Here is a 72,089-nt window from a genome sequence, read left to right on the forward strand (position 1 = left end):
TCAATTATCCTCCCTATCCCTCTGTGAGCTGGGGGGAGGTAGGGTGGAGGGGAGTGAGCAAGCGGCTGTGTGGCTGAGTTGCTGACTGGGCTTAAACCATAACAAGTGGGAAAATGAGTGATTCCAAAGTATAGCTTTACCCACCTATTATGTATTTTCCACAAAAAGATAACATTTGTGATTATAAATAACATCTTACCCTCCCATACCTTTCATATCATGGCTGAATGGCACAGAAAAGCAATGTTCACTGAGATTGTTGTAGTCATTGTGAGATATGACTTCAGAAATAATTTCTTGCCTAATCTAAAACTGAAAAAGTCTTTTCAGAGGGTAAGAAGACAACACATTTTATTATTAGCTGGGGAGAAAATTTAAAAAGTGAATAATCTGAGAATTTTTCTTTCATAATCTCCTTCATAAAATGACGGAACCTCTGCACCACCACACAATTATAGAAGGATCACATTTTTGAAAAAGGCTTTCATTTCTGAAATCTTAGTCAGCATTGGAAAATATTTTCCTTTAAAGAGAATATAGACTTTATTAACTTCGGGGTTTTTTCACTTCTGCTTCTTATAATGAAATCTTTATAACTGCTGCAAGCATAAAACATCTGAATACTGAACTTCATCACAACCTGGAAACAGAGACAAAATAAATCAGCTATAGCAGAGCATTTTCTGTTACTGACAGTCTTTCATCTGACTTGAAGTGCAAGATGCTAGAAACTGTCCTACTGCATGTAAAATAATTTATACTACTGCAGTTTCAATAAACAGAATCTTTAATAGATATGAAGAAGATGATTTAGAAGACATCACATTTTTTATCACCTAGGTTCTGTCTGGGTCTCACAGAGACTGAAGTATAGAAATCTAGTCAAGCAAGTAGGAATTAATACATATCTAATACAGACATATGCATTTATATCAAACTAGAATAAGGACTTTTCAGTTTTGAATTACTAGAATTATTCCTGTGTAATTAACTTAGGGAGGCTTTCTCTCAATTGATAATTTGAAAGTGGGGTCCTGTGTCAAAACAGGACAAGTCCTGTGTTTGTTGGATGCGGGGAAAACATAGAGACTAAGGATAAGGAAAAGGTAACCGGTCACAAGTGGTGTTTCCCAGGGCTCAGTACTAGGGCCAGTTCTGTTTCATATCTTTATCAATGATATGAACGAGGGGATCAAGGGCATCCTCAGTAAATTTTCAGGTGACATCAAGCTGGGACCAGTACTGATCTGCTTGAGGGCAAGGAAGGATCTACAGAGGGATCTAGACAAGCTGGTTCAGTGGGCTGTGGTCAATGGTATAAAATTCAACAAGGCTCAGTGCTGGGTCCCACACTTGGGTCAAAACAACCCCATGCAAACTCTACAGGCTTGGGCAAGAGTGTCTGGAAAGCTGCTTGGTACCAAAGGACCTGGGAGCGTTGGTCAATAGCTGGCTGAGTAAGAGCCAGAAGTGTGCCCAGGGTCGCACATCAGATACTGTGTTCAATTTTGGGCCACTCAGTACCGGAGCATGCCCAAAGAAAGGCAACAAAGCTGGTGAAAGGTCTAGGGCACAAATCTCACATGGAGTGGCTGAGGGAAGTGGGGTTGTTTGAAGAAAAGGAGGCTCAGAAAAGGCCTTGCCAGTCTGTGTAAGTATGTGAAAAAAGGTTGCAGTGAGGTTGGAGCTGGTCTCATCTCCAAGTAACAAATGATAGGGCAAGAGGAAATTGCCTCAGTGGAGTTTTAGGTTGAGTATTAGAAAAAAAATTTGTCACCAAAATGTTTTCAAGCATTGGAACTGGCTGCCCAGGGAAGTGATTGAGTCACCATCCCTGAAGGTATTTAAAAGACATGCAGACATGGCACTTATGAACATGGTTAGGTGTTAGACTTGGCGGTTGAGTTTAAGGTTGGACGTGAGGTTCTGAAAGGTCTTTTCCAACCTAAACGATTCTATGATTCTATAAAGAGTGTGATAGGAATAGAATAAAAAATGTGTTCAATGATTGGGTGTTGTTGCATCACTGCAAATTAACTTAGGTTTTCTTCAGTGTAGTACAGAAGATTATTAACTTCTTGTCATGGTTTAAGCCCCGGCTGTAAATTAGAACCACGCAGTCTACTTCCCCCCCCCAGCTATCAAAGGGATGGGGAGGAGAATCAAAAGAATGTAACTCCCACGGGTTGAGACAGGAACAGTCCAGTAACTAAGGTATAACACAAATCACTACTGCTACCACCAATAATAATAATGATAAGAGAAATAACGAGGGAAGAAAATATGATACCGCTCGCCGGAAAAGAGCCCGACCGAAAGGAGGACGTGCCCTTCCGGGTAGCTCCCAGTTACATCCCCTGGCATGACATGCTGTGGTATGGAATACCTATTTGGCTAGTTTGGGTCAGATGTCCTGTCCTCGCTTCCTCCCGGCCCCCCCTCCTCCCTGGCAGAGCATGAGACTCACAAAGTCCTTGGTCAGTCTAAACATCGGTGTTATCAGCTTTGTTCCCAGGCCGAAAGTCAAAAACACAGTGCTGCAACAGCTACTAAGAAGGAGAAAAACTGACTGCTACTGCTAAACCCAGGACACTTCTAAGAGTTTCAGGCAAAATTTTTTCACTTGTTTGTTATTGTCAAGATCCAGACAGGAACCTCATTTTAAACTTCCTAAAATATCAGGTATGGATACTCAATATGCATGTAGAATTTTCTGAATTTGTCCTTGAATTTAACAACAAATAGCCAGCCTTAAGTATAACACTGATTATTTTCTGAAATGGTCAAGAAAAATACTGTTTTTTAAGAAGTCCAAAAAGGACACTTTCTCTGACATCTGCAGGGAAATTTATTCAGCTCTCTGAAAGACAATACTCTTCTGCAGAAATTTAAGGGGAACTTGAAGATTGCAATGTGAAGATAACAGGAGCCTGTTACAGTCATCTCACCTTTACAAAACTTTTATATTTCAGAAGTTCTTACCAGCTCTCTAACAAGTTCATTGTTTATAACACCCTTCAGAAAAAAATCTCCAAATGCTTTTTATCAAGAAGAAAAAAAAAAAAAAACAAACCAAAACCATACACACACAAAAGCATTAAAAGAAAAAACAATAAAAAGATTAAGATAAAAGGATATATTTTTCAAAAAAAAGGGAAAATAGTATTTCAAGTTTTTTAATGCTGTTTTACACTAGGTACTGTTCAGGACATAGATCATAGACACACTGAAATGCTGAAAAGTGTTTCAGTCGTTGCCTGACATTAAGCAACTGTTAACCTTATTGTGAAAGTTGCTAGCTTCCACTAATTCCTCTTAAGAGCTAGAGCTTAATCACCTGCTCAGAACAAAGCCCTAATCTTTATGGCAAAGTGTTTACTTAGCAATTGCAATGAAATTTCAGATCCTGCGAAGAAATAAATGGTAACTTGTAGGGGGTTTTTTACGACGTTGAAATGGAACAAACCATTAAAATCTACTGCAGAAAAAAATGGCAGCCCAAACCCTGTTTCAAAACCAAGCTAAAGAAAAGAAATACATTTGTATCACCAGCTCACAAAGAGGCCACAGATGCCCTCTTCTTACTATACAGACTTAACCCCAGTCTATAAGAAAACCTCAAATAGACATATTTACACTATTTGACTTCAGAATTAAGCGCTGTCAACATCACTTTTCGTACACTTATAGCTTTTTTGATTAGCTGTTAGGTTCCTAAGTGTACCCTGAATCATACCAAAATTAGATAAGTTGTTTGTACAAATAATTGTCTGTATCTTGTATCCTAACATTGTCTTGGAGATGACAATACAAGCTTTGTGGCTAACCACAGGTAAAATATAAGGCAAATTGAAACTCATGATCAAAATATCTCTTCTTTACATTTCTGAAGATTCATTTTCAGTTTTTATAAAAGAGTAATGCTTGAACTTATAACTTTTTAACAAACAAGCTCGGATTAAAGAGCAATACCTCAGACAAATACTTTGCTTATCAGTCTCACTTTGTTAAATGGAAAGTATATCATGTTTGGGCCAGCTGGAAAACAAGCAAATGAGAAAACCTAAAAGTACAAATTGCTTATTAGTATTATACACTTCAGTACCAGAAATAGTGATTTTTAAACAATAGTTTTATAGATGCATGCATATTATAGTCAAATATGAATATTATTAGTAAGAGTTTACAATAATTAAGAAATCTTAAAATAAGTTTTGGAATATTGATCTTTTGTCCCTTTTCTAGTGTTCTGCAAATCTGCAGCAGATGCAAACAGGTTCATAGGAAACATTTGAAAATGGTGTTTCTTGCATGGCAGCACAGGTTAACAGATGCGCAAACTAAAGTAGTGCACAGAGAATATCTGAATCAAAATCCTTTGCCATGCTCTAAAATGATTTTGTTATGTGGTTGCAAATGTTTTACTATCATGGATGGAAATTATTTGGGTGTCCATTTTTTACTTTTGTAAAAATACTTTCTGTAAAGGAAAAAAGAAGGATTTACATTTTCTGGAATTGCATACTACTCCAAATAGCAGTTGCAAAATCAGAAGAATACAAGCTCCATTTCTCTATGAACTTACACAAAAGGGGGGAATTTATTAAATAAAAGTCCCTGTAAAAAGTCATATATTAATCTTGTAGAGGATCAACTTACAATATTTCAACAGATTTAACAGAAGTTATCTGGCAATGAAATTACAGCAGGGCAATAAACTTGTAACATAATCTGAGTTTGATAGTGACCCATCTGATATTTCCAAAAGCAGAACAACTAACTAATTAAAGGTTCATTTTGGTATGATTTTGCACTCAGATCCTTAAGTGCAGTCTACACATAATGGAGATTACTGAGGTCCAAATCTGTAATCACTGATTATTAATCATAAATTTAATTCTAAAGACGTACAAAATACACCTTGAACAATGGCTAATTTCAAACAGACCCATTTTTTTCACATGTTCAAACATCTCCTTAAGCAAGTAGTAGAAACTAGTAAAACTTAAGTAGTACTAGTAGAAACTAGTAGAAACTTAAGCAAGGTGGAAACTGGTTTAATAGTTCATTCTAAGGCAGGAAATAAGAGTATCCAAAACTAATGAAAATTGAATTCTTATTAAACAGCCTTTTCTCCCTTCAAGTATAATAATAATGGTTTCATAACCAATAAGAAATCTGTTACATAAATAAGTCAAGAATGTAATCCATTTTTATAGAGGTTTATTGAGTGAACTTTGAAAAGTAAGTGTACCTACATTATATTCTCCCTCTATTTAACAAATTACACATTGAACTGAAGCCTTGCATGTATATCTGGACAGAACTACAAGCACAATTCTATTACCAATGCAAATTTAACAGTTTCAGCTGAGATGTCTCCAAAGTGGAGTCAGTTTTCCATTGTGAAATTCTGTTCAATGTGGCAGATACGCTCAAAGAATCTTAGAATAGAATTAACTAGGTTGGAAAAGACCTTTAAGATCATCAAGTCGTCCTCTATCTCACGACTGCAAAGTCCACCACTAAATCATGCCTCTAATGGCCTCATCTACATGGTTTTGAATACTTCCGGGGCAGTAATTCCACCAGTTCCAGGGGCAGTCTGTTCCAAAGCCTGACTACCATTTCAGTGAAGCAATTTTTACTAATATCCAGTCTAAATTTCCCCTGGCCCATCTTAAGGCTGTTACCTCTTGTCTTATCACTTGTTACTTGGAAAAAGAGATCAGCCATCTCTTGTATCCATCTTCTTTTCAGGTAATTGTAGAGAGCAATAACGTTCTCCCCCTGAGGCTTCTCTACTCCAGACTAAACAACCTCGGTTTCCTTAGCCATTCCTCATAAGATTTGTGCTCTAGGCCCTTCACCAGCCAGTTGTACCTTCACCAGCCAAAATTGTACCAATTTTGGTACATTTCTTCACTTCCAGATTTTAATTATTCAGTGAATTGATAGGTGTTTTGATTCAAGGCATTAAAGCTGCTAAGAAATATATTCTGACTCATAAAATTTTCACAAATTAATTAAAATGCTCCATAACTGACTAGTTTCTGAAGCTAAATACAGGCAGGGAAAAACAGAAGATGCAATCCATTTCTTTTTCTCTGGAAATAAAACTATTTGTGTCTCTGTGAGCTCATTTTAATAACATGACATTTACTACAATACGTATGAATACTTCAATAGGAAATATACCTAGATCTCTGGAAATAACCTTATACCAGTTAAAAAGTTAAGTTAAAAATAAGCTTTGAAATTCAAGAACTGTAGTAATTTTTTTGCAAAAATGACATTTGAGGTCAAAGATACACTAGAAAAGAGTAATTTATTAAGTCAAAGCATACAGAAATAACAATGAAATTGCAATATTATTCTTGGAACCAGATTACAGTGTTTGTAATCTGGTTTTTATCTTTAGGTAGCACTTGATTGAGCATGATTCATAGAAAAATACTTCAAGATCCCCAGCTTCTCAGAGATAATTTCCGAAGTAACAAATAATACTTTCCTTTGTTCATCTTGTTCATCAGATTTCCACTTTCATTGTATCAGTGACTACTCTCTCTGTGTCAGATATATATGCCATATTATGGAACTAAGAACATGCTAATGAACATCTGCAATGCAATGAGTAGGATGAAATATATGAAGAATAAAATCTCTTCTTTCATCATCAATAAGACAACATAAAAAATTCTTAGAATGCTTTCTGGGGCTCTGTGTAGTACAGGACACGGGTAGCTAGAGCATCCTTAGCTAGGGACTGCTAGTAGTGTAGCAATAGGAGCTATTAAAGTACTTTAAGGCACTTGTAAAACACTATGGACGAGATTTAACTTACTTTGAAAGTCTACATTCTTATCTGGCCTGGTAACTTAAGCTTCCCTTTTCAATCAATAGGCATTTAATGGGTGAGATCAATCTTATCCTAATCAGTAAATCTACAATTAGACTAAATTATTTCAGACATCTGCTTTAGGATGAGATGAACTGCACTCTTCTAATGCATACTTTTCTCCATCGATTGCAGTAGAAATCTCAGGTGACTATATCAGATTTGATGTCTTCATTGTAAACTTTCAGAATCATAGAAGACAAATCCAACTGACACAATTCTGTGTACATTTTTACTAGCATATATCCTTCTCATATTTTGGCAATTGTGAAAGAATTGAACTTCAAAAATTCCAGGATTATTCTTAGCACTAATGATCCACTTATCACTGCAACATCCATTATCTATAAATTTATGTATCTTTATTTATATATCATGACAAGTTTGCACTGCAGGTGAACTGTAGAATACGGATATAACTACGTAGAGATGATCGTATCAGCAGGAAATGTGTCATGGTTTAAACCCAGTCGGCAACCCGGAACCATGCAGCCGCTCGCTCTCTCTTCCCCTTCTTTCTCCCCCAGCTATCAGAGGGATGGGGAGGAGAATCAAAAGAATGTAACTCCCATGGGTTGAGACAGGAACAGTCCAGTAACTAAGGTATAACACTATATATATACTGCTACCACCAATAATAATAATGATAAGGGAAATACCAAGGGAAAAGAATACAATCACTCACCACCTGCCGACTGATAGCCCACTCGACCGAGTAGTGAACTAGCCCTTCTGGGTAAGTGCCCCCAGTTTATGTAGTGGGCATGACGTGCTGTGGTATGGAATACCTCTTTGGCCATTTTGGGTTAGGTGTCCTGTCTCTGCTTCCTGCCAGCTTCCCTTCCTCCCTGGCAGAGCATGAGACTCAGAAAGTCCTTGGTCAGAGTAAACATTACTGAGCAGCAACTAAAAACATCTGTGTTATCAGTGCTGTTCCCAAGCTGAAAGTCAAAAACACAGCACTGCACTTACTACTAATGATATGGACTATTGCACAGAGGGGTTGTACGGGGGGGGTATTGCTTAGAGTACATTGCTTGCTTAACATCTACCATGCCTTACCATGATTTATTAGGGGCTACAGCTATTTGGTAAACAATGTACACTGCTTGCTTAGCATTTACTGTGCTTGCCAAGGCAGGTTGGAAGGATGCAAGGCTATTGACAAAAGTTAAGGAACCATGACTTGATTCCTGCTCCTTGGACTCCTAAGCCGGCTGAAACCAGCCTCTGAGCTTGGACCGAGACCAAGGGACTAGGGAGCATGCGTGACAACTAGAGGTGAAAAGTTCAGACTCAAGGAAGACTCGTTTAGTTCATCTTGAGACCCTCGCCCACGACCACCAGGAGGCACTGCACAAGCACAAAGAACTTTTTTCCTCATTATATTATGAAGCGGAGATAGGTCATTAATACGTATAGGCGTGTTATGTAACCTGATTAATATGTATACCTTTAGAGAATAAATACAGAGGGAAAACGACACTGGGTTGCGCATGCCTTTGGAGGAGCCATCTCCCATGTGCCTCAGCTGAATAAATGCATACCTACTTTACAACTTTAATGAGTTGTGAAGTCTCTCCACACATCACTAATACTGAGAAAAATGACTGCTACTGCTTAACCCAGGACAGCTGACAAGTCAATTTCATACATTTTTGGCACTGATTTTTTTTTTTTTTTTTTTAAATATATATTTGGTTCATGAATTTTTTGCAATTTCTGAAAAATCAGCTGAATCCTCGAAGCTTATCCATTGTTCCAGTATTCATAGTTTATAACTTTCACTACATTGCATGAATTTCAAAATAAATTCTACCTTAAGTAATTGTGATACACTTTATCTAATCTAGATGTTTAATTCATTAATATGAGTATCTAGGATGAATTTTTTCAAATGGAGTTATGTATTGCAGCCATTGCTAGCACAGTTAGATTCCTATCCTAAGTAACAAAATACCATGAACGTAATTAGTTATCATTTGGACACAGCAGAAATTCTTTCTCATCTAACAGATTACTCCTCTAAACTTTATATGGCTTAAATCCACTCATGAGATCCCTCCACTGTTTCCAAACTAGAAGTCTGTACTAAGATTTCAGATTCTGTCAAACAGCTTTTCAGGCTATTGCTATATCTGCAGTTAGTGAGACCTAGTAAGAAAAGATTTTCAAATCAAAATAGTTGGTGCTGAGAATGTAGGGCTAATCACAGGTATCTTTTGAAAGGATTTATATCAAATATATTCCAGCCTGGTGTCATAGTCCATTCATCTCTTGGTGGCTGTATCACATTACGTGGTCTTCTGGAGCACATCTCCCAGTTCAGTTTCACCCAAAAGAAATGAAGTTTATGCACCCCAAGACATCTCTGCAGTGTGAACTTGAGAAGAGTATGTGGAGACTCACTTCAGCAGTTTACTCCAAATCTGAACAAGAATGCAAATATCGACTCGCACTTATATCAGTGAAACATTTAACAATAGCAGCCAAAACATTCCACATGGTATGGATTTTGACAATTCTGAACATGTTTTGCAGCATATTGCAAGGGTTTCATCACATTCCTCCTCTGCTGGTTAAAAATCGAAAGGTCTGTTGACAACCTCTAGTGTCTGCATGTTTTACAGACTGCTTAACAGTATCAGTAGTTCTGCATCATAGGAAAGTTAACATACTGTCCTGCAGATATCTGCAGATATCCAGGGCATCTTGACTTGCTAAGACATAACTGCAAAGCAGATTATTGCATGAAACAATCCTAGCATGCAATCCTTTGATCCAAGCACAACACATTGTCTTTCTAGATTAAAGCAAAAGATCTATCAACTTCTCTAACACTATTACCTGTGGGTGCTATACAGCAATATAGTTTATTTTTCTGCTTAATGCTCTCTGTCCTGGGTTCAGCAGTAGCAGTCATTTTTCTCCTTCTCAGTAGCTGGTGCAGTGCTGCGTTTTTAAATTTCAGCCTGGGAACAAAGCTGATAACATTGATGTTTTTATTTATTGCTAAGTGATGATTACTCTGACCAAGGACTTTCTGAGTCTTATGCTCTGCCAGGGAGGACTGGAAGCTGGGAGGAAGCAGAGACAGGACACCTGACCCAAACTAACCAAAGCGGTATTCCATACCACAGCACGTCATGCCCACTACATAAACTGGGGGCACTTACCCGGAAAGGCTAGACCACTGCTTGGGTCAAGCTGGTTATCGGTCTGCGGGTGGTGAGTGATTGTATTCTCTTACCTTGTTATTTCCCTTATCATTATTATTATTGGTGGTAGCAGTAGTGTTTTTGTGCTATACCTTAGTTACTGGACTGTTCCTGTCTCAACCCGTGGGAGTTACATTCTTTTGATTCTCCTCCCCATCCCTCTGATAGCTGGGAGAGAAGGAAGTGGAGGAGTGAACGAGTGGAAGCATGGTTCTGTGTTACTGGCTGGGCTTAAATCACGACACTCTCACAGGTAACCTATAGCTTCTCACACTGTGAGATAAAAATGGAGACAAAATAGAAATTTAATTGCTGTGATGTTATTCCTTTCCAGATATTTCTCCTCTGCTATGCCATTATTTTGTGTCAGGTAGGATGTGTATGAGGTCTGCTAACACTATAATGCTACTGTGAAGCTAATGTTAATTTCTCAAATCTAGAGCAGTTATATGAGTCAGCAGTGTGTGCTTGCAGCCCAGAAAGCCAACCATATCGTGGGCTGCATCAAAAGGAACCTGAACAGCAGGTCAAAGGAGGTGATCCTGCCCCTCTAACTCTGCTCTCATGAGACCTCACTTGGAGTACTGTGTACAGTTCTGGTGTCCTCAACATAAAAAGGACATGGAACTGGTGGAGGAAGTCCACAGGATGGCCACGAGGATGATCAGGGAACTGGAGCACCTCCCATATGAAGAGAGGCTGAGAAAGTTGGGGCTTTTCAGCCTGGAGAAGAGAAGGCTGAGTGGAGACCTCAAAGCAGCCTTCCAGTATCTGAAGGGGGCTATAAGGATGCTGAGGAGGGATTCTTCATTAGGGACTGTAGTGATAGGACAAGGGGTAATGGGTTAAAACTTAAACAGGGGAAGTATAGATTAGACATAAGGAAGAAGTTCTTTATTTTGAGGGTGGTGAGGCACTGGAATGGGTTGCCCATGGAGGTTGTGAATGCTCCATTCTTGGCAGTGTTTAAGGCCAGGTTGGACAGAGCCTTGGGTGACATGGTTTAGTGTGGGGTGTCCCTGCCCATGGCAGCGGGGTTGGAACTGAATGATCTTAAGGTCCTTTCCAACCCTAACTGTTCTATGATTCTATGATTCTATTTGTCAGCTTTTCAATAAAATAAGTAGTCCTCTACCTTACTTAATATACGAATAAACTCCAAAATATCTGTTAATAACTTCACAATAAATGGTAACAAGATGTGCTACGAGGGCAGTTATTTCTGCATGTATTTCCATAAATTAATTATCTCTGAAAGACATTATCAATTTCTCTCTCAGAGACAAATGTAGGTCTTTTTTTCTTGTCTATTAACATTAGGTGAAAAAAGCTTTTGACTAAAGTGATTTTTATTCTTTTTTAACCCTGATTCAATTTTCAAGGTTGAGTATGTTGTGGCCTTATCACACTTCATACTTTGATATCATGCCTTTTATGTGAAGCTTGTACACTTAGAAATACCTGAACATCTGTTGTTAGCTTTCAAACTTGGCTTAAGCATGCAATTAGTTTTAGTAAAATAACAATCTAGAAACTGGACAGGTATATGATAAATTCATCTATTTGATCATAAACAAAAATTAGGGCTTTTGTCTTTCTGTTTATATTGTTCCCTAGTGAATTCTTTCACTCTAGTCTTTCTTATATGAAATAAATCTTTAATTGATAACACAATTAACCACTTTATATCTCCAGTGATTATTTTGAGTAGTTGTAAATAGGTTTTAATATGCAATATTTTTTATTTGACAATATTTAGAGTCAATATTGTGAATTCCATATTATACGTGCTTGATTTTTCCACTGTGTGTGTGAAAAAAATATAAAAAAAATGCTGCTATCATTCTGACATCAACTGTGAGGATGTTATGGAAAATCCTTTCCAGAGGAGAGTGCTCTTATGCACCAAAATAAAGTTTAATGACACTAAACAGCATTTAATCACTGCCTTGTACTCTTGGGTATATGTTTCTTCCGCTTCTAGAATATCTGATGGACCTGGCATTTCACTGGAAGCTGTTTCAGTGGCTTCCTGTAAGTCTTTCTTTTATCAGAGGCATTGTCATTCTGCTTTTTTGATAAAATAGTTTCAAAGGTATATTTTTAATTTTGGGGTATTCTTTATTTATTGTTGTATCTTACTTTCATGTGGCATTTCCAGCCATATTATATCTCATCTATTTCAGCCTGGTTCTGCTTTTGGCAACATCTAGAAAATGAGTATTTTTGTAGATCCAGTTGAAAGCTCTGAAAAAAAATCTCTCCCTGCTCCTAAGTACTTTGCAATGCAGAAAATGTGGTATTTTAAGAACACTATTTTAGCCATAATTTTCAGCAGTTTAACAGCAAGACATCTTAAAATCTGTAAGATATATTTTCTCTTAAACAGGGAATTTTTACAGTACATTGGTATTGAATAGGGTAGTCTGCACAGTAGTGGACAATAGAATAATAGAACCACAGAATGGTTAGGGTTGGAAAGGACCTTAAGATCATTTAGTTCCATCCCCCCTGCCATGGCCAGGGAATGCCTCACCCTAGACCGTGTCACCCAAGGCTCTGTCCAACCTGGCCTTGAACACTGCCAACGATGGAGCGTCTACCACTCCTTTGGGCAACTGGTTCCAGAGCCTCACTACCCTCACAGTAAAGAACTTCATCCTTATATCTAACCTGAACTTCCCCTGTTGAAGTTTAATTCCCCCTTGTCCTATCGCTATAGTCCCTGATGAAGAGTCCATCCCCAGCATCCTTGTAGGCCCTTTTCAGATACTGGAAAGCTGCTCTGAGGTCTCCACACAGCCTTCTCTTCTCCAGGCTGAACAGCGCCGATTTCTTCAGCCTTTGTACAGGGGATGCTCCAGCCCCCTTGTCATGCTCGTGGCCCTCCTCTGGGCTTGTTCCAACAGTTCCATGTCCTTTTTATGTTGCAGACACCAGAAATACACACGTTACTCCAAGTGAGGTCTCATGAGAGCAGAGTAGAGGGGCAGGATCACCTCCTTTGATCTGCTGCTCACGCTTCTTTTGATGCAGTCCAGGATATAGCTGGCTTTCTGGGCTGTGAGAGCACACTGAAGCCAGCTGATGTTCAATTTTTCATCAACCAACACTCCCAAGTCTTTCTCTACAGGGCTGCTCTGAATTACTTCTCTGCCCAACCTGTAGCTGTGCCGGGATTGCTCCTACCCAGGTGTAGGAGTTTAGTGGTCACTGATAAGTGTATGTATCTAAAATAATAGCAGGAGATAAAAGAAGGACAGAGATCATTAAAACACTTACACAAAAGTATATGGAAGATAAGTAGTCTACTGCACACCCACAGGGTTAGGAATGACATAGTTTTGGAAGAAAACTAGGAGTAATTTAAGGTCAAGAAAAGTAAGTGAGGTGAACATACAATCTGCTCCATAGATCTGTGAGTTAGGATGGTAGTTGACAGGTCAAGCAAAATGAGAATTCTGGAGCAAAGTTCAATTTCAAATTTATTATAGATTATTGCAGATGCTGGTGTAAATAGTTTCATCTCGTTTAGGATTGGTTTAGGAAGAAATGGAAAGAATTGCAACCTACATTTTTTCAGCACATTCAATGAAGTTAAGTATGAAAAGAAGAGGGACATTATAGCCCAGCTGAGAGCTGCTTAATGATATTTGATAAAACATTAAACTTGGATGAGTTAAAACAAGAACTGTTTGATTTGTTTCCTAAATATATCTCTTCAATAAATTCCTTATTTAATTTCTTCTTTTCTCTTGTTAAGATCTATGCCTACCAAAGCAATGAAGAAAGACATTTAACAAGAATTGAAAATTAAACATCATTTCACTGTCTACAGTTGTCAATTTTGCATTATGAAAAAAATTCTGTACAGAATTTTAAATAATAATCATTATTTATGCATTCTGTTTCCTCTCTTACCAACAGCAAAAAAATCAAATGGGATATGTATAATATAAAAATACAATCTGTTCATTTTAGTCACATGGATTAGAACTCCATGGTTGGGCTTGCTTATATCTGAAAAGATGCTCTAGGAATTAAATGAAAAAAACATATTTTGACATATTGCACAACAGTCACGGGTGATGTATGCTGTATTACTCAGTGGCTTTCTATATTTGTACAAGTTAGAAATTCTTGCCAGTTCTTAACAAGGCTAATTTATTGCATAAATAAAATAACTAAATAATGGAAATACTTTATAATCCACTGCCACCTTTTATTTGAAGATATAAAAGCACTATCAAAGACCTGTAAGTATGGTGGTCAGAGTAGAAAGCATTTCTGTATGCCTGGGTGCATATTTGTTATTTAGTGTAAGAAAAATCCCCGTCAAACAGAATGAAGTTTTCAGATTAATAAGAATTTTTAAAGTACTAATGATGGCAAACCATAGAACGGTATTAATATTTATGATAATTTAAATCCTGTTTGATCTTTTGAAAGGGTTTGTAATTATTTTTGTATTTATATGCATTCCATACACCAAATAATCCTAGACAGCTGAACTTGAACAATTAGCTACAAATTATTATGTTCATCCATTTACTCATTTTTCCTCTTAATATCACTAATTATAACATTTCAAATAGAAGAATATTAAAAAAATATCCTAGGAGAGATGGAGCAATTCAAAACCACAAATTTTTGGATGAACATTAATTAGTACTGAAGTCTGTAAAACTTACAGTATTCACAACTATTTCTTTGACTGTCCAGCTACACAAATTTTGCTTGAATAACAAATTACCACCTGTTTGGTTTTGGGGTTTTTTTAATGCCCTTTTTAAAAGGCATCCTCCTTCTTTTTAAAAAAACGTTCTCCTTCTTCTTTTGATCACCAGATCCAAAGTCTTGTCTTTTATATGTATATAGGAGGCCATGGAAATGCTTAGTGACAAAAGGTTCTCTTCCTGGTCTCAACTGAATAAAGTCATATACATATCTCATTTGTTTCAGATTAAGGAAAATCATTAAAACACAAAATAAGACCATTTTGCAAGGAGTTGGATAACAGCTTTCTGAAATTTGTCCTGATGCATGGACATGGTAGGTAGCAACAGGAAGGAAAAAATATAACCTTTCTGAATATAAGGTATTTTCAAAGGCAGTCTCAGCAAAACTACCACTACTTTTTGAAGCATTAGTGATATTTTTGCTCAGGCCTATACTTGTTACCAGGGCCAAGGTAACATGGCCTTTTACGTAGAGCAAAAAAGAGTGTAACTGTTTCAGGCATATTGACTTGGTGTAGTCATAAATCTGTAACTCCGCATGGTCAAGAATAGTTGGAGAAGACTAAGATCATGTGCCTACAGTCCTCAGTTAGAGTAAGGGATGTCAATGGGGAATTTCCTATATCATATACGATTTCTCTGAGCACTAGGCTAAAGAACCAGTTAGGTTTTTAGAATTACTTAGAAATTTTTATAATTACTTAAAACTTTATAATATCTAGTTATCTGGAAACACTAAGCCATACAATGCTGAGCAATCTTAAACATACCTTACAAAATCTATCCCCCTTCTTAATTTCTCAGAATATCTCACTGGGACATTTCAGTGTGAAGTATGGTTCTTTGTCCTACTAGATGTGTTGTATGAGAAAAATTCCAAATCAGAATTCAAACTTCTCAAACCTGGAAGTGTTTTGGTACCAGAATTAAAATGGTTTGAATGATCATTGAGAACTTATTTGTTGTATGACATAGATGGAAAAACCACATGAGATTTTTGTTAGGGTTCTTTTAATAAGGCTATATTTCTATGACTATCTGGCTCAGTGACCCTATGGCTTAATGACTGTGCTACTGTGAGAGACTTCCACAGCTGTGTTAATCATCTACGTATTTATCATTTTCATTTTGGTATGAGTGCCTGGGGCAATCTTAAAATCTTAAGAGCTGTTGTTTTTCTCCATAAGTGTGTCAACAGTAGCACATCTGTATCATAATTCAATAGCTGTATCTTGGCAACAGAAAACGATGAAGACATCTATAGAAGTCTATAACAATAGTTTAGAATTTGCAGAATGTAGACAAATATATCAGAAATATGCAAGGACTCTAAAAGCCAGACCCAGTAATTTTCCTCATGGATGCAATTCCATCAGCTTGTTCTATTTAGTATCTTTCTTTCATCTACAACTTATTTAAATAAGATACTGTTAACAAAGATATTTAATTGCTTTATAGTTTACCAGTGGGTTCTCAATTAGCAGAACTAAGCTCTTAACTGTTGAATTGTTCCTTTTTGAAAAATAAGCTGAATCATATCAACTGATACAAAAATTTTAGTTTGTTTCCTTGCTCACATTTGTGTTAGTTTTACTAAGTGCTTATAAATGCCCTTATAATTATGGATTTCCTCTTTTCCTGTAAGAAGCGTAAAATTCCAAGGAACTTTGAGTTTATAAGAATAGAGAAACAGAAACAGAACTGATTAGTTAAATAAAAAACTAAGCCATGCATTTGATTTTTTTTTTTTTTAACACATTACCCCTTTATTTTCTCTAAACTCCCCTCTATGTGCTATCATGTTTATATTTTCAAATCATTTTCATAAAACTGTTTTCACTGGTCACACCTGTGTGTCTTTTCAGCAGGCTGAAATGAAGATTATAATGTCTCTTTCAATGATAATTCAGTAGCATCCTAAAGAACATTTTTTCAAGTTCACAAGATTTTGTAAGTTTTACCCTCCCTTTCCTTAAGTGCTTTATAACTATCAACAGCAGCAAGAATATACTTACTGCTGGTGCTACTGCCCTACATTGACGAGAAAGATAGGGACATTATATTTACTTCTGTTAGAGCATTTACATGACTAGCAACAAAATAAAACTTATGTGACTGAATAATTTTACTGCGACCAGTAGGATTAGTTTCACTGCAGTTCAATTAGTTATGCCATTTTTACTCTGCTACTGCCATAAGCTATCTGTCTAGCTTAAATTTCGTACTTGTTATTTGTGGATTTTTTATTAAGGTTATTTTACGTGTAGATGAATAGAGGGTCAGAGAAGATTAGCAATTTTCCTAAGGTTGAACTCTCACTACTATACTGTTCAATAAAAGCAAGAAACGTTACCTATAATTCTCTTTTCTTATTCTAGTCACAGAGAGAAATCTTGAATTTTGTAAATTCTCTGCACAGACAGATTGAAAAAGTTTGAAGAACAATGTGAGGAAGCGACACTTTTGCATGACAATGAAAAACTTAGTACTTGGTCAGGATATAGGCTGTTTGGATGTTACAGCCAAAGTCAAACCCAGAATTCTGTAGGATGTACAACAGAAAGAGGTTGCTAGGACAATCATTCCTGCATTAGAATAGAACTTTCTTTTTCAGTATTGGGTTTTCTATATTATTAATTTGGATTTTTTTACCAGTGTTAATCAAATAGGCTACTTTATAAAAGACTTAGATTAAAATTTCAGAACTTGGTGGGAACACTGGCAACACTTGATTTATTCTGGTTCCAAGTTGCTTCTCAATTCATGTTTTTAGCATCTGTCCAGAATATAGCTATTTGCTTTTATCATCCCACCATTAACTTATCCATTAAATTACTCTCTTCTTCCTTCAGTAATTTCATTATTTTTAACTTATAGGAGGGGGTTTTTGGTGCTTTATCACAAAAACGTGTAATGTTATCTTTCCTTGTAGAATAGTCTTACTGGTCCTATTCCAGGTTCTCACAAAGGTTTAAGGTAATTGATGTTCAAATTGTTTTAATTCTCTCACTCTCTCACTCCTGAGGTTTCATATTTGAATCAGACAATGATTCAAAATGCAAGTGATCCTAATAAACCAATCTTCAGTTTCTGTTTGTGTTCTTCTTTTTCATCTGTTATTTTTTATACTTGAAGGCACTTATCTCTTCTGTATCTCCTGCGTTTAATTTGTACTCCTCAAAAATTCAGTGTTCTATCTGAATTTCATCTCTCTCATCCATTCCCTTTTTCTGTGGTGAATTATTTTCGTTGTTTATGCAAAGAGCGATGTGAGTCAAAAATTGGCTTCCTTTTGACTCCTCGATTGCTGTATGTTATTTAAGTGGATCGAATAAAACTTATGCTCAATTTAACTAATTTGAGGAACATCTCTGGACAGCTCTAAAGGCTTGAGAGGCTGCTATTCTCAACCATACCTTAACCATACAAAAGCAATTAATTTAACTTAATTGTTACCAGATATTGATAAGCATAGGCTCTGGTGAGGATGTTAGAAATCAGTCAGATCTCTCCTTCTCTTTGTCTCACTTCTATTATACTTTAAAGATTTGTTGTAAGATACTTAAATACAGTAATCAGATGGTAGAATTTTGGTTGTGCACTTTGAAAAAGATTACTCAGGTACTTCACTTTATAGCTGAGGGATGGGGTGCCACTCAGAGCTGGAAAAGCTCAAGAAGTGGTCTTGCACCTGGATCAGGGCAATCCCCAGTGTCAATGCAAGCTGGGGATATAGTGATTTGGAGCAGCCCTGTGGAGAACCTGGGGCACTTAAGAACTAGTCATGAACAAGCAACATGCGTTCACAGCCCAGAAAGAAAACTCTGTCCTGGGCTGCATCAAAAGAAGCACGGCCAGCAGGTCAAAGGAAGAGATTCTATACCTATATTTTTCTGTGGTGAGACCCCACCTGCAGTACTGCATTCAGCTCTGATTCCTCAGTACAGGAAAGACAGAGGCCTGTAGGAGCAGGTCCAAAGGAGAGCACAAAAATGATCAGATGGATAGGACACTTCTCCTATGAGGAAAGGCTAAGAGAATTGGAGCTGTTCAGCCTGGAGAGGAAAAGGCTCCGGAGAGACATTACTTAAGTACTTAAAAAGGGCTGATCAGAAAGAGTGGGACAGACTTTTTAATACGACCTGTTCCAATAGGGCAAGAGGTAAAGAATGATTTTAAACTAAAAGAGGGTAAATTTAGTTTAAGTGTAAGGAATGGTTTATTTTTTTTATGAGGGTGATGAAACACCAGAACAGGTTTCCCAAAGTGGCAGTAGACCTTCCATCCCTGGATACGTTCAAGGTTGGATGGGTGTCTGAGTAACCCGATCTAGCTGAAGATGTCCCCTTCTCATTGCTAGGCAGGGGTGGATTCAGATGACCTTTAAACGGCCCTTCTCACTTGAACTAGTCTATGATTGTGTGATTCTGTGATTATTGTAACAGTTAAAGCTGCACAACTGGGAAAGAGGGAAACTGAGGAGTATGACTTGTTCCTGCTTGGCTGGTAAGTAGGTGCTATATCTCACAGAATAAAGAACTGGAATCCTGTGTAACAGGCAAAGCTTTTGAACTGCTATCCTCATAGCTGCAACAGATTTCCTGAAGATGTCCCTGCTTATTGCACAGGGGTGTGGACTTAGATGACCAACATAAACTGATCTTTGATTCTATGATTTTAACTTCATAAATTAACTCTTCGTCCTGAGGACAGGGAAAGAGTTTGATAGAGTGATTAGGCAAAGTAGATAATTTTTAGCTGGCAAATGCATTTGCAGGTCTGAATCTTTTCTTGTTTTTATCCTAGTGCTGAAACAATTCTAGCCCAGCAAAACCCCACAAGAATTAAACTAAAATAAGTCTATTATTAGTCAATCACTTTTCCAGCCTTCATGCCAATGAAATGTGAGCTTTCGGCAACAAACAAATTCCAAGCTTTAGTGATTTTAAAGCAATCTGGGACAAAGTGCTGACTCGTATTAGCATGCTTTAAGGAACATTCTGCAACTTTATTGGTCACCATCAACTGTTTAACCTGAGATGGGAATTTAGTGAGTGGAAAATGTTTGGTGATCTTACCAAAACCAAAAATAAAACCTGAAGTGTCGTCTCAAGCATGCTAAGCGGAGCAAGATATCAATATATAAGGGTACAGAACCTAATATATAAGGACACAAATCTGAAAATCACTAGCTTCTGGTGTTTAATTAAGGCAAAAAGAACAGAATTAGATAAGATAGGATTTTATTTGGTCTCACAAGTATTGGCAGAATAGTTAGCATTAAGGATTCTGTCCATAACTAATATAAATCTTCACATTTTTTTGATCAATAAGTCTATGTAAATTTATGCTCACTGCAAATGTTAGAGAGTTATATACTGACTCTCTGGCTTTTGGCAGTAGAAGCATGTATTCATACTTTTATTTTTGACAACATTTATTTCATGCATCAGACTCTACATTTATGTTGAATGAGTTTTCCTTGTTACTTTTAGCTCTATAAAGTCTCTCCTCTAACACGTATTTAAGGAATTAAAAGATTTGAAGGTGGCTTAGTAGCCTTTTCTTCAGAGAAGAGAAACCAAAAAAGGCTCCCAAGTGATGGTGCAGCCCCTGATATACCCTGATACTATCTTATAAAAAGAGTTTAAAATACCCCCTTTCTAAAGGAACCTAATTCACAGGAAAAAAAAAAAATAAAGCACTTATTAAAGGTCATCTGAGAGGAGAACACAGGATTGAACAATTTGTCAAAGGCTGCCTTTTTCATAAAGCCTAAGTTTCCAAAAAGGAAATTAGAAAGTGTAGTGTAAAATAAATTGTGTCTCTGTGTTATTAAGGGGAAAGGAACATGCAGGTCAAGCATAGAAGGACCTTTCGTTCAGAAACTGACTGCAACCAATGCATGAATAACAAGTGTCAGATTGACATTCCTGTGACTGGTGATCCAGCTGAGGATTTTGATCCACTTATATATCTTTCCCAAATTCCAAGACTTTTATCTTAGATGATGGCCTATGGTTAAAGAAGGAATTATTGATGCATTAAGCAGTGTATCTTTTCTGAGCTTAAATACAAAGAGAATCTTTTCAGATGTTATTGCATGTGAACCTATTTCATAAATTACACTTCTTTGAATGAAGGATTATGGGAAGAACTTCCTTTTTAATTGAAATCTTCTTACTGAAGAGAGGAAGTTAGCAGGCATTTGGGAGCTCATTCTACAGCTCTGTCAGCACTGCAGAGTGCATATTGAGACAGCAAAAATGTGGATTATTTCTTTTTTATTTTCTATGCAGTACCTAACTGATAGGAGTTAAAATGTACACAAAGCACAATTTCCTACTCACAATATTTTCCAATTCCTTACAACCTGTTTTCCCACAGTATGACTGGAAAATTTTTCCACCTTTTCTTCCTCCAAAAATGTGTCAAAGAAATTAAGAGTTCTTCAAACATTGTCTACGAAAATAACTAAGACACAATCTACAATTTTGGATTTAAAATACACAGCATGAGATGTACCATGTAAAAATGTCTCAGAATCCTTGTGATTCAGACATGAACAGACCTACTTATCAAGTATGGGTATCAATAGTCAACTACCTATTAGTGAAGTATTCTAATCATTATTCAACTTTAACTGTTAAAAAAGTGAATGGGAATTATGTGACCAATTTCTGTTTGAAGATGGTTCTTTTAAATACTTTCAATTTTATGTGTAACAGCACAAATAGTAGTGTCTTCTTATGCTGGATTAAATGCCAGTATTTAAGAAGTCATGCACAGCTTTTACAGTGATATTATTTCTTCAAATTACTTACTGTTATTAGTTGAACTATCATAGTCATCGGGTATTATAAATAAAGACTGGACTGCATTATACATGCACATTGGATTAGGCAGAAAAGTTCCTACATCAAGTAAATTGCAATCCAAATAAACAAGGGTCAGGAGTGAATAGAAAAAAATATGTTACAAAAAGAAAACAACACTACTTGAATATTCTTTGTGCATATTACTGCATCTCCACAACACATTTCCTAAATTATGAAATTATTTTATTACCATGTAATTCCAAGTGTTAGTAAACTAGCATTTCTATGACGCAGGATGTCACTAATGATACTAATACATTCATATTGAAATGTACAAGATGTTGATAAGTTCAGTTACAAGTTTGGTTGTTGGATAGCACAGCTAATCTGAAGAAATCAATCAGAAGTGATATTACATGTTACAGGGATTGATCTGGCTTCTTATTACAGAAATGCCAAACAGATTAAAATAATTAATATAGAAGAGACTGGCAAAAGTAGAGTCAGGAAATAATTTAAACTACATTCCTGAGCATGGGCAGTTAGAACCACCACATGGTTCTACGCACCATATGAAAGTAATAAAGAGGAAAAAATACCAGTGAAGGGCTAGCTAAGTTCATCCTCCATCTGTTATCTCCATTAAAAAAAAAAAAAAATGCTAGTGATACAAAACAAACTCATGCTTATTTGTGTCCTGTATTCAGCAGTAGCAGTCATTTTTCTCCTTCTCAGTAGCTTGTGCAGCTCTGTGTTTTTGACTTTCAGCCTGGGAACAACACTGATACCACCAATGTTTGTAGTTGTTGCTAAGTAATGTTTACTATCACCATGGACTTTCTGTGCCTCATGCTCTGCCAGGGAGGAAGGGAAGCCAGGAGGAAGCAGAGACAGGACACCTGACCCAAACTAGCCAAATGGATATTCCATACCACAGCATGTCATGCCCACTACATAAACTGGGGGGAGTTACCCAGCAGGGACAGATCACTGCTCGGGCTGGGCTGTGTATTTGTCAGTGGGTGGTGAGCAGTTGTATTCTCTTCCCTTGATATTTCCCTTATCATGATTATTATTTGTGGTAGCAGTAGTGGTTTTGTGCCATACCTTAGTTACTGGACTGTTCTTATCTCAACCCGTGGGAGTTACATTCTTTTGATTCTCCTCCCCATCCGTCTGGGAGCCGGGGGAGGGAGGAGAGAGGGAGTGAGTGAGTGGCTGTGTGGTTCTGAGTTACCAGCTGGGCTTAAACCACGACAATTTACAAGTGGAAGCTAAGTAATTAGTGAAAACTAAAGAGGTCTTAACTTCCTAAAGCTGCATAACTAAACTGGATTCTCTATTTCAATGTGTATACCTGGACACCGGACATCAATAAGTTGGTTTTAAGTATATTTTTGAAATAATGTGTTTGACCTGGAAAAATATCTTACTTAAGTTTTTAGTAAAAAAAAACTGAAGCAGTTATCTTAGTTATTTTAGGACACTTAGAACTTCCATATTGAAAACTGGTCAAAATACAATGACAAAACAAAAGATGACTATTTTATTTGTCTGAATTATTTTTTAACATCTCCAAGGAATAACTTCCACAAAATAACTTCCTACCTAGGCTGCTGTTATTTATAAACATGCCTTCCAAACATTTAAGACTAAAAAACACAACACTTTTAGAGACCATCATATACCTTTGTTTCTAATTTTTTAAACTCAATATGACTCTACAAACAGTTCTAGATCATGCTATCATGACCACAACTTGAATACTACTACTCAGAGCAATAACATCATCTACAAAACTCAAAAAATATTCTGAATTATTTTCACTTGGTTTTCAGAGAAAATCAGTTTTCTTTAACACAGCAGACAGTCTACTACACTTATTAGCAAGTGGCTTAGTACTATTTGTAATCTCTCTTTTAATCAAAAAGATAGCAGTTGTAGGATATACACCACCTAGATCTCATCTTCAGCATCCATGCAAGCCCACATAGAGAAACAAGCACACTCATCATTTGGCTTCAACAGCAACAATATACCAGTATTACCCAACCACATATCCAACTTTCAATTGATGCTTATGTGACCTCTGTTAACATGAAATAAACTTTGCAGAAAATTAACTTCTAAACAGCTAATTCCGTTTCAACTCAGAACCTCCCCAAGCGCCCCTCTCTGTGCCAAAAAAAAAAAAAGAACAAAATATCACCAGTCCAAAAAAAAAATCAACAGCTCCTTCTGACCAGAAGTGCTTTGAAGAGATAGGTTTGGCAATATCCTTCAATCTACCCACCTCTTTGAAAGCACACATGGTCTATCGAAACATGGGGTAAAGGCCTACAGATTTAAAATTAACTATAACTCCTATTTCAACTGGAGAGTAAACTGTTCTCTTATCACCTCTTTCTCTCAGGCCCTTTTAGGAGTTCTTCTTTTGTCAAGAAATGTGCAGTGATACCCAATCTAATCAACCATGAAAACAATCCATAGATCTTAGGTAGTACAAAATAGGGCAAAACATCTCCAGAGCTTACATTGTCTTAAGGGCACTCTTCCTACATTTTTTCTACAGAATATAAGCCATTATTATTGTAACCTTAATATTTTCACTGTTAATTGCTGTCTTGTTTGAAGCTGTATTTGGAAACCATTTAAACTGTTAACAGTCTCTACCAGTCTGGATTTTTGATAATTAATATTGTACTCCAGCTTTCAAAAAACTCTTGCAAGAGGTTCAGGCATCAAGCTATCAAACCAGCCTGTCTCAGGAAGTTTGTGGCTGACCGGGGTCAGGATTTATGGTAAGGTATGGGGTCTGCCAGACCTTATCTGCTCCTTGGATTGTTACACCTTACTGCTTTTCTACATGAACACCAGCAATACTGACAGGGGTTACCCAAAGCATATCAGGAGGGACTACAGAGCTTTGGGGATGAGAGTCAAAGATACCTCGGACATGTGGTTGTCTTATCAGTTCAGTCAGTAAAGGAGAAAGGTTCAAGCAAAAATTAACTTATCCAGCAGGCCAATACCTGCATGTACGGCTTGTGTAAAAAGAGAGGATTTGTGCTTCAGTGACCTAAAGACATTCTTTGAAGAGTGAAGACTACTGAACAAGTAGAGGATATATTGGACCAAGCCAGACAAGGTCTTTGCAAAAGGACTTGCCAGTTTAGTGAGGAGGGTTTTAAAATAGGTATGCCTGTGTAGGATTAACATAATCTGAAGAGAACTGAAGGCACATATTTCCTCCATAAACAGAGAAATATTTTCAACATTTTCCTAGGGGTGGTCAGGTTATGAATTCATTAGTGAAGCCTCTCAAATTATATATTTTGTCCCCAGTTCTAGTCTGTTTTAGCATGGGTTTTGTAACTTGTTATTCAGCGTTTGCAAAAGATTATTCAGTGATAATCACAATGTAATTGAGAGATGCTTAAGAAAACAGATCTCTACCAGTCCAAAGCACTCTAAAGCTATAGGGCAAATGTATCTACACAGCCAAAGACTATCTGTTTACTTTTTCATTCAACAAACTAGACATACTGCAATTGTGCTAAAATTCTGTAATTAGAAACACAATAGCAATACGGCATCTGTGTGACATGGGAATCTAAAGAGAATCAGTAACATGACATTTGGATGGATAAAAATGACACTATTATGAAACAAGAAACAAGCAAAGTTTGGTTTCAGATGAAATCTTTCTATCATATCGTTTCTCTCTAAGATGCTTTTGGCATGCTTTAATAAGTTTATTTTATTTTATTTTCAGTGGTGAATGTTGTCTTTACTATTGGATTTAGTTTCTTCAACTTTTTTTGTGATTTAATTGAAATTGTTTTTCATCATTTTTGCACAATGCCTTATTGCTACCAACATAAAACACTTGTTAAAAGGTATAAGACTGCCTTTCAAGGTTTAAGCAAAGACAATTTTGAAATTACCTTGATGATATTCTAGATTTCATAAACTTGATGACTAAGACATATCTTTAAGTTTGAGCTTCGGAAAGCTGGTACCCAGCAGGGCTATTGTTCTCCCTCTGCTACGAGTCTGTTTAGGACACAGTATTGCTTAGCATCTGCAACATTATGTCCGGACAATCCTAATGTTATTTGCACCAATTTAAAAACTTAAAATCTGTGAGTCTTGAATGTTCCAAAACTCCTGTAAGTCACCTTATTTAATATTGTGCTACTTTCTCAAATATTCTCATGTAATAAGGTTATAATAGTCTTATTAGTTCTCTTGGATTTGTACTATTTTTCATATATTTAAATAAACATTTAAGATATTCCAGAAAAAAAATTAAAAAAGAAAAATGTCTACAACAATAATATGGATATCTACAACAGCTTAAGATTCAGTATCAAAGTTCAAATAAGAAGAAAACAGAACTACACTGCACAGATACCAGCATTATATTTTTTTCTACAAGTACTAGAAAATTGTTATTAAAAAGCATGGATGGTGTACAGACACTTTCTATCATTAATAATGGGATAAACATGAAATTGGACATTCATGAAGCTTAATTTGACAGGATTAAGTTTTCTCACCATCAAGCTATTGTACCAATTTTGTTCTGAGCAGAAATGTTGTTTTTACTAAGTTCCTAATTCCACAGGGAAAAAATGTGTCTTATAACATGCTTTCTAAGCCTGCTAGATATATAGGTCTAGAAAAACATGATCTGTGCTGCAAAGAGATTGAAGAAAGCTCATAGATTAGTTCTGCTTTCATTGAAGAGGAGCCACAATTCCACAGAGAAAATGGAGGAAAAATAAAAACACCTTAGAATTTGATTCTTGGGAGAATGAAGGGGAAAGTAGACACAATTCACTGTTTTTAAGCCACATATAATGTAAAGAGGAAGAGACTGAAATTGGCTTGGACTGTAACCAGTCTGACTAGCATGCAACAATTGAAGAAAACAAAAATAACTTTCAAATAGAATTGTTTAATGAATGCAATTTTTAAAGAGTATTTTCTGGAATACTGCCCCCTAGCATACTTTTCTCCACAATACTGAAAAAAAAAAAAAAAAAAAAGAGTCATCTATCTCTTAGAACAGCTGTAACAGATCTTTTTGTGACATTTTTGTAATATGAAAAGTCTTTTGGGGAATCATGGTGGATGTTCAAGAGAAGGGGAATGTTTGGGGTTTTTTTTCTTCTCATTTTAAGGCATAGCTAGTAATTTTTTAATCCTGTATTTGGTAGTGCTTAAGGCTAGATTTAACTTTAAATAATTCTAACTGTAAATTCTAATAGTAAATGTGGACAACATTGATATCAGCAGTAGCTGAACAGTCCTAGACAAAATCTTTTTAGTCACTGAAGTTTTACTGAAAGTCTTTGGGGCAACATAACTTTAAATGTATAAATGACAGGCACGTTAATCAGAACATGTAAAAGATCTGGTTTTCTTTTCTAGAAGCCTTTCAAATAGTAAGGACTATTTACAAAAGTGGAACAAAGCAATAAAAATTTAAAAAGAAGTAGGAAGAACCCAACCCACAACACACTAAATTCATTCACTTTGGCAATGCGTTCACTTCCAAGGTGAAGCCTGTAAGCATAAAATACATTTTAAAAGTTATCTGACCTAAGATAGTGATTTTAATCCAGTGGAAAGAGAAATTTTAGGGTAGACTTTCTACAGTAAAACAGAGTAAGAGAAAAAACTTTCTTATAAAAATGTTCTATTAAATCAGTCGTCGAAATCCTCGAGACATCTGAAGAGCTAAAAGGTTGCTCTTACAGGCAGATCAGAAAAAACCCAAAAGAAAATTACTTTCTGTACAGAAGAACCAGAGCATGTGATTAGGACAGTGAAAAAAAAAAGGTTCATGTCATGCTATCTCTGCTTTGGAGCAGTTACTGACAGCACAGGCAGCATATTTCTCCTGCCTAAGATTCACAGCTACCAGCATTAGGCAATATATAAAAAAGAACAGACTGAAGGCTGCAAAGGCCAATCAGAACTAAGGAACATCATACATGTGAGCAGATTCAATGCTCATGCTCTGCCATCTTGGCGTGCAGGATATTACAGTCTAGGTCTGGATTAATGCCTAGATTCCTGCAGTACTTCTTTCCACACATCTGTTTCTAGAAAACTTGAAAGGAAAGAGGTGGCTAACAGACTCTTCAGAAGATAGTATGCAATCATATATGTCACAAAGCATGCTTTTCTAGGTGTTCTAAACTGTTGTAAACAACAGACTCTGCTGGAGCTCGCAGACATCAAGAAAAATACTTTACAAAGTGCCTTAGGCAGATCTGTACAGAAGTCTCAAAAGTTAAGTCCTTGTCAAATCCAAACTTGCAGACTAATTTCTTGTGTCCCAACTTATTATTTAAATTGCTTTGATAACTTCATCTTTTAAAAGACCATCAGAAAGACTTGTCAGCAACATTTTGTGAAGACAAACGAGGGAAGGGAATAGCATATCACTTGCCACACAGACAGACTTAATTATGCATGAAGGTATAAGATTTCAACATAGATTTAGCATGCTTGGTCCCACAGGTCAAGCTCAGCTGCCTAAGGCAAGGTCCATGTACATCTAGCCACTTTTCTTTTGAATACATAATACTGTAGAGTACAGGGATCTCAATCTACCCAGTATTGTATAAATCCTTTGCATTTATCATAAAGCTTTCTATATTGCCTTATTTAGCGTACTGCAGAGGGTTTATATTATATTCTTTATAATTATCAGTAGTCATACTAATTTCTCTAACATGATTTTCTTAGAAATTAAATAATGGGATTAGGTCCTGCACCCTGAATTGTGAATTGAACTCTTTGCAAGCACCAAGGTTGCTATTTTTAGCTACTTGAATTTATTTTAGCTACTTGTATAGTTACAGATTTTATTTCATAAAAAGGCCTAAGCTACTGTTATATTGACCTGCCAGACAACAGTTTCTTAATACATCTAAATAGGGATAATGAATGGGTATAATCAGATAAGGAAAACAGTACAGAAAATGAAAGCCCAATAGTTAATTGAGCTCAGTTTCAAATTTGGGATATAGGTTGTTCTATGTATGCTCTCTCACAAGTGCTGAATAATTGAGAATCATATATCCTTGTGTTCACTACACTGTATGTGTGTGTGTGAATATATATATGATGTATGCATATGTAGGTTTATACGTAAATTACATACATGTTCAATAATATGTACATATATAGTCACACATAAACAAGAATGATGTCAGCATTCAAAGGCTAATTGCCAGTGATCAGTTATTCAGAGGACATCCATAACGTTCAAACTTATTACTATTGGCTTCCCAAACTACCATTTAGAAATGAGGAAAACAAGGATGATGGTATTAGAAAGGTCTAATAGACTAAAAGGAATAGAATAAAGGGATTATCAAGGTCTAGGTGCTGCTGGACTCACTACACAGAACTTTTACTTAGCATAAAACACATCAAGAAATGAACTCTGCACATGCCATGATTTGAGCCTAGACGACAACTCAGCACCACACAGCCGCGCTATCACTTCCCCATTCTTTCCTGCCTGCTTCTGGCAGATAGGGAGGAGAATCAAAAGAATATAAGCTCCATGGGTTGAGGCAAGAACAGTCCAGTAACTAAAGTATAATGCAAAACTACTACTACTACCACTAATAATCATGATAGGGGAAATAACAAGTGGAGAGAATATAAAAGTAAAAAGGGAAGGGGAAAAGAACCCAACAATAAACACAAGTGATGCACAATATAATTGCTCACCACCCACCAAACGATACCCAGCCTGACCTGAGCAGCAATCTGGACCTTTCGAGTTACTCCCTCCAGTTTATATACTGGGCATGATGTGCTGTGGTATGGAATACCCCTTTGGCTAGTTTGGGTCAGGCGTCTGGTCTCTGCTTCCTCCAGGCTTTCTGTGCCCTTCCTCACTGGCAGAGCATGACAGTCTAAGAAGGACAAAAATAACTGTTACAGGTGAACCCAGGACAGCACACTTATTTTAACATCACTTGTGTGTGGCTAAGGCCCTGAAGGGATAGATGGCTCTGTTTGCTAAAATAAATAATTGTAGGTGATGGCAATTATTCCAAAAGGGATTGATTCTGAGACCAAGTATTTTTAAGACCATCAGTTTAGGAGTTAGAAGGAAAGGTCAGGCTAGGAGTAGCATCTAGGGGGACTGAAAGTAACTGTAGGGTTCTCCATAATTGAAGGAAGAAGACATGTTTGGTTTCTTTTCTTCCGCCTCTTCAGTGTTAACAGTGTCTGGCTGCCCTGCATCTCCATCAGTGGAAAACAAAATACATTTCTAAGTTTTAAAACTGTATTTTAAGGCATTAACTAACCTGACTAGCAGGAGGCACTGACAACATTTTTCTATACCAAAAATTTACTGATTTTCTATCTTTTAATATCTTTCCACCATTGCTGTTACAAATTACTGAGAATACCCAGCTTGTACTGGAGTCTCAAAGCAGATTAAGGATAGGACTCATATTAAGTATACTGCAATGGAGCCCTCAAAATTGTCCTAGCTCCTGAAAAGAAGATTTATAAAGTCATGAGAATGTGGACAAGGAATCTCTGAAGCAGCTAATGTCAATATTCTATTTCAAGGATCTATTTCAGATCTGAAAGCTAACAGGGCAAACAGAATACCAAAGTGATAGTTTTCTCCTGGAAAGGCAGGATGCTATAATTACCTGATGGTATTTTCCCATGTTTCTGGGACTCTTAAATACCTCTAAATGGAGATAATATAATATGGAAAGAAATATGGCAATGAAGCTAATGTTTTTGTGGTTGTATAAGAGACACTCATCAGTGGTACTTAGGATATGAATTAACATCTAAACTTTAATTTCCAGTAAGGAAATTTGACTAGAAAACAAAAGCTTACCAGACATCTTCTCTACCAGACATATTTTTAAGGATTTCTCCTAGCAACTAAGACAAAATGCTTGGGCTGTTCCTTGCTGATTTTTCATATCTTAGAATTTTAGGGAAAATTAACAGCATTTATGTAAAATATTTCTCTTAGTAAGAATAACAGAGGAGATATGTATATATATGTTTCAAATTACATAAGCATAGCTGTAAAAAGTATTTCAAAATTATTTTTGTGATTTGTAAAATTTAAAATACCTTATTTTAACAGTGTGTTGAACATTTTAAAAATTTCTGCATAGCATTATATGGCTTATACACAGTACAGAATTTAACTTGTATGTTTGTACCATGGTCTGCAGAAAATTATTACACTCTGACAGGATTTACATTTGGGTCCAAATTCTTAATAGCAGGAGGCATTAGCTACATTAACATGTAAACGGATGCATTAAATTTCCAAGATTTCTCTAGCAACAAAATTTCTTGTGTGCTTTATATTTACGGTGAGATCTCTTCTTACATCCTATTTGTTGACTGTCCAGATAAAAGCTTTTTTTGTTGTATTGATGACATTTTCATCTGCTTTTTCATTATATAATTTTGCAAAATGTGGACAAGAAAAAATGTAATCACTATAGCATTTATCAGTCTTATCTCAAAAATAAAGACTTAAGTTTATAACTTACAATCTTGCCTGGGGTAATTTCTCCTTCCTTCCTCTTCAGTCCTCACCATCTGTCTCTCCACTCCAGAAATGGAGAACACTTGAAGGTTCTTCCTTTATTCAGTCAGATTTTCCAAAGATTTAGCATCTTAATGCTGAATGCATTAAACAATTTTGGCAAGAGAATAAATAAATAGAAAAAGTGAAATATGCTTTTGTTTTTCACTTTCATCTACATTATGCTCACTTTTGGCACAGAAGTTAAAAGCCATGAAAAAATGAGAATTATTTTTTTTAAGAAACCAGAAAAGATTTACAATTTTAAGTTGGCTGCAAATTGTTATTGAGGAAAGAAAAGTGAGTATTTCTTCCTCCTTACCAGTCATGTTCTGTCATTTTTACACAATTGTTTTAATACTTCAGAAAAGATAATAGCCACTGAAGCACATACTTAATGCAGTGCTGAATCAAATTGCTATAAAATTGTGTGAAGCTCCATTGACTCCTACAGAATCCGCAGGGGTGGAAACATCTGCCCAGTCAGATCAGATCAAACTAGCTTTACCAAAGCAAAAGTGTCAATGACTTGACTTAAGAAAGGACAATTTACAGTATGTTCCACTTGATTCATCTGACAGCTGAATGGAAATTACAGACGCTACTCATCAAACTGTGTTTTATTGCCAGTAGAAAAATTTCTAGGCATACCAATTATAGCTGATATTGATCTTGCTAAATTGATGAGATTAACATAATGACTAAATTTAGTGCAGAATGCTAGTACAAAGAAGTTTTAAAATATGTTCAAAATCTGTTACCTTTTAAGAGGTGACTCTGATAACTTCGTATTTCTTGTCCTTAGAGCAATAATTTACATAATTATTTATTTATTTTTCCAAAGAGTTTTTAGTTCTCACTGGATTCTCCATATGCATTATAAACAACCACAAAAAACAGTGGGAGTGAATTGCAGATTTAGAAAGAGACTTGATTCATTTATTTTTACAATATGCTGGTGTGTGTACCCCAAAGCCTGATAATCACAATAAAGCAGAGGACAGCATCCATCTATACCTTTATGTTAATATGCAAATTTAAGCAATCACATTTTTGTAGGCAGCTTACAATCAAAAAATGGAAAGGAACTTAGATTAATTTATTCAGCAATATATTTCAACACAGAATGTTTTCTGATTATTCAGACTACAAGTGAACTATAAGCCTGTTCTGTTCATGCAGATTATTTGGACTGAGAAGCCATGTACACAAAAATGAACTTGTGATATGTATACTTAATCCTTCCATACAGTGAGGAAATAAAGGAAACTTGGGTATGCTTTTTTTCTTTTTCCTTGGCACTAGCTAGAATATAATAGGCTTACAAGAAACATAAGAAAAGAAAGTAAAAGTAATTTCTAGACAATTTAAATAACATCTAACCCTGGTCTCCTGGGAGCTTTTGAAGGTGTTCATAAGAATACTTCTGAATCTGCAGACTGCCCTAGAAAGAATTTGCCTCCAGGCAGGTACTTCTTCAGGTACTTTCCATCACATTGATGACCATTTCACTATTGGAACTAATGAAGGCAACTGTCAAGATCTTCTCTTTATTATGAAGCCATTTAGTTACTTAGATAGCTTAACAACTCTCAAATCATTGGAACCTGACTATTTTCAGCTACCATTAAACAACCAAGCCAGGCAACTACTTTGCAACAGTTCTTTTCTACTACTAGCAAAATATGTCTACTGTATGTAGACATAGGCATGTGTGATTCTAACACGATCAACATAAATGGATAAGATTTAACCAAGTGTAACCCCAGGAAAAAAAAAAAAAATAGAAATTTAAAAACCATTATCTTTCATGAAAGCCCTTAGGCTGTCAGAATTGTTGATGAAACAGCAAAGCAAAAAAACAGACAGCAGATGATATGTGGCTTAGATTATTAGAACCTCTTTCTTAATAGCTCAAAGCATTTAGTTGATCAAAACCTGTCTTTCAATTTGAAGCTATTAAGAAGAAAGAAAATTCCAAATATCTACCTATTCTCTCCCCCAAAATTCAGCAGAGTTTGCTATCAATATTTGTTTAAATCAAGGAGTTTCTGACAAATGGCTCTTCGTAATTAGTATTATGAGCAAATTCCTACAGCTACTGTCTCAGAAAACCTCAAAAGAATTGGACAATATTTAATGAAATATTAACAATTCTTTTATTGATTCAGCTTTGGCTCAATTTTGCCTTTTCTATATATAAGATTCATACTGCAGATCATAAAAATGTGCCCTTATTAAAAGTTTTAATATTGAAGTATCTCATATTTTCATTCCTAGAGATTCATAGTGCAGATAAGAAAAATAAAAAAAAATGCCTTTATTGAAAGTTTTAATATTGAAGAATTTAATCTTTTAATTCCTAAAGCAATGGTAATTTCCTTACATAAAATAGTAAATCATAAAATAATCTTTTTATATTTCAATTTCAAACATTTTTCCTTATGTTCCCGTATGTGACAGCATACCAAAGAGAAAGATACAGATGGTAGAATCATGAAGCACAATTTTCAAGAGTGGTATTACCTCTTCTGAGGAATTGAGCCGAAAAAAACCACAGAGGAAATTCCCTAGGAGCCCTGGTATACTCTGCTGCTCTAAAAAACAGGGGAAGTTTTGTTTGGGGTTTTTTTGTGGTTTTTGTTGCTGTTGGTTTTTGGTTGTTTGTTTGGTTGGTTTTTTTTTTTTTTAATAATAATAATTCTAGGTTGTGTTAAATTTTCATTTGTTTCCAGTGAGAAGTTTCAAGGTTTATGTATTTTTCATACACACAGCCAAAGGCTCAGGCATTATCAGACTTCACCAAATGGAACATAACTGTGTGACTGAAACGTAGGTATGACTCCACAGAAAATCATTTAAATTATCTCTTTCAAATTTGGATTATGTGTAGCAGTTCTCATCCAACTTTTAGACCTGTCCCTCTCCTTTGCAGGGAGGTGCATACACTAAGTCAATTTGCAAAATCTGGGAATAGTGTTCACTGCCATGGATCACAGAGAGCTTTGTGCCCTACTCTTCAGCTTTAAACTTATGTGGCAATTTAGTTGAATACATAGAGAGTAAATACTAATCTTTCAAAGCCAAAGAATACTTAAATTTTGCAGCTGTTGGATTATACTACCTTCTATTTCAGTTCTAATTAGCTGTATGTGATGACCTCTAATCCTTCTGCTAATGCTCTCTTTAGTTGGAAAAGGTATTTACTTTGATGAAATTGAATAATTTTCTTAGATCTTCTTCTCCTGCTTCATTTTTGTGTCCTATTAAACAACTCCAGGTTTAGCTCATATTACCAGCCTTCTTGCTTATCTCTTTCTTTTGATATGGTGCTACATTAGTAAATATTTTTTTTGTTGAGGGAAACAGGACATTGATTTTTTTTTGTTTGTTTTTTTTTCTTTTAATGGAAACTACAAACTAAAACTGCCTTAATTTAATCAGTCATGTATTAATTAATATACTGCTGTAAAATATGTATTAATTTCATGTAGACAGAAACTCTACAAACTATGATGTGTTTAATACTCAAGTTGAAGTATCCACAATGAGATTGGGTCTTAAAAAGTGAAGAAAGCCTCTCCATCCTCTCAGAATGCCAGTTGTGCTCTTTAATGATTCTCACTTTTTAAGTGGCAATAATCATATCTGATGCATCAGCAGAGGGTTAAAACAGCACAGGTACATAAGCCCTAATCCGTTATAGACTACAAGCATATTTGACTTGCTGTGTCTGTCACAAAATGTAGGCTAGCCCCATACAGGTCATAAAAGTAAAATATAACTCTTCTTCCACCTAGTATAATATCTACAATGATACTCTTGAGTCTCCAGAACCATTATTTGTTCTGCTATCTCTTGGAGTAGGCTAAATTAGCATGTGGCTCTAACTCTCATTCAGCTGTGAGGCACAGAAGATTTTAATGTTGCCTTGAAGGTTATAATGATACCCAAGATATTTCTGATATTTTGACATTTCCAGGACAATGTGGCTCAGAACTTTTAATACCCAACACTGATGTGTACTCAGTGTGTACACCACCTTCCCTGCAAGATTTTTCCCAGACACTCCAGTTGGATGAGACTGTAAATAACATACCTTTCAAGGAAGAAAGGTAATCACCTTTTGTGGTATTTCACTACACGGACTTGAGTTGATGCAAAGACTCAAATCCTCATTTATTACCACCGAGCCCTTTTTATCTCCTTGTTCGGTACTTTCCCAACCTGCACATACATACAATGTTCAATCTCATTGGCTCCTGTAAAACTCTCCAGGTAAATAGACAAATCACAATATTGCAGACCCTCTCACAACCCCCACATCCTCTGGCCTCCAGCTGAGATTCCCGCAACAACTACATCCTGGCCCATCCGCGAAGGCTTGTTCTTCGACCTTCCCTGTCCTTCAACACCCCAACTCACTGCCCCAGGACTTGTCAAGCACCAAGGCCTCAGATCTCATTCCCAAACTGTTCACCTTCACTCCCCACAACCTTTTGGCCTTTCAGATTTTTAAGAATCTTACTAACAATCAGTAGGAACTCTGTCAAGCGTATGTGAAAAAAAGGCTGAGTATCTCTCAAAATCAAGGTGAGCTGAAATAAATTACCAGAGACGATGGCTGTAAACAGCTGTCACCACTATTGTTAAATAATGAACTGGAAAAGAGGCTTTACTAGCAGAGTTCAGTGAACAGCTATACAGTCATATGCTGTTGAAACACATTTTTAATACTGTAATTTCTTGACTTTGATCAGACTTACAGCCAGCTGGAACAGAGTGGAAAACAGGGTCAACTGAAGATTGTAAGGTCCACAAGCAAAACAGTGCTGACATTTTCACTAGCTTCTTCACGGGGGATACACTTGATATCATTTTGTTTGGAAGATGTCATTGGCGACTGACACATCAACAAGAAGTTGCAGATTCTTTACCCTAACCCTAACCGTATCCATCCCCACCAATGAGGAATGTGCTGCAGACTTGTCAGGTTTGTAGGTTAAGGTTCTTTTCCAAAAGGAATTACTCTAACTGCCATATCACACAGAAGCTTGAATTGCCCTTCAATCTGCTATTAGATGTATTTCCCTATTGGATGCCTTTTATTGGCATTTTCTGTTCTTCCATTGGGTACTAATAAAGATAAAATATTTATGGATACCATCATTTATAGTAGCTTCAGTGAAATAAGGAGACCTCATTATAATATTGTTTTCTCAAAAAAAATCAAGGAAGGCATTGCCTGCTTATATTTGAAAGCACACTATGCTTTCTTTTCTAAATACAAGCACCTGAATCTTGGAAAATGTATGACTATTGCATTTTGCCTTGTTAGAAGTTATTCTAGTCATCTATCCTTTTGAAATTTAGTCAGTTGGAAATACTGTTTATTTGTTCAGCCTGTCACTGTAAGTAAAAACTCTGCCAATTGACATAATATGAAAAATATGGCATTTTAAGTGCTGTGAAAACAAATATAGATACTAACTAGACAAATAGAATTTGCATATTTATAGTATTAGTTGCCACCCCTTTCTGAAAAAGAGGTATTTGAATCAGTTTACCACTTCAGTGTGCTTCAGTGAATGCTGACATTGTTATAAATATGGCCATTCTGTTTTGTTGAGGATGGTAACAGCTGTTAATTATAATGAAAGATTCTAATCAATATTTAGCCTCTTCTCTCTAAAGTTCAGGATTACTCTGACACAACACGAGTGAAGGAAAAATACTACTGTTTCATTCACTAAGACTTTACTGAAGTTGGAAGAGAAGATCAATTTTCTAGATTTAGAATTAATTGCACATGCTATTTAAACTTTTTGCATTTCACATAAATTTTGGATTTCTCAGTGTTCTTACTTCTACCACTTTGTGCTAAGAGTCCTGATGCTCGCTCGTTTGAATTCAAGCTCAGTGTTCAAATAGCAGGTGTCATATGAGAAAGTGGAGGGCAACTGCCCCACTGTGCTTAGGTGTGGTGTAGGCTTCTGCAAGTGTATCAAGCCTCTGCCAGTGCAAGCTGAAGATCTGCCAGAGTTAACTGTTGTGCCAGTTTCTTATATAAAGCAAGCCAATATTTCATCACCTTAATAACATATTCTTTCCACTTAATAATGATGCATGTAAAAGTATCTACTGGGGCCATGCTGCTTTAGCAGATTTTCAGATGCTTGTTTTATTTATAGAAGACCTTAGACTTTCTTGTATAAAAGGAAAGCTAGTCTAAATGGATTTTAAAGTGGAGTTAAGCAGTGTGGGTTTACCAGAGAATTTTTTGAAATGGTGAGGTAAAACAGTGGTAACAAACATCTTTCCAATATTTTGTTTGTGTGGCTAAGGAGGCAGCATTGTCACTAGGATGACCTAACAACTGTAACTATTCTCATGCTATCCATTATCTGCTTAAAGATTCTGTTCACTAATTTACTTAATTGTGGTATCCATTTTTAAAGTTTATTTGATTTTTTATTCTTTTTCCTTTATCTATCTCTTAGTAAATACATATTGTACTGTGCTTTGAGGCAATTTCAGTTTAAATCAGAATTATTCTGCATTTCTAATTAAACTTGGTAATTGTGTCAGTAAAATCCAGTCTCTATGAGTATTTATTGTATGTATCCTAGGATGGGTTGAGAAATAAGAAAAAAATAATCTGAAAAAGCTTGACACAGAATTAAAATATCCAAACTCTAGTTTTTATTTTACACTTTAAAAAAATATAAATCTTACATTTATTATGAATGTTTACTGACAGCATTTTTCCACTAACATATGATATCAAATTTATTCATAGTAGTTTTTGAAAATAATATTCTAGCAAGGCTATTTTACAGTTTCTCTAATTGTAGGAAAGCTGAAACTATGATCTTAAATAGATTTGATGTCAGAGATTTCTAAATACAGCATGAGTTTCAAAGGTCATGGCTAAATAAAATAAAAAATATTTTTATCCGAGAATCCTGTCATGAAACATTAAATACGGCTTAGATTCAAATTTCTATTACTAAAGCATTGAATGAATCTCTTAGCTAAGATGTTAATTTTAGTTGAGTGTTATATATATAATGTAATTCTGAGGCTATTTGCAGAGTGACCTAATTATTTTTTTTCTAGTAAGACACAAAAAACTAATTACATGATAAAACTAGTCTCTTTTTTCTTCTATCTATAGTGAAAACTTCCCTACTGTACTTCCTCCATTCCTGCATTTTTAAGTGTATCTTGCTCAGTTGTGGGAGGAGAACTGGCAGCATGCTGAAGCCATACACACAGAAGAGCTACTGTGTGGTTTAGAGTGCTTGCTGTAACACAAGGAATCAGGTGCAGGAGACTCCTGCCTCCTCTAGGCAATCTCCTAGACACTTGGTGTCATCCGACTAATTTCAAACTGCTTGCTTCATCTCATTTTATGTTGCTATCACCATATCTAATATTGACAGCTAGCAATTTATTTCCAAAGATTGTCCTTCCTTCAGTCCTAACACTTTCTATGTTTGCTATTATGCAAATAATAATACGCATGTAATTTTTACTGTTAAATTTTCAAAATTATTTCAATAAACTAAAGGCCACTGAATTATTTGGGAAGCAATTTACTTTGCCATATTCTGTAACAGGTCTGCTGCATAAATTATAAAGTCATGCACATAATTTAAGTGTAATGTGTTCTACAGTACCAGGAGTCTTGATATTACTTGTTTAATTTCATAAGCAGAAAATATTTCACTTTCCACCTGGAAGTGTGCATTTCATCAGGAAGGATCCTGATGAATTGGGTGTCAACAAGTTGGAAGTTAATTTCCACTAATGACCTACAAATCTGGCATCCAAGTGTACAGTGTTATGGATACTACTTAAATCACTACTGTCATCCAGAAAACAATTTTGAATACATAGCATTTCTCTCATTCTCATTTTCTTTGATAGCATGAGAAACAGATATCCTGTCCAAGAATCTTCCCTTCTATTAAAGATGTGAAAAGGAAGAAAAACAAGGGAAAAACTAAAGAGGAATTTTTGAAGCTGTATCCTTCAATGTCCTCTATGCAGTCACAACTACTGAGTTACGAGTCAATAGCAAACATTAATGTAAGCAATCCACAGCTACCAGGATGACAGTTCACAAGCTTTGCCTGTTACACGGGATTCCAGTTCTTTATTCTGTGAGATATAGCACCTACTTACCAGCCAAGCAGGAACAAGTCATACTCCTCAGTTTCCCTCTTTCCCAGTTGTGCAGCTTTAACTGTTACAATAATCACAGAATCACACAATCATAGACTAGTTCAAGTGAGAAGGGCCGTTTAAAGGTCATCTGAATCCACCCCTGCCTAGCAATGAGAAGGGGACATCTTCAGCTAGATCGGGTTACTCAGACACCCATCCAACCTTGAACGTATCCAGGGATGGAAGGTCTACTGCCACTTTGGGAAACCTGTTCTGGTGTTTCATCACCCTCATAAAAAAAAATAAACCATTCCTTACACTTAAACTAAATTTACCCTCTTTTAGTTTAAAATCATTCTTTACCTCTTGCCCTATTGGAACAGGCCATATTAAAAAGTCTGTCCCACTCTTTCTGATCAGCCCTTTTTAAGTACTGAAGGGCCACGTAATGTCTCTCCGGAGCCTTTTCCTCTCCAGGCTGAACAGCTCCAATTCTCTTAGCCTTTCCTCATAGGAGAAGTGTCCCATCCATCTGATCATTTTTGTGCTCTCCTTTGGACCTGCTCCTACAGGCCTCTGTCTTTCCTGTACTGAGGAATCAGAGCTGAATGCAGTACTGCAGGTGGGGTCTCACCACAGAAAAATATAGGTATAGAATCTCTTCCTTTGACCTGCTGGCCGTGCTTCTTTTGATGCAGCCCAGGACAGAGTTTTCTTTCTGGGCTGTGAACGCATGTTGCTTGTTCATGACTAGTTCTTAAGTGCCCCAGGTTCTCCACAGGGCTGCTCCAAATCACTATATCCCCAGCTTGCATTGATACTGGGGGTTGCCCTGACCCAGGTGCAGGGCCTTGCACTGGGCCTTATTGAACTTCATGGGATTCTTATGAGCCTATTTCTCAAGTTTGTCTATGTCCCTCTGGATGACATCCCATCCCTCAGGCACATCAACCCCACCACTCAACTTGATGTTACCTGCAAACTTCCTGAGGATGCACTCAATCCCACTGTCCATGTCATTGAGGAACATGTTGAACAGTATGTATCCCAAGGTGGACCCTTGAGTGACACCTCTTATCATTGAACATTGAGCATATCCTCTGGGCATTGAGCCATTGATCACTACCCTCTGGATGTGATTATCCAACCAATTTGTCATTCACCTAACAGTCCATCTATCAAATCCCTATCTCTAATTTAGGGAGAAGGATGTTTTGGAGGACCTTGTCAAAGGCCATATTACTGTGTTTAAATATATTAAGGTTTGTAAAAGGTGTTTTCAATATTTAAAGTACAGTAATTTATGTAGAAAGTGCTGTCTTTGATGGAAGAAATAGCAAAGGAGTTACTTACCAGTCTTACTGATAAAGGAAAAAGGTAAAAAAAGATATTTTATTTTCAAAATATGTAAAGCATATTGCAATAACTGGGTTTACAAAACTTATTTTCCCAAGACTAGAAATTTCTGAAGGTTTATTTTTGTTTCACAATGAGTAGTGACTTAGTGTATGAGGAGGAAGAAATTAAAAAAAAAAGAAAACAAACAAAAAGCCAGTCATAGGTTAAAAAAATGTCTACTTCCTAGGACATGGGAATGATAAAAATGTTTCCCAAAGCTCCAAAGCATTAAAAGAGAATGTATTACTTCTGAGTGTGTTTTCTTCCCCCCTACGATATATGCTAGCTAGTTCTGCTGAAGACATTCAGCAAGCTTAGAGACCTTAGATCTAACTTACCCTCTCCCTGAGGAAAAGGTAATGAAAGAGAAAATGCATTCTTTTCAGAACCATAACTTTCTGATGGTCCTTATTCTCCTTGCCCAGTGTCCCAGTTTCCAGCCACAGACCCACCTAAAGCTGTGCACCTGCTACTTGCTATCTTCTCCCACCTTCTTCTCCAGGTCCTTCAGATTTGATTTTGCACATCCCAGGAGAACCAGACCCACTCTGACTTTTCTGAGTATAGAAATGAGCTGTTTACTACTCCTTTGTTCCTTTGGTGTTTCAGTTCAGTGTTTTATTCCCTCTGCATTCAAGGGCTTATCTTACACATTATTAACACCAGGAAGGGGAATAAAATACTTAGTTTCCAGAATAGAAAGGCCCTCTGTTCCACCTTTATTAGGAGCATGCAGGGTTTTAGCTGTGCTGAAATTATCTTTCTGCTCCAGACCAATCGTGCTTAACAGGGAACAACCATTTAGGGAATTCAAAACCTACAGTTCAAAGAGGTCCTCATCTAACATCTATGGATTTCCATGCCTTGAGGCACATAATTTAGCCCAGCTGGGTATATTTTCATGAGGTCAGGGGGGAAAAAAAGAATATGCTTCTGACAAAAAAAAAAAAAAAAATTCTTCCTGTTCTTTACTGTAGAAGAACTAGCTTTCAAAAATAAAATAAAGAACAGCTTAATGTTTTCTATCATGGAATATTTATATATTTTCTTAGACTTATTTTTGGGTTTTTCTTGGCTGAAATTTCATCAAAACAAGCATGCCTGTTGCAAATAATTGCAATGATCCTCTGTGATAGGCAATGCTATCCGACTACTCTGTTGAATAAATTTGAATGGACAGAATTTCCTTTTCAAAAGATCATAATTCCTTTCAATTTCAAGAGATTTTCAGTGGAATACTCAAACACATTTATTTATGAAATGTTTTTAACCACATTCTTTCTTTTGCAATACTGCTTAATGCTAAAATCTTTCAGGGACAGTCTTAGATGAAAAACTATGAAATGCAAAACAAATTATAAATTCAGGCAATAGTTAACATTGGTTTTATGTCTGCTATCCAATAATCACCTTTAGAATCATTATGTTTAGAATATGATCAGCCTTCAATTTATTTAATTACAGTTTATCTCTGCCCAGCTTCATAGTGAATTTGCAAACTTCTAAATATAATTATATTTATCAAGGCAAAATTTCCTTAAAGAAAAAAATGTTTTCTACATATGTTATTCTGTCAGACAAACTAAGTATAGGCTGTTACACTGTAAACTGTTCTCTGAGCACCTCATTCATGAGCCATGATATGAAAATATCAAGCCTTTCTCAGAGAGAAAAATCATTTGTGCTTTCTCCAACTTGAACTTTGTGCTGAGCTGAGCCTCACAATCTGTTCTTCAAAAATTATCTATTCTCTATTGATCACTTAGGACTGAAGAAATCAGAGGTAAACCTTTTCTGGGTTGCTTATTTTTTTGTTATTCTGACCTTTTTTACCATCATTAAATGTCAGCACTGCAGCTTAACAAGCTGCTTGGTGCTGACAGAAGCACACAGTATTTCTTGGATTGCACTGGGTAGACTAGGTCCCCAAATTCAAAGACAATTGTCTTGAATACTCATTCCTCACAACTCATACCACAGGCATGGCAGGTATGCTGTAAAGGACAAAAAGTACTGCAGTAGGCTCTCATGCACTGCAATCTTCACTACTGTCTGTGATTTTATTAAGATACTATTATATTTTCAGAAGCATTACACAAAGCCACAGGAAGATGAGGGCCTTCTAAAAGTCATAGTTTGTACTTTTAAGGATCAATAATGACCACAGCAGTTGGAATACTGAAAATACCACTTCTAAAATTATTTCATCCTTCTTAGTTAAGAAGCATCAGTGATATTAAAGGATATACTGGTTACTTTATACCTACCTTATTTTCAAATGAGTTTTATATGCTGAAAATCTCTAAACATTTGAGAATTACTAAAAGCATTTAATTGACCTACTTTACCAAATATATTAATGGGAAAAGAGATTTTTTCTTCGGCTGAAGCCTAGTTACAATGAAAAACCAAGACAATTATACCAGTCACCAACATAATCCCAAAAGGAGAGATTTTATGTGATGAGCAGACCTCTCTGATATTTTTGCCTCACTGAGTTTCATCATGCTGCTATTCTTGTAAGCACTTTGTCCTGTAAAAGCAAAACTATGGCAACTAGAACCAGCCGATAGAGACCAAGTGGACTCAAGAGACACAAGTAGATTATTCTATTGTTTTAGTTTTGGGGGTAATCCAAGTAATTTCAAAAGTAAAAGATAATTATGCCCAATTTAACCACGTTATTGATAAATTTATATTAAGGATCTGAGACACAAAATTTGGAGCTTGGTTTTGATTCCTATCAAGTTTCAAGCCAGTCAGACTGAAAACTCTGATCAGAATCAATTGATGGAAAAAAAATCAAAATGAACCCCAAAACCAGAAAGCAAAACATGGCAAATACTCAACTAAACCAAGATGCAATAGCACAGATGGATGAAAGGTACAGCAACACGGCACAGATGGACCAAGTTCTGCTCAATTGCAGGAGGTTAACTCTTAACTTGGATTATTTTTTTCTCCCCAATTAAATTTGTTTATGAATTAATCCCTAATAGGACTGTTCTGATTTCAGTATAATAAAATTACAGATTAAAGCTGCATGAAACTTTTTTGATAGATGGTATACATTTCGAAGAATAATGTTTTAGGGAAACTTGGAATAAATCCATTCTTAAAAAAAGTGGAAGAAATGTTATATAAAGACAATTTTTCTGCTGAAACTATTAATGAATTTAGCATAAATTTACATAGAAAGTACTTAATTGTATGCTCTAATAAGCTTGGACCTGTCCAGTAATAACCTTTTCCTATGTTAATTCTATGTCTCCATGTTCGCAGAAAAATTTAGTTCATTAGGAAAAAGGATATAAGAAAATTCTTCAAAACTTGCCAGTTGATAAGAAAATGGAATGATGAAGAAAGAAATCAGCTTCCCAAATAGTGAAAGATTATACCATTGAATGTCAAAAACAAGAAAAGATTGAAGTAAAAGTTTGAAAGTCATTAATAGAGGCAAAATCATCCCTAAATGAATACGCTACAGGAATATCAATTATGTTGCAATTACAACTCTCCTAAAAACTGTGATAGACAATTTAGCTGCAATGTTATTGAAATACAAATGCTATTGGAAAAAGAATTCATGAATCAGCTCTTAAAAAGAAAAAAAAAAAAAAACCACCCAAAACTAATTAAAGTAAAAGAGCTGTAATACTCTCTCCTTCGGAGAGACTAATAAAACTGATGGTAAAACTTGAAGCTCTCATTTTATTTTTTTGATAAATGAAAGTAAATTTTAATCCCTCTGCATTAGTCCTGCACTTCAACCAATTCTAATATTGGCAATAGGAGAGAGTTGTTTGTACAGCATATTAGCAGCTATTGTACATTCGAGTATAAAATAAATCAGACAAAATGACAGATTCCTACCACACTATTAGTTGTGTAAACTAACTCTCTCATTTTGAACTGTACTCAGTTTAACAGAAACAAATTAAGAAACTTTACCTCAAGATGAATTTAATTTGGATTTATTACCAGTATAACAAAGTACATCCTGTTTAACACAAGTCTTCTTACTCATTTTTTCAATGCATCTTAATATTAACTTGCAACAAACCCATTTATTCTGTTCCTGAGAATCTTTAAGGTTATCTGAACAGTGTGTTGTATTTGTAACATGGTGAGCCAGCCAGCAACTGATTCATTTCACAGATAATATATAATAAGTCATATTGGAAAGCGGCCATTTCCAGAGGTGACAAGCTAATGCATTAACACTGTGTAACCTTAGCCAACACAAGAATGTAATTTAGTTTTTAAAATGATAAATATCTCTACCTGCAAATTCGTACTAATTATCAGCTTAAAAGGTTCTTTCAGGCACTCACCCTTCCTACGTTTTTCTATATTAAAATATTTTATAAAAATTTAAAGGTGTAGATCACAGCACTAGATGGGTTGAACCAATTAGAAATGAGACACAAGGTTAATGGTAGAATAAGTCCCCCATTAAAACCATGTTCCTATTGGTTTAGGAAACAAATATACTAATAACAAGTATACTTATACTCCACATCACTGTTTTGAATTATTATAGGGTGAAGATTTTGTACATAGGGGGTCTCGTATCAACTTGTAAGAAAAAGAAAACCCAATCCATTAGCGGTAAACCAGGTCACATGGTGATGACTTTATAACTTAAGGGCCTGTTCTTCCCCATCTGATTTAAAAACAGGGAAAATTAATTAGATGGATTCAACTTGACTGATCTAAAACACTGTGGCTAGAGAGGGATAGAAAGCAAGCTGAGAAGAGTAATGAATCTCCTATCCATGTTCCAAGATACATATTCAAACAAAGAGAGATCATTCAATTATTCACTGATTCCTTTCTTTTTGCATTTCCAAAAGACAGCATAAACTAGAGAATATTTTGGAACAAAAACTGTCAAAATCCAACCCCTGACATTCTGATGTCAATTTTACCATTAATATCTTCAGCATCTGTGCCATGTGTTTCTCATGATTTATTAGTAGATATACTGTGTGTGTACAATTAAATTATATAACACTTCTAGTGTTATTTAATTTATCAGCTTCATTGTCCTCTTAGGTTAAAAGCATCCCATGTAGTAAATGTATAAAATAAATAAAAAAATTTTATATGTAAGTAAGGAGAGGGAATAAGAAGAAATTTTCTATGTAAAAACTGAAGCAGGAAGTAGCACGGTAGCGAAAGCTGAATTAGTGATTTAGACGAATAACCCAATATAATTTGATGATAAATGTTATCCATACTGAAGATACTGTAGAGTTTTACTACTGCAGTGTCAGTACTTCCAGTTTTGTGTTCATCTGCATTGCCTTTTGGAGTTTGGTTTCTTTCTTCAGCCTTAACCTGAGCCTGCCATCAGACAAGCTCTCTCTAGCTACACCGGGTCATTTAGAAAATAATGAATACAAGGATGTGTGTGAAGTGGTATTTTCTGCCCCTATTCAAAGCTTTTCAGCACTTCACTGAACCCCTATGTAAAAGAGTTTATAATTTGTAACCATGGAAATTTTGGTACCATGGTGGTACCATGGAAATTTTCGTATAAATATTACAGAAGGAAGGCCCATCATTAGTCTGATCACTTCAGTTTGAAATACATGCCTATTTTAAATTTAAGTACATTCAACTGAATTACACCTGTTCAGGATGAGCTGAGAATACTGAGAATATCATGTATCTTATGGAAGATGCAGATTAGGATAGAGTGTTAAGGCTAACCAAGTTTTAACCATGAGAAACCCTGACGACTTCTTTGTTGCAAAATATATTATGTTCAAGAATAAGCTAGAGATGACGATTTCACTGAAGAGCAATGATTGAACAGATAGTTGGGATTTGAAACAGTTCATAAATTTAAGGCAGGCAGTATGTGAAAAGGAAAAAGATTCTGAACATGCTGTAGTTTTAGAATTTAAGGTTTGCACCGGTTTAAAAATTTATTTTCATTTAGACAGACTTAGTCTATTTGCTTTCAGTCAACAACAGGCGTAATAACTAAATCTTACTGCTAATTAATCAAATAAAAAAATCTGATCAGTTTCAACAAATGTAAATTGTAACTTTGTCAGTTTACTTAACACCATGTTGTTAAAAAGGATTTATTGTAACACTGAAAATAAATAAAATTAAAATCCTTTGACTTCATGGATGATCCAGAATTTTCAAACTTCTGTGTTTCACAGAAGCTAATGTTTAAATTTATCGTGAGGACAATTGATCTTAATACTAGTATGATACGTGATACAGTAATGAAGTATTTTCAAAATTTTTGAAGGATATTTTTCACCTCTTTTGACAAGATATGCCCAATTTTCACTTGCTATCTTTTTTATTTTCTTTTATTGTAACTTCCCAGGTGTTGAATGACTTGCACATCATTACGAAGAGTTCCACTTCACATGTGACCTCACAATGAGAGTGCTAGTTCTGTTTTGTGTGGATTTAGTCTTGGGAAAAGGCTGTGCCTCATATCCTAGCAGTATCTGTCAGATAACACTGTCTGATTGCCACAACGTCTTTGAAATATAGCACACTAATCACAAAACCTGTCCCTTCTTTCATTACCTGAGATCATTATTCATGAAAAAAAAACCAAACTAAAACAAACAAAACAAAACAAAACAACTTTTAGCCAGTGTCAGTACCTAGAAAGAAATACCTACATCATTCCGTCAAAATCTCTCATGGAAATTCTTAAGCAAAATTGATGGGTTCTTTAAGAAGTTGCATCTATCTAATCTCACCAACACATTTACATAAGGCCCAGAGGTCTTTAGCAGTTAAATGAAAAATGATTTGGCCTTTTTGAGGGCTACCATAAAACAGAAGCTTGAGAGATTCTGGAAACATTTCTATACTGTATGATTCTCTTCTTTCAGTTGAATTTTGCAAAACCAGTTTCAATATATTCACTACTTTACTACAAGCATTTCTTTTGATTTTGCTTTAATTATCTAGACAGATACTATTCACAATAGTTATTGCAGTGTGGTAACCTTTGGTCTCTTATTTCATACTTGAAAGACTTTTTCTGAAGGAACTGAGATAGGATTTTTTGCTGTGCACTCCTGCTTTCTCATACTGAATTGTAGGTTCCTTTAAAGATGATCAAAACAAGTATATGTAAATGAAGTTTAATTCAGTGACCTGCTCCAGATCTAATTCATCTTGACCTTATCTGCTAGTGTTTCCTGACCTGCACTGCTCCTCTCCTCACTTTCTATCATTAATCTGTAACCCTCTCACATTGATCTTTCTCCTACCATTATAAAGGCATTATCACTTGACTGTAATTCTCTTTCTATTCCTCTTCATAACTCCTATTGCTAGTCTCTTGAAAATCGATACTGGTACTAATCTATGAGTACTAATCTATATCCATTTCCTCAGTTCCATGTCTTTATTCTACATCTCTGTTTTATTCTAACTGTCCTTACAAAAGGACATGATAACTTCTTTTGTTGATCCTTCAGACAGACATGAAATCATCACTTCTATGATATCCCACTGTCCTTGTACAACAATATATCTTTTTACACTCCTAACACCCAACCCCCTGCCCCTCATTTCCTTGTTCTCTTCCTTTTCAGGAAAATCTTTCTTCTTTATTTTGCCAGCTGATGTTCCTTAAACGGAAATTATAGCTCCTTTCCTAATGTTCATCTATATTCTCTTGAGAACTTATTCAATTCCTAGTGCCTTATAGTGTCATGAAGTATGTGGCAGAGAGCTTACTGCAGCTGTATTTTCTGATCAATTACACTTGTGAATCTATCATACTCCTTACTTGGGCTCAGCATGACCAAATTTGAGAAAGTATTTTCTAATTAAATGCCTAACTCGAATTTCCTTCCTAAGATTCTTACAGCAGCAGGAAAGGCAGCAACTTTTTCAAATTCTCAGTGAAACTATTCACATCTCCTAAACATTTCCCTCTTTCCTGTCTCCATCAGTGTTAATTGCTCTGTAATCTTACCATAATGAAAGCAAGACAAGATTGAACAATTATCTGGACATTTCTTCCCAGACATAATAGCTGAAGTACATCAATGCTACTTTGAACTGCTACATTTTCTTTATAAAGGAAATATTAAAAATAAAATAAAAAAGCTGTAGTGTAACATAATCAATATATGGAGAAGAAATGTTGGGGTAATGTAACTAATAGCCTCTTTAATACCCTTCAGTGTACTCAAGTGACTTTATGTGCATGTATATGTAAATATGTAATATATGTATACGTAAATATGTATGCACACCTAAACAAAATAAGGTTTGAATTAAAGATAGAAGTTGAAAGTGGAAAGACAAATATTAAAGTGTGATTGTTTGTTAGTAATATGCATTATCTTGTTTAAGGTACAAGGAGATCGAGATAGTGGATCCTGGAGAAACCATTCCTGTCATATTTACAAGGCTGCAGGCCTGCTAGGTATAAATGATTGCCAAGACTAACAGAGAGGGAAGCTTTATTAAAATCTCGTCATTAAAATGAACCCTAAGGCTCAGATTCATAACCCACTCACATGTTCTATGCAATATATCTTTTCTAATACTTTCACATGGATGTCTTCTCTCTGTGACTTGATATTAGTTTCAAACCAGAAAGTTGGTACTAATGCAGTCTGAAGTTGCAAATGAAACCCTACCAAACCCCAAGTTCCTTAAAATTACAGGGAACACAGACCATTTCAAGAGCAATACACTGGGTTTTTTTTTTTTTACTTTTATTCTCTAAAGAATGAAGGATTTGGCTGATAATCCTGAAATATCTATTTACATCTGACAAAAGACAGGACAAATAAGAAAAAGAAAAAAAAAAAAGCTTCGCTGTGTAAGTTAGGACCCTAGTTAGTAAGAAAGCAGATACGCAAAAAAAAAAAAAAAAAAAAAACAAACAAAAAAAAACCACAAAAAAAAAAAAAAAAAAAAAAACAAACCCAAAGCAAAATCTTGGCTTATTACATGGTTTCATTTCTGTATGGCATTTGCATTTCGTTCAGGTCAGAGCTGACAAAACAAATTTGCAGCTTTTTAGTGCTGAGTCCCATTCCTCAGGTTATCGCTATCCTCTTGGCTTTGTCACTCTAAACAGAAACTTGGAGAAACATCCATCCATATGAATGCCTCTAGTCATTAGAAATTTAATCAAAATAAAAATGAACCTCTAGGAATTTACTGTAATCCAGAGTCTTGATAATTAATGCAACCAGAATATTGTAAGCCTCCCACCAATCAAATCTCCCTGAGACCACATTTTCTTTTAGCACACAGTAATGTTTCTTAGACATTCCCTCATGCTGGGTGTGCCACAGTTATCAACTACCTTGTCAGTAGAGAATTTATGTGATACAAATATATCCTTTCCCAATAAACAGTTGAGGTTGAATCAGACTCCCTTCTGAGCTTATATCAATGTACGTTCATAGAACCTTCTACTAGACTCACTCATTACACAAATATTTTAGTGGTGAGAAATATGGTACTATTCATTTTAGCTATTTAAAATAAACATGGTGAATACTGAAAGGATTTGCTACTTCTCACTGCCATCAATCAAAAATCTATGTGAGCTGATATAGTAATTAAAAATTACTCTGAGTGACTAGTGCTATACTAAGTCAATGGGCATTAGTTTTGTGTAACACATATATATTAAGGAAAGAATAAACTGTTGAGAAAGGCTCTAAATGTTTGATGCATGTTGGCTAGCAAGGTCTGTTGTAAAGAATGGTACCATTCCTGCAGGAAATTAGAATGATCCCTGTCAACAGCTAAGTGATTAAAAACCTCCAAGTTGCTGTCTGTTCCCACCTTCTCCTCCACAGGACATTAATGTCGTCATGATATACAGTACCAGTTGCCACTACTCGGTGTCTCACCTGGCACTTAAGAGAGTAGCCTGAACAAAAGGTTAAGTGCCCAACTGAGGTTAAAAGTCATAGTATCTTTTTTATTTTTTTTCCTTTAAGATCTCTTTCACATCCATTATTTGAATATGCTCCTGCACTTTCTAAAGAATGTTCAGTGGTTTCTTGCCAGTCAAGCAGAAGCTGCGTGAAGCTGTGGTCAGCTGCCTACTCTGCAATGGGATTGGGATTCCAGAAACAAATGTTTTTATCATCACTATTCACATCCACAGCGATTTAAAGTTTTGCTAAAGCAGATGCTACTTTAAGCAGCAGTAAAATCGATGTGATACAGTTAATACAGATTATCACCCTGACACTCACAATGATTTGTGATTCTTCAGATTACACACACTGTGGAAAATAAATACAACAGGAGGAATCCCTTTTACAAGTATTTATTTTCTGTCACTGTAATCTTACTAGCCTCTTACACATCTTTGATGAACTGTGGAGACATTCTGCAAAGCATCTTTCGATCAATTTAGAAGTAATTTTTAAGCACACTTTTGAGGTGTTTGTAAATTATCTTAAAAATATCGCATATATATTGCTTGCTGTTTTAATCCATCAAGCACAGTAGAGTATTTAATAATTCAAAATATTACAATTAAAAAGTATCATCCTTTGTTCCACTGTAACCTTTTCTCCTTGGGATGTTATAACGTATTACAAGTTTTCAGGGCACAGTTGTAGAAATTGCAGTCATCTATGTGTGACCGAAATTCATTTTAAAATGTGGGGGATTTCTACCCACACAGTATTAATAAAAATATCCTGGGTTTATTTAATGTTACGCTTATTTTAAGGGCATCTGATTCTGAGTGCACCAAGCTTACACAAATATTGTTAAAGCTCGAGTCAGGCAGACGTTTTATAACCGCTATAATGGAAAGTAAACAACTGTCTAAATACAATCCTATTCATGCTAGTCCTCCTGCCAGAAGTGAAAAATAAAAAATAGTCACAGGACAGCAGGGTAAAAAATAAAAAAATAATAGTTTGTATTCTCTTGAGGATCACAGCCTTTGTTTTATTTCCCAGTATGATGGTCATCATTGTTAACAGCAATAGGAAAAGAAGATATGTTGTATCTCTTCTTACTCCAGAACCAAAAGACGCACTTAAAACCCATCTCTCAGCTACCTGAAAGATTAAGACAGAAAATATGGGGCAGCAAAGACATGAAGAGCAAGAACAAGTGAGGTCTGTATTTATTCAACCACGACAAACCTAGTATTAAGTACTGGTCAAGAGCATAGGATATTTGAAGCTGCAGAATGGTGTCAGAAAGGAATGAAAGAAGGAAGGAAGTAAGAGAACATTAGTAGAACAGTAGAGCTATCATTGGTTAATTAGCAGTAAGAGAGGTTTGTCTTCCAAGACATTGTCAGTTATTACACCAAACAGAGAAAGGGATCATTATTACAGGAAGCAAGTGACACCAAGCTTTATTCATGCTTTTTGTCCTGGTTTAGCAGCAGCAGTCATTTTTTCTCCTTCTTAGTAGCTGATGCAGCACTGTGGTTTTGACTTTCGGCCTGGGAATAATACTGATAAAGCCGATGTTTTCAGTTGCTGGTCAGAATGTTTAGCCTGACCAAGGACTTTGTGAGTCTCATGCTCTGCCAGGGAGGAGGAGGGGCCGGGAGGAAGTGGGGACAGGACACCTGACCCAAACTAGCCAAATGGGTATTCCATACCACAGCACGTCATGCTGGGGGATATAACTGGGAGTTACCTGGAAGGGCATGTCCTCTTTTCGGTTGGGCTCTCTTTTCCGGCGGGCGGTATCGTATTCTCTTCCCTTGTTTTTTCTCTTATCATTATTATTATTGGTGGTAGCAGTAGTGATTTGTGTTATACCTTAGTTACTGGACTGGTTTTATCTCAACCCGTGGGAGTTACATTCTTTCAATTCTCCTCCCCATCCCTCTGGGGGCGTGGGGGGAAGCAGACTGCGTGCTTCTAATTTACGGCCTGGGCTTAAACCACGACGCTTTTTTTTTCCTGGTTTAGTTGCTTTTTAATTTTCAGGCCTCATTTTCTTCTTTTAATCTGTTTCTACCCATACAGCTTACTAATCGCATCATGGAAGAGACTCATCTTTTTTTTATTGGAAGAAATCTTGACGGAAAACTCTCTGTCTACAAGTCATGGCAACTTTCACATTGTAAACCCCCCCACCATCAAGAAAAACATCAGCAGCAAAATCTCATACTGGATTATAAGCAACCTGCCTGGGGAAGAGCTGAAGTCTGAAGTACTGTGCAGCTTCACAGGGATGTAAACTGCCTTTCCCAGCAAAAGTATTGGGTAAGGAAAATACCTAGTAGAAAGCAGATTCTCCTATAAGCCTAACATAAACCAGCTAGACTGAGAAAGCAGGACAATATGTTGACATGATTATCAAATTTTACTGACTTCAATTAAAAATGTGTTTGGCATTTGATACTAACAATAAAACTGAAAAATACTCTGAAAATGCAAACAAAATTCTCCAAGTGTGTTTTAACAATAATCAGTAAACTATGGCTACAACCCCCACTTGCTGTTCTCAGAGATGGAAAAAAAAAATGTTTTAAAATTTTATATTTTGGTCAGACCTCCCTCCTCCAAAATCTGACTTCTATGAACTCTGGAAACCGTGGGTTTCCAGACTGTACTGAATCTCAGGATGCGATGTGAAGTTTTTTAGTAAATCTTCAAGTTAACTTTCTGTCTACCCTTGAGTATTTTTGCCCATTCTGCTTTACATACACTCTTATTTAGTTGCCTCCCTTTTTGCCAAACTCAGTCAAGATTTTATCCTTCTGGTACCATCTGCAGCATTTAATTGCAAAACTGGACTGGAACTTTTTAATTCTTAAAATTCACTGCATGACAAGTAAAGATTCCTGTGCATTGTCCTAAAAGGCATTATAACAACTTTAGCCTTTCTGTAGTCTCCTAATACACAAGATTTCTCTCCCTTGCAATGTGTACATAGTCAGTTTTTTCACTCCTAGGATGTGTGTTAAAAAAAACACGTGCCCTCATAGCACTATATTCCTTGAACCCATTCCTGTACAGCAAGAGAACTGTACTGACTATATCTGAGACCTAGAGCATTAAGTGAGGTTCCACTAAAACTACAAGAAATCTGCATAAAATATTAAACTAATTTTAAATGACAATCTTACCTCCTTCTTAGTTTCTACCACACTTGCTGAGATTCTGAAAAAAAAAGATTTTCTTTGTTACCTGAGTTATTTCATTATATCAATGAGCCAATGACATTCTTTAAATGCAAAAAAAACCCCAACAAACCATTAAAAATACCTATTAGCAATGATTAACAAAATATTGAAATAGTAGTATCTTACACATTTTTCGAATTATAGACTAGATATCTATATTGAGAAATATACTTGAGATTCAAATTCTCCGTTGTTCAAGTGTTATGCTAGTGAGCATAAACTCATCTGACATTAACAATCACAAATTAAGGTGACACAAAGCAACAATAATATTAATGATGAAGACTTTCATGTTGATAAATTACTCACTGCTTTGCAAGGTCATAGTTTACAACTGGGCAAAACAGTTAAGAGTCATAGAAAAGCTGATGAGAAAGAAAAAATACAGGGTTATCAAGAGACTAAATTGGTTTTTTTTGGAGGCCAACCTCACCTTACAAGGAGTAGTTGTTCCTGATTATTTCTTTTCTAGAATACAGTCCTTACAAAATCCTAGTTACTACATCGTGAGTATTCTTTCTTCTATTCAGCCTCAACCTTTGTTAACTCATTATACTGATATTTGTTACAAAACTCATCAGAAACAGTATTCAAGTCAACTTTATAGTAAGTAATTAATAAAGTAAATACTATATATAAATACGTATATACACTTCATTCTGAAAAGGTCCACTTTATCTGTGAGTCTAGGGTCTGACAATTCTTATGCATTAGCCACCTGATTTGAAAAGGTCTGTTGGGATGCTTAATCTCAAAAAAAAGCTCAACACCAAACTAACAACTCAGATGTAGAAAATCAAAGATACTAACATTATTTCTCTTGCATAAGTGCATATGTACATTATATGCATATGCACATATGAAGTTATGTAACCTATAAAAATAAATATGCATATATTTATTTAAAGTGGATATAAGATTAAGAATGCCTAAATTACCTTAAAAACATCATAGAAAATAGCAACTTATTCTGAAATGCACAGTTATTATACCAAATTAGAAAGTTAAGATTATTCTGAGGAAAAATTCTATTACCTTTTGAGGAATGGACATGCAGAATTAAGGAAAACAAATCAGCTCTAATTCTGCCCTAAGAATTTCTCACAATAATTCTGTTACTGTTTTGGAATTTGTGAGTTGTCTTATGTAAGATGTCAGTAGTGTTCAAAATGCATTTGTTTTCTTTTTTTTTCTTTGACACATACGAATTGGAGCTTACGTGGTTTGTAGGATGTTGTTGAGTCAGCTGCAAACAAGAATTGCCAAGATTTTATCATGGTAGATGCAGCAGGAATCTTACTAGTAGCAGCCAGAAGAGGAGCCAAATCAGAGAACTCAGTTTTCTGAAGTGCTGGAACTGGGAATGTTTTCCGAATGCTGCAGTACATAGCCACGCAACTGGCCACTCATGCTGACAGAAATGCTTGATCTGTAGAGGTAGGGGGCTTGCAATGACAGAGGAGACATATTTTTTATTTTTAACAAAAAAAAAAAAAAGAAGAAATTAGAGATTGGATATTATCACAGTCTTTTGGAAAAGGTGAGCTTTTAGCCTGCTTCAGTTCCTGTCACATGATGATCATCAGTATGCATACACACTTGTGAATGCAATTCCATCAATATTTTTAAAAATATTCTTACCTGTGAAATTGTATTTTCTTCTGTACAGGTGTAATCAAAATATGTGTATCTTTGTTCTTTACAATGTTGGAAGCCCTTTGCTGACCAGGCACTTGGATGCTATAGGTGTTGGCACTCCCTCACCCCTGCTGCCATTGCATCCATGCACACACCCTGGCTCAATCAGGAGCTCAGCAGACATTATTGTCACTGTATTTTACCTTACTTTCTCTGAAAACAGTTCTTTGCATTGTAGTTTGTGAAGGTCATACTGAGTCAGTGAATGAGACGTAAACTTAAACCACAGGCATGCTGCATAGCTGTGGAGAAAGAAATGGCACCTACTGTTATCACAGTGCCAGGGTTCAGCAAGGGTGGAGGCCTTCCTGAATCCTACAGGGCTGACAGACAGGCCTGTCCCACTGCCCCAGCCAGAAGCAGGGTGGCTGGGGAGCAGGGGGAGGTCATACGGACTGAAATGAAGTCCTGAGCTGTAGGTGGGTGTGAGAGTCACTGGGATGCTTTGCAGGGAGAAGGACACCTGTCAGTGCTCCCAGGGCCATAAGAGTTTACCAGTCTGTGGGGATGCAAGTACCCAGATGCTGAACTTTACAGGTAATATATGCCCAGTTGAAACCTACCTTTTTACATTTCTGAAAAGTTTTCTAAACACTTCTGTGCGTACACATGACCCTAGGTGTGGCTAGCAGGGCTAGGGCAGTGATCATCCCCCTGTACACAGCACTGATGATGCTTCCTAACTATTCTATGATTCTATGATTCACTTCAAATGTTGGGTTCAGTTTTGGACTCTTCACTACAAGAGAGATAGTGAAATCCTGGAGCAGGTCCAGAGAAGGTATTTGAAAGACACATTAATGTAGCACTTAGAGGTGGACTTGTGAGGTTTACAGTCATACTTGATGAGTTTAAGAGTCTTTTTCAACCTAACTGATTCTATGATTCTACTCTTGTTATTAGAAGGCCTTTGTTTTTGGTTTTTAAGAGAAAAGATAACCGTATTCCTAACTGAGACAAGTCAATATATGTCAGATAAGCCTGAAGTTTTAAAATAGAGCAATAATTGAAAAACCTTACTGTTCTTCTTAGCTGGTCAATACTGTGGAAAATTTGCCATGCTTGTGTATCAGAATAATGGCAGAATAAGATTCTTGCTATTATATTACAGGCCTTATCTGCAAACAGAAATACAAGTATGCCAATCCTTCCTTGTCAAGTGCTCAGCGTAGAGGAAGAGGAGCAGAATCCTCTGGTACCAATTCTACAGAAGCACAGATTTGTTAGTACCACATAAGCAATTTTTGGTAAAATAGACAAATGAACACTTCTCAGCTGAGTGTAAAAAAGCTATATAAGAAACACTGGACAATTAATTAAAAAGATAATATAAAACAGTTCATTTTGTGAAAGCTCTGATGATTGTGCAAAAGTCAGTACTGCTTTAAATAGTGAAGTGTAATCATGAAATTATATCAAGCAGGAAAACTTTTGGGGCATGTTATAAATGCTCCATTTACTTAAACTGAAAGAGCTTATCAAGTATTTTGGTAATTGGTAACTAAAAAATGAAAAACCAACCAACAAACAAACAAGAATGCTGAGAAGCAGCTACCATTGATTTGGAAAATCAAAATGAAAGTCTGTTATGTTACCAGTTTCACACTGATTTGTTCTATTTCACACGCTTTCCCCATCCCTGACACAAACACAATTTTAAAAAATGAGAGACTGACCAAAACTAGAATGCTTAAAAGCTGTTTTGGCAACAAAACACATCCTCTGCTTAGCATGGAGTTGTTTTGAATACTTTCTTCTTCATTGTCAATTCAATCACCAAAATTTTTAGAGGGTGTTTTTTTTAATTATGCTGACATACATACAGATCTTCAACATGAATGAACTGGCTGAGCCCTGTAACAGTTTGCTCAGTGTCCAGTCTTCCAGTATAGCTAACTCCAGAATTTAAGCATATTATGATAAAGTAAATAGTTTTTAATGCAGGTGTCTCTTATTCTTCTTCAACTACTGTACCTAAGATGGAATATTTCTGATTTCATTTGTAAATTTTTCTCTGTTGTTTGATAAACTACTATACTTCCACCAACTGTTTTCTCACTAAACTCTGATAAACATGGATCTTTTACTCCCCCTAGCTAACAGGGCATGAAAGCTGAAAAAAACCTAACCGATAAGCACAAAATAGAGTGATGTGCAACCTTGAACTGTCTAAGCTAGAAGTGACCTGAAATCAAAACAAGATGTCCCTAAAGAATCAAGTGTAGGAAAGGCTTCAGATCTGCAAGGAGAGCAATGAGAAAATAACTGAATCTGGCCAAGAAAGGCAATAGGTATATGTCATATGGGACCCACTTCTGGAACAGAGCTATGAAGACCTGTTTGCCCCTGGGAAAGAGAGAATGAGGAAAAACTTTCAGGTAGACTGTCCTCACTAGAAACTACTTCTATTTATTAATTTAAATAAAACATTGAAACCGCCATATTTTAAAGACTTTACAACTGCTCCTCTTTTGCCACTTTAAAAATGTTTCTTTATTTAGCTCTGCATTAAGTCTAGCATTAATATCTACAAGCACTGAAGCATATTCTTGCAAACCATGATAAGCCTGGTGATCTGCTAGTATGAGAGATTTCTTTTTCGTTGGAGAGCAAGTGGAGACTTATTCATTGATGATGGAATGAGCCTCTCTAAATGGCTGCAGTTTTTCTTCTTATGCATGGAGGACAGGAAAGTGCAACTTATTGATCAAAAATTGCTATTTTTTTCTGAGTTTGATGTTCTTTGGAAAGAGCTTGCAGTACTATGTTATGGTGAAGAGCAGGTGCTCTGTTTTTTACGGGGAGTTTGTGCATCTAATCGTGAGTTGCATGGATTGCATGGATATTTGGAACGCACCTAACCCTTGGAACATATGGCCCTTTATGTATAACGAATTGTATGGGCATGATCCCTTAACAATTATGATCAATAATTGGTCCATCTCTGAGCAGTTAGGGTGACCAGATGATCTTCAGAGGTGCTTTTTAACCAAAATTATTTCATGGTTCTCTCATACAGACATATGAACATGCATCTTGCAATAAATGCAAAAGCTTTATCCTTCAGAATTTACAAGGCAATAGATACTGTAATGACGATCACACTGTAAGTAGGTAGAATAGCAGAAATGACAGAAGTAGAGATGGTGATAGCACATTGAATAATCAAGGATGCAATTTACACAAATCTTCCCGACTCACAAATCATACGTGGAAGATCTAATGAGACTGGAAAAAAAGAGCTTCTGGAATTCGGAAATGCACAGTACAGAACTGAAGTCTTTCTTTCTGAGGTGAGACATGAGACACTGTGCATTAAAGAGGATTAATTCTGTGAACTGCAGGATATGTAAAGCTCTAATCCTGTAATTTGTAATACAGAGAAATCCTACTTTATTGACTGCAAAACCACAGTCTGCAAGAGTATAATAAAGGCTGTCTGTGTACCTTTTTCCTTTGATATAAAAGATGCAGAGGGACTCATCATGCATTAAAGACTTGTACTCCATTGTGCTTCAGTGTCCAGCATTCACAAAGCTTGGCCAGGCTGACCATTATGCTGCAGGTATTATAACCTCCCAGTATGGGACTCAAGTGTTAAGTCTTAAAATACAGTCACTCACACTCTTAAAAAAAAAAAAAAAAAGAAAAATTTTTTTACAGCACATAGTGCTTCACAAATTGAAAAAAAATCCAAAAATTCTTCTGTAATAATTCCATTAGATATCTCTGTGAATGCAATTTTATTTATTTTTTTTTTTTAATTCTTAGCTTGAGAGGCTAGGAGAAGGAGATTAAATACATTGAATCATATATAGGGCTAAGAATCGGAGTTTTGTGTGTGTTTCCTGTAGATTTCTGCTGCTATAGCATAAAAGGGAATTTCAGCAGGACAGCACTCATCACTATACAAACAGTGCAATTGGATCTATTTCAGAGAACACCTTACACAGAGAATAAAGTGCATTTTGAAGTAATATTCAAGCATTATAAGACAATCCTCCAGCTATTATTGGTTAACTGTGCAATTTCTATTAATAGTTTTGAGTGGGAAATTTGGCAAATGTTCTTTATTTATTTTAGCATTCTAAGAGGATTTAAAGTAAATCTGAAATCACAAAAATGCTGTCAGCAGAGAAATATACACCAGAGGAAAAATCAGTGATCTGCTTAAAACATAGTTTAAAATCCTTTTATTGTGTCATTTTTTCACTCCTACTCTGACCAAGAAGGATTTGAAATAGAACCATGAAAATAGCATATGGATAAATGTAGGAATTCTAAGCTCACATCAAGGTAGTAGAAATTCCTTTGATCTACCCCCAGGAATTTGGGTTAAAACCAAAGTTTGTTCTTTATTCCACACCCCAGTTATACTTAAGAAAAGTCAAAGTGCTTGCATACTATTTTCTCCTTTGTTCACGTATCTGTTTGCTCACTTTTCCAATTTTTGTTGTTGCTGCTTTTTCTTCAGAAGAATGCAGCTCTACTGGTTTCTCTGTGTTGCTTTTCATTAATGAAGATACAATGTTTAGGTCAGTTCAGCATTATCTTATAAATCTTAGTTTTATTTTTGTGACAGAGTGTAGACTGTCTCTAAACAAAATGCCAGAAATGCCTTCACCCACTGCCAAACGGAGGCCAGAGGTGTCTCTCCTCATTGAGGACAAGAAAGCTATAATAGCTCAAAGATGAAGCACATTTCTTGAAAAGAGCTGAGAGATACATGGCTATAATTCTTCATCTAGACAATGTTAACAAGCCTAAGGATTACCTACAGAGCTAAATAATCAGAACATTTGATTTAGAGAAAGCAAATTTATATTACTTCTTTAGAGTTTTACAACTTTTCATTAGCCTTGTAACTATAACTGTATGAGACAATAGTATGAAAGCAAAAACAAAAAAAAAAGAAAACCAAGCAAAATGAAGAGTTAAAAAGAGGATTGACTTTCCCGGTATTAAAGGAAATGTTACGGTGATGACCATATTTTATATATCTTCTAATTAACTCTTATTTGCAACTGCTTCAGGCAAGATAAAAAATTAAATGCACAAATTAGAAATTAAGGTTAATTTGACCTACTTTGATTAGGAGAACAGTTCATGTTTGCTCTAAAAAGTACCTGCATTAGGTAGTAATCCAAACCAACAATTAATTTTATTTGTTAGGAATATGAAAAAAAAAAATAAAAATTGCAATGGGTAAAAAAAGGCAAGACATGGATAAATGTTCTCTCCTCAAGTGAAACCAGGAAATTTTCGCTCATTTTAACAGTCTTCAACAGACAGGTAAATGAAACCACCTTATTTTGTCTGAAAAAAGATTAGGAAATACTCATCTTTTTTCACTCCCTTGCTACAAGAAGATGGCAGCACCCTAAATCATCATGACATTTTGCACCCTCTGTGGTTAAAAGCTTTTCTGAAGACAATGTTGAGCTGCAAAATCTATGTGCAAGTTTCAGACATCTGATAAGACCAGACCTAGGATTTTGGGTTAGGTCGACATCCATATAGGAGAGTTTCAGTTTTAGTTTTCCCTAGCAGCCAGAGCATTAAATGGAGTAAATGTATTCTATATCTATTAACTAAAGAAGTAGCTAGTAATTTGCATGCTTAGGTTAATGAATTATCTATATCTGGGAAAGAGCCTGATCAAATTGGTAAGTTTTTGCCCACCTATATTTGGCAAGTACTGGAAATTTAACCTGCCATCAACATGTGCTTCTTAATCAAAATTATGTTCAAGCACTGTTTAATTTTTTTTTTATATCTGAAAATATGTATTGTATAGATTCATTTAAACTTTGAGAAATGTTAGGGCATCAAAGGAAAAAGAAAAATACTTTCTCTGAAAAATACAGGAGGACAGGCTGCCATAGCTTAGATAATACAGCAAGCATTTCAGTGTTTAATTCAAGCTGAACTGAATCTATTTTAGGATTGATAAGATCATTTTGTATGTGGTCTTGAAATTTCCTCATTTTTTTTAAATAAAAAAAAATCTTAACCAGTCTGTTACCCGTATAAGTCCAGAATACTCAGTAAAGATAGTAGATTAGGAAGCAGAGGCACACCGATAAGCTATTAAGTAGGAATTATTATTTGGAAACAAAACTCTGGAGAATACGGACTTCTGAGCAGCTGTGAGCCTACAGAAAGGTGAAAAAAAAAAGGAAGTAAGGTAGTTGTCTGCTGGGAAACAGTAAAGGAGTTTCTTAGGGAAAGAAAGCTGCCTGGAGACAGCTGTGTCTTAAGTTATTTTTACTTTAACCTTCAGGAAGGAGAGCTTGGCCTTGATTCTGTCTGACCCTAAAGAAAGTAGAAGTACAAAGATTTATTTTGTATTAACTTTGAGACAAGGAGATTTGGAAAACCCTTTTTGCAGACCTTGAAACAAAAAAAATAAAATGAAGGAGGGATTGTTTGACACCAGGGATGTGAACAGAGCTATAGAAGTAGGTTTATTTTAAGTTCCAAATAGACTGTTAAATTTTCCTCTGAGGCTGTAGAATAAAATTTTGGTTTAATGTTGTTTTCTTTTTTGTTTTAGTTTTCTTTGGTTGGCAGACCATCTGTTCTGTATTTCTGCATCCTTTACACTACGGATTTGTATGCTAAGAACTTATTTCTTCACATAGTGTCTGCTGCAATTTCATGTTTACTATTTGTATGAAACTAATATTCTACCAACAAAGAGAAATTAAAAAAATAGCTGGTAATTCTACACATACATAATTACAAATTACCTTTTTTGATGAGTAATCCAGTTTTCCATTCCTTCATATGGCTTTCACATCATCCGTTTTATAACAATTTAATAGAAGACTGTAGTCACACAAAGCTTCCATAAAATGCACTTAATGCACAGAGAAAGAAGTGTCAGCATGGCAGCATGGATTTATACAATATGAATTTACATGCACTTACTGTGCAAATTAAACACAGTATTTCAAAGCAGATATAAAGAACTATTCACTTAAAAAAAGAGAATGGTTTTAATAAGGCTGTATCAAGCAGACGATAACCTTTTTTCTCCACAGGTTTTTGGGTTTAAAAGAGTAGCTTAAAAAAAAGGACGTGGAATGGGGTGAATCATAGAATCATAGAACTGTTAGGGTTAGAAAGGACCTTAAGATCATCTACTTCCAACCTCCCTGATATGGTCAAAGACACCTCACACTAGACTGTGTCAGCCAAGACTTCTACCTGGCCTTGAACACTGCCAAAGATGGAGCATTTACCACTTCTTTGGGCAACCTGTTCCAGTGCCTCACCACCCTCACAGTAAAGAATTTCCTCGTTATATCTAACCTGAGCTTCCCCTGATGAAGTTTAATTTCCCTTGTCCTATAGCTAAATTCCTGATGAAAAATCCCTCTTCAGAATCCTTGTAGGCCCCCTTCAGATGCTGGAAGGCTGCTATGAGGTCTCCATGTAGCCTTCTCTTCTTCAGGCTGAACAGCCCCAGCTTTCTCAGCCTGTCGTCATATGGTGCTCCAGTCCTCTTGTCATGCTCGTGGTCTTCCTCTGGACTTGCTCAAACAGCTCCATGTCTTTTTTCTGTTGAAGACACCAGAACTGCACATGTTACTCCAAGTGGGATCTCACAAGAGAAGAGTAGAGGGGTAGGATCACCTCCTTTGATCTTTTGATGCAGCCCAGTATACGGTTGGCTTTCTAGGCTGTGAGTGCACACTGCTGGCTCATGTTGAGCTTCTTGGCTACCAGCACCCCAAGTCCTTCTCCACAAGGTTGCTCTGAATCATGTCCCCACCCAACCTGCAGCTGTGCCTGGGATTGCCCTGACTCAAGTGTAGGACCTTGCACTTGGCTTGGTTGAACTTCATGTGGTTGTCATTGGCCCACTTCTCAAGCATGTCAAGGTCCTTCTGGGTGGCATCCCTTCCAACCAAACCACACAGCTTGGTGTCATCAGCAAACTTGCTGAGGGAGCACTCAGTCCCGCTGTCCATGTCACTGACAAAGATGTTGAACAGGATCGGTCCCAACACTGACCTCTGAGGGACAGCACTTGATGACAGTCTCCAGCTGGACATTGAGCTGTGGACCACAGCTCTCAATTTGGTAATCAAATCCAGCCAATTCTTTATCCACCGAGTGGTCCACCTACCCAATTGATGTCTCTCCAGTTTAGAGACAAGGATGTCAAGCGGGACAATGTCAAACACTTTGCGCAAGTGCAGATAGTCAGTTGCAGGACATCAACTTCTCTGCCCCTTTCCGTCAATTCCATAGCCCCATCATAGAAGGCTACCAAATTGGTCAGGCAGGATTTCCCCTTAGTGAAGTTATGCTGGCAGTCATCAACTACCTCATTGTTTTTCGTGTGCCCTAGCATGCTTTCTAGGAGAATCTGCTCCCTGATCCTTCCAGGCACAGAGGTGAGACTGACTGGTCTGTAGTTTCCAGGCTCTTCCATTTTCCCCTTCTTGGGGGTTATACTTTCCTTTTTGCAGTCATCAGGAACTTAACCTGGCTGCCATTGTTTTTCAAATATGATGAACAGTGGCTTAACAACTTCATTCACCAGCTCCTTCAGGACCCACGAATGGATTTCATCAGGTCCCATGGACTTGTGCATAATCAGGTTCCTAAAATGATCTTGAACTAGATCTTATCCTGCAGTGAGCTTAAGGTCTTTATTCTCACAGTCCCTGCATCTGCCTTCCAAGACTTGAGTGGCACGGCTAAAGCACTTGCCAGTGAAGACTGAGGCAAACAAGTCACTGAGAACTTCAGCCTTCTCCAAATCCAGGGTAGCCAGTTCTCCCATTTCCTTCCAGAGAGGGCCCACAGTATCCTTAGATTTTCTTTTGGTGGCAACATACCTATAGAAGCCCTTCCTGTTATCCTTGACAGCCCTTGCCAGACTCAATTCTAACTGGGCCTTAGCTTTCCTGACCTGATCACTAGCTTCCCAGACAATGTTCTTGCATTCTTCCCAGGCCTCCTGTTCTCACTTTCACCTTCTGTAAGCTTTTTTTATGAAAAATCAGCAATTCTTTATCCATCCATGGAGGCCTCCTGGCCTTCTTGCTCCATTTCCTTCTTGTTGGGATGCAATGCTCCTGAGCTTGGAGCAGGTAATCCTTGAATATCAACCAACAGTCTTGGGCCCCCCTGCCTTCTAGGGCTATATCCCATAAAACCTTACTGAGCAGGTTCCTGAAGACGCCAAAGTCTGCTCTCTTGAAGTCCAGGGCAGTGAGCTGGCTGTGTGCCCTTCTCACTGTCCTGAGGATCTCAAACTCCACCATCTCATGATCACTGCAGCCAAGGCTGCCCTGAAGCGTCACATTCACCACCAGCCCCTGCCTATTGGTGAGCACATGATCAAGCATGGCACCTCTTCTTGTCTCCTCCCCTATTACTTGCAAGAGGAAGAAAATTTTAGGAAAGGCTAAACAAGGACAAATCAGATGTAGGTACACCTCATGATGCACTCAGGCTAAGTGTTTATACCGGGTTAATAACAGTACCCTGTAGAAGAAGTACATGAAAAAAACCCACAAATCAAAATATCTTAAGCATCCATGTCAGCATCCTGTTCAACTGATTCTCCACTTTACTTTTTCTTGGCAATCAACCGACAGAGTCTATCTACTGTAATATCTACTGTATTTTTTAGGGGGTTGGTGAACTAATCGTAATAATTTTGCACCCACTCAAATATCAGGAGTTCAAAATACAAACTTAAAGACTACTGTTTCAGAAAAATAATGAGGTTCATGTTCAGCTAGGAGAAAAGTATTCCTTTGTTCATGTTCTTTGAGCTATCTTTAGTTAAATAAAATGTCTTCACAACCTATAGAGAAGACAAGTACTATACTAAAAACAAAAAGAAAACAGGCTTTCTTGGTAAACCGTTATTTTTCAGCTTGTAATAGGTACACCTAGAGGAACAAAATTTGTGGCGAATTTCTCTGAGTAAGTTAAATAAAAATGAAGAAAAGCAATCTGCTCAATAATGTCACCAACCAATAATGATGTAATGAAAAATTTTAATGTTGGATGAGTGGTGTTTGTCAGGGGTAGGTATTGGGACCAGTGCTGTTCAACATCTTTGTCAATAACATAAACAGTGGGACTGAGTGCACCCTCAGCAAGTTTGCTGACAACATCAAGCTGTGAGTTGTGGTCAACATGTTGGAGTGAAGAGATACCATCCAGAGGGATCTTGGCACACTTGGGAGGTGAGCCCATGTGTCTGTGTTGAAACTTATGAAGGTCCTGCACCTGGGTTGGGATAATCCCAATCACAAATACAGGCTGGGCAGAGAGTAGATTGAGAGCAGCCCTGAGGAGAAAGACATGGTGGTATTTGTTGATGAAAAACTCTACTCAGCAATGTGTGCTTCCAGGCCAGTAAACCAGAAAGCCATATGCTGGGCTGCATCAAAAGGAGCAGGACCAGCAGGTCGAAGGATGTGACCCTGACCCTCTACTCTGCTTTGGTGAGACCCCACCTGATCAGAGGGGCTATGAAGACAGGCTGAGAGAATTCCTCAGACTGCAGAAGAGAAGGTTCCAGGGAGACCTTATACCAGCCTTCCAGTACATAAAAGGGGCCTACAAGAAGTCTGGAGAGGGAGTTTTTATAACAGCAAGCAGTGATATGACAAGAGGTGGTGTGACATGGGCACAGGTCACCCAGAGAAGTTGTGGCTGCCCCATTCCTTTAAGTGTTCAAAGCCAGGTTGGATGGGGCATGGAGCAACCTGGTCTAGTGGAATGTGTCCCTGACTATGGCAGGGGGGTTGGATCTAGATGATCTGTAAGGTCCATTCCAACCCAAATCTTTCTATGATCCTAGGAAGTGATTCAGATTAATACAGACAGCAAACTTTGTGTTGTGGTTTAACCCCAGCTGGCAACTAAGTGCCACATATCTGCTCACTCTTTCTCTCCTGGTGGGATGGGGGAGAGCATTGGAAGGGTAAAACTTAGAAAACAAGTGGGTTGAAGTACAGACAGTGTAATAGGTAAAGAAAAAGCCAAGTGCACACACAGAGGAATTCAGCTAGGATATTGAAATAATCTTCATGCCCTCACTGGTAATAATGTTGCAACATAGGGGCTCTACTGTAGCAACAATTTTATAGGAGGTGATCCTAATTATCTTTAAACAAAACTGACACCATCACTATTTTCTTGCCCACATATGCAAGAGTACCCAAACATATGTCCAAGTGGATATACCCAAGTATTTGGGTATCAAAACACTTGTACCCAACTTTCCAGGTCTGCACAAGTTTCCTCACAAGGCACAAAAGACAAGGTATGCCATCTACTGACTATTCCCATGTGTCATGTGTTCTTCTCAGGTTGATGACCATGTCCTCATTTTGCATATGCTTGTTTGGTGCCTTCTAAGAGCTGACAGTGACTTTTTTCCCTCCATCTTGTTCCTTCTTTGTGAGTTTTTGGGACTTACTCACAGTCCTTTGTCTCCTGAGCTGGGTGCCCTGAGAAATTGCATGTGGAAGTTCTTAGACCACAATGATCTGCTAATCTAGGTGCCGTGAACCCATGAGAGTCCTACAGTATTGCTGTTTATTCTTCCTGGGCTTGCACATTAGACTTTTCCATCCATACTCTATTAAAACCTGTCCTAATGCTTTTACTAAAATTCTGTATGCTCTTTTAGAATCTAACAATAATTCTTTTCTAAGCATTGCCTCTTTAGAGCACACTCAGACTGTGAAACCAGCAAGGTAAATCAGAGTCTTGCCATGCCCTATTCAGACACTATAAAACCTGGGTGCATCTGCCAAAGAACGTCAAATGTATATACACAAAGTACATATATATATACACAGTCAAAGTGGGTGGCAGTAATGTCTCCTTGCTATGTCTGCAGAATATTAAGATCTGCCTGCTATGAACTTCATTGTGCTGAAGATCCAATCAAAATTAGTGGTAACCACCACCTCTCTTATATTTCAGGGTGTTTAAAGTTCTTTATACCACTGATTATTTACTGGGGAGATATAAAGTTCTTCATACCACTGATTATATATACCTGGAGAGAAGCAATCATATCAGAAAACGTTCTGTACAATTATAAGTATGCTGGCTGTGAGCAGCTCCTCAACATCTATAACCTTCAGATCCCTTACTCTTCACTTTACCTGGTAGAAAATTTCCATGGGAAAAAAACCTCCTCTTAATGTTCTCATCTTTTATGAATATCAACTGCATAAAAATGACATGAAGATAAGAATGGATCTGGCTGTTACATGCTGTCGTGGTTTAAGCCCAGGCCGTAAATTAGAACCACGCAGTCTACTTCCCCCCCCAGCCCCCAGAGGGATGGGGAGGAGAATCAAAAGAATGTAACTCCCACGGGTTGAGATAAGAACAGTCCAGTAACTAAGGTATAACACAAATCACTACTGCTACCACCAATAATAATAATCATTAGAGAAATAACAAGGGAAGAGAATACGATACCACCCGCCGGAAAAGAGCCCGACAGAAAAGAGGATGTGCCCTTCCGGGTAGCTCCCAGTTACATCCCCCGGCATGACGTGCTGTGGTATGGAATACCTCTTTGTCTAGTTTGGGTCAGGTGTCCTGTCCCTGCTTCCTCCCGGCTTCTCCTCCTCCTTAGCAGAGCATGAGACTCACAAAGTCCTTGGTCAGGGTAAACATTCTGACCAGCAACTGAAAACATCAGCTTTATCAGTATTATTCCCAGGCTGAAAGTCAAAACCACAGCACTGCACCAGCTACTAAGAAGGAGAAAAACTGACTGCTGCTGCTGAACCCAGGACAGTATCCACCCCTTATTCCATACCATTCACGTCATGCTCAGATCCCACATTTTCCATATACCTTCACTCTCATCTCAGTGCACTGTTATCCTAGTGCACAGACCAATTCCAATAAAACTACAGAGTCCATTCGGTCCATGATGTTGGGCTCCATCTCTTGTAACAGTCTTTCAGGGCAGGAGAGGCTGTGTGCAGTGTTGGATCGTTGTCTGCTGATGCTGATCGTTCTTTTACTGTAGAACTCATCCGGTTCTATCAAAGTTCATTCTCTGTTGGGATGATGGTCGGAGGGAAGTCAGGGCCAGTCACTGGTGCCCTGCAGACTTCTAGTTGATGGGTATAGCAGGCAACAGCATACAATTGAGTTCATTGTCTGTTTTCCCCTAAAATCAAATCCCCTTGAGGTACGCATCGGACTTCCCCATCTTCCCGCATTACCCACCAAGTATATCCAGGTCCCTGAGCAAAAGCAATCCCACGAGTGGGTTTGCCTTTACCTGAAGCAGGAATAACCCAGACTGTCTTCCCCAACAAATTCTTCATGTGCACCACAGGAACTTTGTCCCCCTCTACAATATGTAAAAGTTCTGACTGTGCTGGGCCAGCCCTGTTGGCAGATCCTCTGGTGTTGACCAACCAGGTGGCCTTTGGTAAGTGTGTATCCCAATGCTTGAAAGTTCCCCCACCCATTGCTCTCAGTGTAGTTTTTAACAGCCCATTATACCGTTCGATTTTCCCAGAGGCTGGTGCATGGTAGGGGATGTGATATACCCATTCAATGCCATGCTCTTTGGCCCAAGTGTCTATAAGGTTATTCCGGAAATGAGTCCCATTGTCTGATTCAATTCTCTCTGGGGTGTCATGTCACCACAAAATGTGGTTCTCAAGGCCCAGGATAGTGTTCCGGGCAGTGGCGCGGGGCACAGCGTATGTTTCCAGCCATCCGGTGGTTGCCTCCACCATGGCAAGCACATGGCGCTTGCCTTGGCGGGTTGGAGGGAGTGTGATATAATCAATCTGCCAGGCCTCCCCATATTTATACTTCAGCCATTGTCCTCCATACCAGAGAGGCTTTAACCGTTTGGCTTGTTTAATTGCAGAACATGTTTCACACTCATGAATAACCTGGGCAATAGTGTCCATTTTTAAGTCCACGCCTCGATCACGGGCCCATCTATATGTTGCATCTCTGCCCTGATGACCTGAAGTGTCATGGGCCCACCAAGCCAAAAATAATTCACCTTTATGTTGCCAATCTAAGTCCATCTGAGCCACTTCAATCTTAGCAGCTTTATCCACTTCTTGGTTGTTCTGCTGTTCCTCAGTGGCCCGATTCTTAGGTACATGGGCGTCTACATGGTGTACCTTCACCACCAGGTTCTGCACCCAGGCAATGATATCTTGCCACAGTGCAGCAGCCCAGATGGGTTTACCTCTGTGTTGCCAGTTGCTCTGCTTCCACTGCTGCAACCACCCCCACAGGGCATTTGCCACCATCCATGAGTCAGTAGAGAGATAAAGTACTGGCCACTTTTCTCGTTCAGCAATGTCCAGGGCCAGCTGGATGGCTTTCACCTCGGCAAACTGACTCGATTCACCCTCTCCTTCAGCAGTTTCTGCAACTTGTCGTTGAGGACTCCATACGGCTGCTTTCCATCTCCGATGCTTTCCCACAGTACGGCAGGACCCATCAGTAAATAAGGCATACTGCTTTTCACTTTCTGATAGTTTTATTATATGGTGGGGCCTCTTCAGCATGCATCACCTCCCCCTCTGGTGACATTCCAAAATCTTTGCCCTCTGGCCAGTCCATGATGACTTCTAGAATGCCTGGACGACTGGGATTTCCTATTCGAGCTCATTGTGTAATTAGTGCAGCCCATTTACTCCATGTCGCATCGGTTGCATGATGTGTAGAGGAGACCCTGCCTTTGAACATCCAGCCCAGCCCGGGCAACCAGGGTGCCAGGAGGAGCTGTGTTTCAGTGCCAATCACCTCCGAAGCAGCTCGAACCCCTTCATAGGCTGCCAGTATCTCTTTCTCAGTTGGGGTATAGCTGGCCTCAGATCCTTTGTATCCCCGACTCCAAAAGCCGAGGGGTCGACCTCGAGTCTCCCCTGGAGCTTTCTGCCAGAGGCTCCAAGTAGGACTACTCTCCCTGGCTGCGATGTAGAGTACATTTTTCACATCTGGCCCAGTCCGGCCTCGTTCAAGGGCCACTGCATGAACTATCTCACGTTTAATTTGCTCAAAGGCTTGCTATTGCTTAGGGCCCCATTTAAAATCATTCTTCTTCCGGGTCACATGATAGAGAGGGCTTACAATCGAACTGTAATTTGGGATGTGCATTCTCCAGAACCCCACAGCACCCAAGAAAGCTTGTGTTTCTTTCCTATTAGTTGGGGGAGACATTGCTGTTATTTTGTTGATCACATCTGTGGGGATCTGGTGACGTCCATCTTGCCATTTTATTCCCAAAAATTGAATGTCCTGTGCAGGTCCCTTGACCTTACTCCGTTTTATGGCAAAACCAGCTTTCAGCAGGATTTGGATTATTTTCCTCCCTTTCTCAAAGACTTCTTCCACTGTATCGCCCCACAATATAATGTCATCAATGCATTGCAGGTGTTCTGGAGCTTGCCCCTGTTCCAGTGCATTCTGGATCAGTCCGTGGCAGATGGTAGGGCTGTGTTTCCACCCCTGGGGCAGTAGGTTCCAAGTGTACTGGATGCCTCTCCAAGTAAAAGCAAACTGTGGCCTGCACTCTGCTGCCAAAGGAATTGAGAAGAATGCATTGGCAATATCAATCGTGGCATACCACTTGGCTGCCTTTGACTCCAGTTCATACTGAAGTTCTAGCATGGCCGGTGCGGCAGCACTCAATGGTGGTGTGACTTCATTCAGGCCACGATAGTCTACTGTTAGTCTCCACTCTCCGTTAGACTTTCGCACTGGCCATATGGGGCTATTAAAGGGTGAGCGGGTCCTGCTGATCACTCCCTGACTCTCCAGACTACGGATCAGCTTATGGATGGGAATCAGGGAGTCTCGGTTGGTGCAATATTGCCGCCGGTGCACTGTTGTCGTCACGATTCGCACTTGCTGTTTTTTAACCTTCAGCAACCGCACAACAGAAGGATCCTCTGAGAGACCAGGCAAGGTGGACAGCTGCTCAATTTCCTCAGTCTCCAAAGCAGCAATACCAAAAGCCCATTGGTACCCTTTTGGGTCTTTGAAGTACCCTCTCCTGAGGTAGTCTATGCCGAGGATGCATGGAGCCTCTGGACCAGTCACAATGGGCTGCTTTTGCCATTTCCTCCTAGTCAGGCTGATCTCAGCCTCCAGTACAGTCAACTCTTGGGATCCTCCTGTCACTCCAGAGATATAGATGGGTTTCACCTCTTTGACAGCTTGACGGCATCAGGGTACACTGTGCACCTGTATCTCCTAGAGCTTTATACTTCTGTGGGACTGATGTGCCAGGCCACCTGATCCACACAGTCCAGTAAATCCGATTGTCCCCTACCTCCACCTGGCTGGAGGCAGGGCCCCTCTAACAGTCATCACAACGTTGGACACTTAAG

The sequence above is a fragment of the Psittacula echo genome, assembly GCF_963264785.1.
Source record: "Psittacula echo genome assembly, chromosome: Z".
In the NCBI taxonomy this organism is placed as follows: Eukaryota; Metazoa; Chordata; class Aves; order Psittaciformes; family Psittacidae; genus Psittacula; species Psittacula echo.